This window comes from Vigna umbellata, chromosome 4 (genome assembly GCF_029865625.1).
Source record: "Vigna umbellata cultivar VRB3 chromosome 4, Vumbellata_1.0, whole genome shotgun sequence".
NCBI lineage: Eukaryota > Viridiplantae > Streptophyta > Magnoliopsida > Fabales > Fabaceae > Vigna > Vigna umbellata.
In genome coordinates, this window is record NC_142168.1 from 59942677 (window position 1) to 60014765 (window position 72089).

General features: G+C 32.1%; 2 protein-coding genes and 1 pseudogene across 2 annotated transcripts; 2 read left to right on the forward strand and 1 right to left on the reverse strand.

The window, feature by feature from the left end:
* Positions 1-64, forward strand: part of LOC148200749 (uncharacterized) — a 1731-nt pseudogene extending 1667 nt beyond the window's left edge.
* A 16904-nt stretch (positions 65-16968) lies between these two features.
* LOC124833076 (uncharacterized) lies at positions 16969-36782 on the reverse strand. The gene is given in 19 exon segments (XM_088114715.1): positions 16969-17128; positions 17214-17291; positions 17732-17805; positions 18313-19155; positions 19263-20024; positions 21307-21539; positions 21542-22054; positions 22057-22132; positions 22238-22999; positions 23808-24617; positions 24938-25636; positions 25751-25984; positions 26183-26637; positions 26640-26699; positions 26702-27559; positions 27562-29271; positions 33197-33262; positions 35698-36125; positions 36304-36782. Coding segments are annotated over 14 exon segments (8034 nt in total). The 5' UTR covers positions 29219-29271; positions 33197-33262; positions 35698-36125; positions 36304-36782; the 3' UTR covers positions 16969-17128; positions 17214-17291; positions 17732-17733.
* An 18510-nt stretch (positions 36783-55292) lies between these two features.
* On the forward strand, positions 55293-60107 carry LOC124823844 (putative methyltransferase PMT15). Its single transcript, XM_088113299.1, has 6 exons — positions 55293-56107; positions 57506-57716; positions 57812-58109; positions 58675-59067; positions 59372-59449; positions 59627-60107. Exons 1-6 carry the CDS (start codon positions 55412-55414, stop codon positions 59856-59858), a joined length of 1908 nt encoding a protein of 635 aa, XP_087969425.1. The 5' UTR covers positions 55293-55411; the 3' UTR covers positions 59859-60107.
* Positions 60108-72089: the final 11982 nt, after the last annotated feature.

Sequence of the window (72089 nt, forward strand, 5' to 3'; positions counted from 1 at the left end):
AGAAAGAGAGGTGATAGAGTCTAGTGTTCTTCCCATAAGGTCACTCAACATGAAGTTCTTTTAAATAAAAAGACTTTAAACAACACACTTCAAGTTGAGCAACCTTCATACCTTCTTCTTTGCCGAGGAACACTCACATGCACATCTAGTGAGTCTCAGACTTCTACTCTTTCTCTTTCAATACAAAAACTTTTGAAGGAATTTGATGATCTATTTCCCACAGAAATTCCAAAAGGGCTTCCACCATTAAGAGGAATAAAACATCAAATTGACTTCATGCCAGGGGCAACTCTTCCTAACAGGCCTGCCTATAGGACTAATCCCCAAGAAACCAAAGAGATTGAGTTACAAGTTCAAGAGTTACTAGATAAGGGTTTGGTTTAAAAGAGTCTAAGCCCCTGTGCTGTACCTGTGTTGTTGGTGCCCAAAAAGGATGGGAAGTGGCACATGTGTTGTGATTGTAGGGCTATCAACAACATCACAATAAAGTATAGACATCCCATCCCTAGACTTGATGATATGTTAGATGAACTACATGGGGCTCAAATTTTCTCAAAAATAGATCTTAAAAGTGGATATCACCAAATTCGAATTAAAGAAGGTGATGAGTGGAAAACTTCTTTTAAGACTAAGTTTGGGTTATATGAGTGGCTGGTAATGCCTTTTGGTCTTACAAATGCCCCAAGTACATTCATGAGACTTATGAATCATGTTTTAAGGGATTGCATTGGGAAGTTTGTGGTTGTTTATTTTGATGACATATTGGTATATAGTCAAGATTTGCAGAATCATGAAAAACATTTGAGAACTGTTCTAATAATTCTTAGAACCAATAAATTGTTTGCAAATCTTGACAAATGTACCTTTTGTGTTGATAATGTCATCTTTCTCGGTTTTGTAGTCAATAAAAGTGGGGTCCATGTTGGCCCGGAGAAAATAAAGGCCATCCAAGAATGGCCAATTCCAAAGAATGTAGGAGAAGTTAGGAGTTTTCATGGATTTGCAAGCTTTTATAAAAGATTTGTGCCTAACTTCTCTAGTCTAGCTTCACCTCTCAATGAGTTGGTGAAAAAGGATGTTACATTCATTTGGGGAGACAAACAACAAAAGGCTTTTGAGTTACTTAAAGAGAAGCTCACTCAAGCTCCCATTCTAGCTCTTCCAAATTTTGCCAAAACTTTTGAGTTAGAATGTGATGCTTCTGGACATGGAATAGGTGCTGTGTTATTACAAGAAGGCCACCCAATTGCTTATTTTAGTGAAAAACTTCATGGTGCTTCTTGTAATTACCCCACCTATGACAAAGAGCTCTACGCTCTTGTGAGGGCCCTTCAAACTTGGGAACATTATCTTGTTTCCAAGGAGTTTATTATTCATAGTGATCATGAATCACTAAAATATCTGAAGAGCCAACACAAGTTGCAAAAGAGACATGCTAAGTGGCTTGAATTCATTGAACAATTCACTTATGTTATCAAATACAAGAAAGGGAAGACTAATATAGTGGTGGATGCTTTGTCAAGAAGAAATATTTTACTAGCCACTTTAGGAGCTCAAATTCTTGGGTTTGATAACATAAAAGAATGATATACTCAAGATAGTGACTTTGCCACCTTATATGAGGAATGTTTGCAAAAACCACAAGGAGGATTCTATGTGAGAGATGCGTATCTTTTTAAAGAGGGCAAAATTTGTATACCCCAAGGCTCACAAAGAAAACTCCTTGTCAAAGAGATGCATGAGGGAGGGTTGATGGGGCATTTTGGGGTTGATAAAACCTTAAGCATGCTTAAAGAAAAATTCTTTTGGCCCCACATGAGGAGAGAAGTCCAAAGGCATTGTTTCAAGTGCATTACTTGTTTAGAATCCAAATCTAGAGCAATGCCTCATGGTCTTTATACTCCCTTACCCATTGCTTCAACTCCTTGGGAAGATATTAGCATGGAATTTGTCTTAGGACTACCTAAAACGTCAAGGGGTTTTGATTCTACTTTTGTGGTTGTGGATCGTTTTAGCAAAATGGCCCATTTTATACCATGCCACAAGATACATGATGCAAGAAATGTGGCTAGGTTATTCTTTCGAGATGTGGTTATACTTCATGGACTACCTCGGGTCATTATTTCTGATAGAGATTCAAAATTTCTTAGTCACTTTTGGAGAACCTTATGGTCTCGATTAGGAACTAAGCTTTCTTTCTCTACTACTTGCCATCCTCAAACAGATGGTCAAACTGAAGTAGTAAATAGATCTCTATCCACTCTATTGCGAGTAGTCCTCAAGGGTAACCATAAATCTTGGGATGAGTGTCTTCCACATGTGGAGTTTGCTTATAATAGGGTAGTTCACCGAACTACTAAAATCTCTCCTTTTGAAGCTGTATACGATTTTAATCCTCTCACACCTATGGATTTGATTCCCTTGCCTTCTTCACATGAGTTTGTTCATCAAGAGGGAATATCTAAATCCAAATTCATTAAAACTTTTCATGAGAGGATTAGTAATCAAATACAACAACAAAGTGAGAGATATGCTAAGTATCATAATAAGGGTAAAAAAGAAGTCATTTTCAATGAAGGTGACTTAGTTTGGCTTCACCTTCGAAAGGAAAGATTTCCTATTCAAAGGAAGTCCAAATTAAGTCCTCGAGGAGATGGTCCTTTTAAAATCCTTAAGAAGGTCAACAATAATGCTTATCAATTAGACCTTCCATCAGAGTATGGTGTCCATTCTACTTTTAATGTTACTGATCTTCGTCCTTTTGCAGGATTTAATACAGATGATGATTTGGATTTGAGGACAAATCCTCTTCAAGGGGAAGGAGATGATTACTTAGGACATGGACCCATTACTAGAAGTATGGCTAGAAGAATCCAAGAAGAGCTTGAAGATATGGACACAACAGGGCACGTTCTTTTCCTTCATTTTAAGTGGAATTTGGAGACACCAAGAGAAGGGGTAAAACTGTCCATATGATTGTCAAAGTTGCTAGTTGCACCACCACTCTTTGTTAAGCACACCACAGAAGAACCCTCCGTCCCTCAACACCACCAGATCACGTGCTGCTTTAGTTTTTAGCACATTTTTAATAAGTCTCTCTAGAAGACTTTCACATTTTACAGATGGGCCACCACATGGCAGCTGATCCACCATTCTCGGTTCCTTACTGCAGCTCCATGAAAAGCCTATAAAATCATGGCAGCTACCTTTGTAAAAATACTTTTGGACGAATGAAATTTCTGTTGAGAATTGCTTTTGCCAGCTCTCCCTCCGAAAGTCATTACCTGCTTAAATCTTCCCTGCAACTTCCTTCCTTGTATGGACGACTGCCTGAGTTTTAGTCATTCACTAAGCATAGCTTCCATCTCTATTAACCTCTCAGTACACTTCTTCTGCTGCCATGACCAAATTTTCCATCTTTCTAATGGAACTACCGAGAAGCACTTTTAGTTGAATCTCGATGTGCATTTCTCGAAATCCAGTATAGCTCAGTCTGACCCAACTCTCTCGGATCAGCAGATCAACCACCATGAGTCAACTTTGTGATAAGGGCTTAAAAGTCATCTTTGAATCAAATCACTGCTTGATTTGTTGTGCATCCTCAAATGAACTTATACTAGTAGGCAAAAGGTATCACAACATATACATGGTTGACTTTAAGAATACTTCCTTTGAATCTCATGTTTTCTATCAAAAGAAGACGAACCTTGGTTATGGCACAAAAGGCTTGCACACATACACATGCCTCACCTGAATAAGCTTGTAACCAAGGACCTATTACTAGGATTTCCAACAATCAAGTTTGAACCTAATAGATTGTGTGATGCATGCCAAAAGGGAAAACAAATAAAAACTTCCTTCAAGTCCAAACAGGTCATATCCAACACTAGACCACTATAGTTGATACATATAAATCTTTATGGTCCATCTAGAACAAAATATCTAGGAGGAAACTATTATGGATTGGTTCTAGTAGATGACTATCCTAGACTTACATGGACATTTTTTATTGCATCTAAAAGTGACACATTAAGAGTCTTCAAGAAATTTGCCTCCATAATCCATAATGAAAAAGAGCTTAAAATAAAGGCTATTAAGAGTGACCATAGAAGGGAATTTCAAAATGAGAATTTTTAGATCTTTTATGAAAATCAAGGAATTTCACATAATTTCTTTGCGCCTAGGAATTTCACATAACATTATGAAACCAATAAAAAGTCTAGATTCAGGTGAAACCAATTCAGATATGAGAAAGGACATGAAAGACACTCAATAGGCAAAAACACTTACTGAAATAGAAGATAAGAAGACAAAAGATCTTCCCAAGGACTGGACAATACCAAGAGACATGTCAATAGACAATGTAATAGGTGATATCACCAAAGGTGTGTCCACAAGAAAACAACTAGGACAATTTTTCATGAATGTAGCCTTTGTATAATAAACAGAACCAAAAAACATCAATGATGCATTACAAGATGAAAATTGTTACTTGGCCATGTAAGAGGAATTAAATCAATTCACAAGGAACAATGTTTGGGAGCTTGTCCCACGAAACAATGCCCATCAAGTAATTGGAACCAAATGGGTATTTAGAAACAAGATGGATAATGTAGGAGCCAGCATAAAGAATAAGGGCAAACGAGTGGCAAAGGGTTATAATCAAGAAGAAGTGATTGATTATGATGAGACATATGCTCTAGTTGCCAAACTTGAAGCAATTAGAATTTTACTTGCTATTGCATCTATACTCAACTTCAAACTATTCCAAATGGATGTGAGAAACGCCTTTTTAAATGGATACATCAAAGAAGAAGTTTTTGTAGAGCAACCTCTTAACTTCCAAGACTTTGAGTTTCCTAATCACATCTTCAAGCTAAGAAAGGCACTCTACGAACTCAAGCAAGCACTTCGTTCATGGTATGAAAGTGTTAAAATAGCAAGGCTTAATTTCTCACACCAAGAGGGGGAAGAGGGGGTGAATAGGTGAAATGTAAAAACAATGTTTCTTTAAATCTTTTTCGCAAAGTATATGCCTTTAAAAGCTTTCTTGAAACGCAAGGAAAAAAATTTGTAGTGTAGCGGAATATAGTCGAATGCGTGAAAAATAAAGTCGACTGAATGTAACAGAGTAGGGATAGAAAGATCAAACACTGGGTTTTTGTACTGGTTCGACCAAGCCTACATCCAGTGTCCTTCCTCACCACGAAGCAAATGCACTATAATGATCAAGGTTTTTACAATAAGGCTTTTATAAAGACCTCCACGTCAACAATATAAAACACCTCTCTAACCCTCTAATCAAAATATAGGCATAGAACACATAAAGACCAACAGCAAGATGTCCCCTCTCCTGCCGTCTTCAACCCTTTGAGAAACCCCTCAAAGTCAAGAACCCCGCACGCTCTTCTTCCTGTAATCACAATAGGGAAATAACCCAATCTTCAGTAGATTGTCAACTCTGATCTTCTAGCAACACCTCTCTGTGCAGATTTGATTAGCTCTTTCAAAGTACAACAATCTTGTTCTTCAAGAAATCACAAGAGATGATCAGCACGGTCTTCTTCTTTGATTCTTGGAGTGTTTTCCTCTTCTCTGTAAGATCACACCTTTTTGTAATGAATATGAAAATGTTAGAATTCACAAAAGTTCTTACAGAATTCAAATTCGCGTCAATATATAGATAAACACATCTCAGACGCATTTTAGTCAACTTAGCTACTAATGCAGTCGAATACCACAATTCAGTTAAGGCAGTTAGCAGCAATCAATGCAGTTAATTGAATGGACAATTAATGCAGTCGAGTCACAATAAATGTTTGGTCAACATATTTAAAAATATAGTTGTTGTAACATTTAATACAAGCATTAACAGAATTTCAAAACTGTAATAAACTTAGTTGAATGCAGGTTGCATGTAGTCGACTATATAACACAGTTAAACAAAGTTTTGAAAAACTTTCACTTTGGAAATCTCACAGCACACTTTGAAAATGGTTTGTGCAAAGACACGAGTTTTAATTGACTCACCCCATAATGAAGTCGACTTAAAACTGTTGTTTTGCCACACAATTAAAAGTTCAACATAAGTGCTTGTGGTTTTCTTTTATAAAACATCAGACATGCATTCACCAATAAAATCAATTATATAACACAATGAAATGTAATGTATCAACACAATTATGTTCTTCAAATCCTTCAAACAGATTTAACACATATATAATATGCAAGCATAGAACATGTAACACAATGAAACACAATATAACAAAATAAACATGTGTTATCAATTATGTGTTGTCATCATAAAAAACAAACAGAGATATTACTGATATGTTAGTAATCTCAACAATCTCCCCCTTTTTTTATGATGCACAATAATGATTGATAATCAACCATGTTGCACAATTCACATGTAAACAATCAATTACAATCATCAAAATTCTCCCCCTTTAGGCATTAGCAAAAAAGGTAAGCACAAAGTAATTGATTTGCATATAACCAGTCACAGAGATGCATAAGATATAACATTTAATCAGTTTATGATGATCCCCCTTTCACAAATATTCACATGAATTAAAAAAATCTCACCCCCTGAAATGAAGGCATGTGAATTTTATGAAAGATACACAATACTCCTCTTATCATTATGCGTGTATTCATCTCAAGTTGTAGATACATAATGCAGTATACAAAATCAGTATCAGAGCACATTACAACATATATCAGCATTTAATCATATCAGATATATCACACTAAGTAAAGCATCAATGATATAACTTCACCCATAAAAAATAATTTCATTTCTTTATCATTTCAAGACATGTAATAGAGATAAGAATAAGTAGTTTATATCACAAATATTAAGAACTAAAGATAGCAGATATTCCAGTTTTTGGAATCTTTAAACCTTGTTGAAACACATTCGATTAGTGCACAGTCTTAGTCGACTTCATTGTTGTCCTGTGAATTGATTTTCCAGATTTATCCTTCCAGTCATCAATGTTCCTGTAAAACCTTTCAAGACCTTTACAGATCAAGCATTTTAAAATTATTATAATGCAAGAATTAATACAGGTATAATTTGTGTGTGTAAATGTATGAATGCATTGATAAATAGTAAAGCAATCAACTTCATACATAACACAGTTGACTTTAATCAGATATAAATCACTACTTTATACTACTATCATTTAAGATTCCTAGTTCATTTGGAATAGTATAAAATCTTTCTTTGTTCAACGATTTTGTAAAAATATCAATCCATTGATGTAAGGTATCTACATATTCGACCTTAATTTCACCCTTGAGAATTTGGTCTCGTATGAAGTGATGCCTTATTTCAATATGCTTAGTTTTTTAATGAAGAACAGGATTTTTAGTCAAATTTATTGCACTTGTGTTATCACATTTTAAGGGAATGTGATCTAGTGATATACCGTAATCTTCTAGTTGGCTCTTCATCCAAAGAGACTGAGCACAATAGCTACTAGCTGCTATGTATTTAGCTTCTGTGGTAGATAGCATCACACAAGCTTGTTTCTTTGAATGCCAAGAGACTAAAGAAGATCCAAGTAGATGACAAGTGCCACTAATGCTCTTTCTATGTAGCTGACAACCTCCAAAGTCAGAATCACTATAACCTTCAAGAAAAATATTTGTACCGTTTGGATACCACAGTCCAAGACTTTTGGTTCCTTTAAGATATTTCAAAATTCTTTTTACAGCAGTTAGGTGTGATTCTTTAGGTGAAGACTGAAATCTAGCACAAAGACATACACTTGCATGATGTCAGTTCTACTGGCAGTTAGATATAACAAAGATCTGATCATACCTCTGACATCTTTTGATCAACGTCCTTACCTGCTTCATCAAGATCTAGGTAGCAGTTTGTAGCCATAGGAGTTGCAGCTTCCTTGCAATCCAGCATTTTTGAATTTCTTCAACAGATCAGTACAGTACTTGGATTTGTGAATGAAAATGTCACTTTTAGCTTGCTTGACTTAAAGACCAAGAAAGTAAGTAAGCTCTCACATCATGGACATCTTAAACTCATCTTGTATAGTCTTGCAAAATTCTTTGCACAAAGTAGGATTAGTTGATCTGAAGATAATGTCATCAACATAAATTTGAACATACAATTTATCTTTATTTGAACTTTTAATGAAGATAGTTGAGTCAACTTTACCCTTGGAGAATCCCTTCTTTACCAGAAACTCACTTAAGCGCTCATACCATGACCTTGGTGCTTACTTCAACCCATACAAAGCCTTTTTGAGCTTGAAGACATAATCTGGATGTTCAAAATCCTCAAATCTCGGTAGTTGTTCCACATAAACTTCCTCTTTAATATATCAATTTAGGAATGCACTTTTGACATCCATTTGATAGAGCTTGAATTTCATCACTAATGCAATAGCAAGAAGAATTCTTATTGCCTCTAATCTAGCCATAGGTGCATAAATTTCATCATAATCAATTCCTTCCTCTTGGCAGTAGCCTTTTGCAACTAATCTTGCTTTATTTTTTATGATTTCACCTGAATCATCCATCTTATTTCTTAAAACCCAGTTGTACCTATTACCTGTAGGTTATCTGTTCTTGGTACCAGTTCCCATACATTATTCCTCTTAAACTGCTTTAGTTCATCTTGCATGGCCATCATCCGATTTTCATCTACAAGAGCATCTTCAACCCTTTTTGGCTCAATCTTAGACACATATGCAACATTCATGCAGAACTGATTCAGTTACCTTCTTGTAGACACACCTCTCGTAATATCACCAATTATGTTGCATGTAAAGACATTTTTAGGAACTTTCCATTCCTTAACAGATTTTGTTTTAGGAGAATCAATTACGTCTTTAGAGTTCTCTTCTTCTAGAATTCCCTCATTTTCTTCCTCTTCTCCAGCAGAGTTGTCAGCTTCTATAGATTTTCTAGTCTCTTCAGGATTAACGGCGGTTTCAACATACTCATCAAACGCAACGTGAACTGATTCTTCAACACACATTGTTCTCTTATTATATACCCAATAAGCTTTGCTTGTAAGTGAATATCCTATAAAAATTGCTTCATCAGCCTTGGAGTCAAACTTACCAAGGTTTTCCTTTCAAAACTGTAACAAACTTAGTCGAATGCAGGTTGTAATTAGTCGACTATATAACATAGTTAAACAAAGTTTTGAAAAACTTTCACTTTGAAAATCTCGCAAAACACTTTGAAAATGGTTTGTGCAAAAACACGAGTTTTAATCGACTCACCCCATAATGAACTGATGAGTCAATATTTTCTTGACTTCACTTAGTTTATTGTACTGGATTTAATTAGGGAAGTGTGCTTAAATGTCAGTATTTCTCCATTTTTTCTAATTGTGCTTAATTTGACCAGAAATCCTTATTTTAATTAATTTGAAATATCTAAAGCTAATTATTTGCATTATTAATTGTAGGAAAATTGTTGGATAATAATTTGGGACATTTGGAGGGTTGTCACATAATTCAAGACTCTCCACAAAAAGAAGTGTGCAAGAAGAAGGACACTATGGTGATTTCACTTTTTAGACTTTTTAGAAAGGGGTGCTTCAATATAAAAGGGGAGTGGCGTCCAATAAAAAAATCATGTTGCTCATGGGTTAAAAAAAAGGACGCTGGATTCAATGGATGATGTTATACACACTATTAAGGAGCAGTGTTTTATTCATGAGAAAAAAAAGGTGGTGCAGTGTCACGATTGGTAAGAAAGCACACAACTGAATCACTTAGGCTTAAAAGAAAAGATGCTGGCTGGAAGGAAATAATACACAAGCGGCCTACGGGAATTAATTCTGGTCCAGCTTGGGAGGTGTCACGGCATGGTCTGCTGGATAAAAGAAAGGGTTGCACACCAGCAGCTTGGAGAGGAAACACGGTCCAACAAGCAAAGAGGAAGCCACGTCCACATGAGAGGAGCTTCAAAAAGCAATTGGCTGAATTCAATTGTGTGTGCACTGTCTAGCGAAGCCCATGGGCAACTTATACTTGGAGCATCCAGCAACGGGAAATGGAATATTAGGAACCAACCGCCACTTGTTTTAGGGAGCTCATGTTCGTCCAACAGCAAGCAGCACACGGACAGGGGAGCACAATTAATTTTTTTCTTTCTTTGGAAGCAAACAGTGTTAGAGGTGTGTGGTCCAGCCGCCACCTAAGTAAAAGAGGTTTTTTGGCTAAAAATAAGAGAGCACGGAGATTGATATGCTTCATGGAGTGAAGCACGCGTGTGCACGGAAAGTGGGTGGAAGAAATAATACACTGGAGTGTCACGGACACTGCACATGGAGTGTCACGAACACTGCACATGGAGGGAATCATCCTTCATTTTGAGAGAAGCCACCAAGAGCAAGGGATGTAGCGCGGAAGGAGAAAAATGAGGCACATGGGTGATTGAAAAGGGAAGCACTTTCATTTCATTTTGTGGAAGCAGTGCTGTCACGGCTAGCTAGAGATGCACACACGGAGCTGCTATTGCCACGTCCAACATAGGATTTCACTCTTCATTTTCGGTCATGTCCAGCAGAGAAGGGAGTTACTGTCACTCTCGTACATTCATATTTTTTTCTTAGGAAAATGCTGACTCATGATAGAAGAGAGCGGTGAATTCAGCTTTTCAAGTGTTGCCCCATTTCTCTGTTTGCATTTAAATGCTTAGCTTGCATCTTAAATTGGTTCACACACTTTCTTGAAGTTACATTCCAGCTGCACGGGTTTCTAAGTTACAATGTGCTTTTCAATTATTAGCTTGAATGTTACAATTTTTTATTCCTACTGCAATGATACTTTGTCTGAACTAGCAAAGACATTCTAATGATTCACGCAACTTGCATTGAATTTTATTCTGCGACATTGTGCTTTAAATTGGTGACGCATCACATTCAAAAATAAGATATGCATTTTCGTTAAATTTTAGTTTCGTTGCTTGTGCTTCCAAGGCTGACGCAAGCAACAACTTATGGATTTGATAAAATATGACCGTTCAGTTTACTTCGTTTACTATGATGTCTATTATGTTCGATTTATTATTTATGTTTACTATGTTGTTGTCTATTCTGTTTAGCTTTTTTATCTTTTTGCATTTCCAATTTCTTCACTAGCTTTAGAAATCGTTCGGTCTCAATGTAGAACCGTTCGGTCATCTGTAGGACCGTTCAATCTTCATGCTTTGTTAATTTATTTCAATGTTTTCAATTATGTTTGGTTGTATTTAATTTCCAGTTTTAATTTAGTTCATTTCTAATCAAGAAAACACTTTCAAAGCCCCCCACTACGTGTTTGACCTAAGTCTAGAACCACATTTGGTCCTTGAGAGACGACCTAGGAGTCACTTCCTAACACTATACTGCATTCTTAATGCACATCAAATTTGATGGGTCGCGATAGCCGCATCATGAACCCTCCGTGCGAGAATGACCAGCAACCGAGGAAAGGAAAATGAGCCTGCTCTTCTGCGAAACACAACCCAAACCAAAACGGAAGAATAAAACTTACTCCATTGCCCTGCAAAATTCGAAACCAAAGCTTGAAACGGGACACAGATCAGTTCTTCTCTCCCTTTAAGGCGAAGTAGAAAAGGAAAAGAGAAAGGGAGCCTCCCTCCTTGCACCACAAATCGAACCGACCAACGTCCTTGTGCAGTCGCCGCAACCTCGCTGCCCCATCGATTTTTTATCATCGCGCCTCTGCTGCACCTCCACAAGGTATCTTCCTCTGGTCGAAAACGCAGAATATTCTCGCCCCCAACGTTGAGTTTGTTCGCGTGAAAAGAGAAAGGGAAGAAGCTTCAAGCTTTTGGAGTTTTTCGTTTAACTGGAACAAAGAAGAGATGCGGAAAGAGTTTTCCCTTACGCGACCCTAGGGGGCTGCACTTAAATTTTACATTTTTCCCGCTTAGTTATTCCCTAAATCTGATTCAACATATGTGCAATCCAAATTTTTAAAACAAAACTCATTTTTAATGCCACATGAGATTAAGAAATACACTTTTAATGCCACGTAACCCAAACTTAAATAGTTGTTTGTCCAATTTGACGGCAGGCCTCTAATTGCTTCAGTTTTACAAAAAAAAAAGAACTCAATTCAAACGCCGAAAAAAAGAGGAACTTATTTGAGATTCTGGACTAAAATAGGGACCTACCAAGACATTAAACCTTTTTTATTCTCTAGAAAGACCACTCTGGGTAAAGCAATTATACACCGGATTTCAAGCCCTGAATCTAGAAGTGATAACAGAATTACTTAATGAGAGTTATTTGAATAAAAAACTGCAATTTGGTTAATGTTTTACAAGGTGTATTTACTAGACTCAACAATCCCGTGTATAACTCCGAATGGAAAAAGCTTATTAGATTTATCAATCTGATAGAGTTTTTCTTGGATTCAGAGATATATGTTGGATTATTCAATTCTGTAATTACATTTCTGAAAAACATTTACCAGATTTTAGGTTTCGATATACACTCTCTCATATTAGGTAACATAATTGTTACATCCAAATCTAGGGCTTCAAACCGAAATTGTCATTTTGGTATACATGAATCTTACTCGAATTATGTAATTTGATTCCTTAAGGACGGATTGGTTATTTAAGAAATGATTTATGCAGTCAAGTTGATATGCAATTATGTTAAGAATTTTTTAGTGATATTAATTTGTGTTGTTTGTATAGTTGGTTATAATTTTGATACTGGACATGGAAGTTTATTCTTTAGGGTTTAAGGAATCAAATGATGATATAGATCTTACATCTAGAATGAGTGTGATGTGTTTGTGTTAAACTTCTTAAGAAAACTCCAAGAAAATTCCCATTGGACACTAAAATAATCAAAAATTTATCGTGAAGGTATATTTTAAAAGAGTTCAAACGACGGAGAGGAGGTTGAAGAACTATGATATGTTAACAAATTTTTTTAACAACTTTTTGACAATAGACTATGTGTCACTATTTTATTGGTTCGTATATTTAAAATAGACCAATCACAAGCTATCACATACATTGTTGTAAAAAAGTTGTCAAAAAAAGTTGTCAAAAAACATTTTTTGAGATTAAATTCTAACAAAGAAACGAGAGAACAATAATGAACATAAAAGATGCATAAGCATAAAGAGCAAGAACATAAAAGAACATGGAAAAAAATACCAAAAGATGAAAAGAATAAGAAGGGATAGGGAATGGAATGAGGCACAACACTTAAGGGATAGCAAAGTCTCTCCAACTCAAGATAAGTGGTGATTGGTTCCACTTGAACCAAGGTTCAAGTTAAGACCAATGGTAAACACTCTCACAAGAGCAAAATTCACAAATTCATACAAAAGGTGTCTCTCAAATTCAACATTAATCGATCATTTACATGTGGTTTAGAGGCTCCCTTAAATAGGCATGGTTAAGGATCTCTTAGCAAATATGAAATGTTACCAAGGTAACATAGGCAACCCATGCTTTCTTCCTTGTGTCCAAGCCATCTAAAATGTCAACAAAAGTATCTTTTTTCTCTCCAAGGCTCTCTCCCACATTTTTTACCATCTAGAACTGGCTTATCAAATGAAGTAACTCAAAGCTTCAACATGGAAGACACCATTTTTGTGACTGGAAGTGAAATGGCACATATAGATTATAATAGACCGTTTAGAACTGATGAGATATTTTCTACAGATGATAAGTTATTTGAGTGGGTGCAAGGTATTGCTTTTTAGCTTGGTTTTATTGTTGTTATTATGAGATTTGATAAAACTAATGACCCACCTGGAAGGAAGACATATGCATTGTTAAGAATGAAAGGAATGGAAAGTATAGGAAATATAAATCCAATGTGCAGCCTAGTATAACTAGCACAAGAAAATGCGATTATCCTTTTAAATTGCGAGGTAAACCAGTTGGTAATAGAGAGGAGTGGGTATTGAAGGTAATATACGAGTCTCAGAACCATGATTTGTTAAAGACTTTAGTTGGTCACCTTATGTTCGAATATCAAAACCACATGAACATTCAATACTTGTTAACATGACTAAGAGTCTAGTTAGCTTGCAAACATTATGCTTACCCTGAAAGAAAATAATGTGACAACAATAAAGAAATTGTATAATGCAAGATATACTTGCAAACGATATTTGAAAGGGTGCAAAACTGAATTACAACAATTAATGATGTTGCTCAAGCGTGATAAATATATTCATTTTAGTATATGTAGAGGATTCTGATGTGGTAACACTTGTTATAGTAACACTTCTAGACCATGCAGTCCATACAAACGCACTGCATTATGTAATCTGGTATCTCATTTGTTAACTGGAACATATAATCTGATTATCCTTCTTTAAAACAAAACCAAAAGTTACACCTCTCCTCCAAAATCTGGCAACCAAGAACACCTTTACAAACATATACAAAACCCCATTGCTGAAAATAAAACAGTATTTACCACGTGGCATACCGTTAGCCACATCATAAAAAATTTAACGATATTGGTGTTGGAAAATTAAATCTTGAGTTTCTATATAAAAAGAGAGATGAAAATGAATGAATATTTTAAAAATAAATAAATTAAAACCAAAATCGCATAATGGTTAAGGGACAAAAACATATTTAACCCTTTATATATTCATTTTGTTAATCTTTATTTAATGTAGGACTATAACTTCACTCTCCAATTCCTCATAGCTATAAAATGTTGAAAAGCATACCAAAGAAATATTGTATTAAAGAAATAGAAATTTGAAGTTTCTTAATATTTCAATGCTGAAATAAATACATATTGCTATAAAGAATAACCAATAACAAAGATGTTTAATTAACAAAAGAATACATTAAGAAACAACAACAAAAATACAATATTATTATAAAACAGCTTTTTTAGACTACTTACCAAAATTGTTTCCTTGTTGTAAGTTTGTACCTATTCGGTTTAATTTGATAATGGTGATTACAAAAGGTGAGGATCGTGCACTCAAATGAGGTACTTTTTTCTTTTACTTAATTTGATTTTTTTTTTAAATTTATGCTGGCATATAACAAGTTTAAAAACACAAAGGAGAAGAAGAACAAATTGGAAGGAAATAATATAAAAAGAAACAATTTTTTTGTTATTTTTTAATTATTTGGAAAACAGGAAATTTAGAAATGTAATAAGGAACAAGTTTGAATCGAAAAGAAAAAACCAATATTTTTTAGGGTTTTTTAAAAAGGCTATAGCAGAAAGAAACGCAGGGTAATTAAAAGCAACTTAAAATATACAGAAAATATATGTTTCTTAAGCTTCTTTATTTTATTTTATTTTAGAAACCCAAAGGTTTAAAGGGTAAAAATAGGATGTAAATGAAAGAAAAAAGTTTGATGAGATTCAGAATTGAGTTGAAATGTTTGTTTTTCGTTGCTTTGCATCAGCAAACACTGAGCCAAAACCCTTATATAGAGAGTGGGAGAGTATATTATCATGAGACAAAGAGAGGCTATGTTCTATGCTTGGCATGAGAAAAAAAAGATAATTAAAGATAAAAAGGTTGTTTTACTCTGCACCTCTAATAATTTCATTTTGTATTTTCAAATTTTTTTAAAATTCTAAAATGGTTCTCTACAAATAAAAAAAAAAACTCTACAATTTATTTCTTTTTATTAAATTTCAAAATTTGTTGAAATGTTTAAAAAATGTTTTATTTCGAAATTTAACGAAGACTAAATCTAAATTTCAAAATGATAAAGAAAAAATTATTTCTTAAATTTTGAAATCAAATAAAAACAAAATTTTCATAGGATTTCGAAAATTAGTTGTATAAGATAAAATGATTAAAGGTACAAGATGAACGGATAAGAAACATTCTCAATCTTTTCATTGTGTGTTCGAATTTCTATTGCATGTATATAGGTCTAACACCATAATAAAGGACGAGTTAATAATCACGATTTCAATATCATAGTTTTGTATAATACAATTATTGGTAAATTATCACTCTTTTTTGTTTGGAATGTAGTATTGGTCAATAATGTTAACTAATAAAATATGTATATAAATTATGACATTTTTGTGTAGATATTTATTTTCTTTCATATCCAAATGTGGGTTGCACAAACACATTCGAGCCAACTATATATAAAGGATCAACACCACTTTTTATCCAAAATCTTAAGATAATATATTAGTTCATTTCTATCCAATGTGGGACTTGGACTCACACTTGGATACCCAACATCTCCCCCTCAATGGTAAGTCCATTTCACATAGGTACATTCCCCCTTCAGCGGAAGCATTTCCAATTAACCACAACCACGAGTAGTCATTTCCAACCGCTGTATCTTAATGAAACTCGTTTACCTGAATACCCTTTGTCAGAAAGACTTTCGGAATAAGAATCATTATACTCGTGTATGATGTTATTCGGTGCATCCACTTTAGAGAAAAAGCAGTGGTGGCAGTACTTAAAGCCTTTCTTCACCAATTAAATAACTAATGTAGAAAATTATTTTCGATATTGATTAATGCAATAATCAATAAATAATATGTCGCTTTTTTTAATAACCTCTGTGTTATGTATACATCTCACTCGGTAAATCAGAAAACCAACAAAGAATACTTATTCCAAATAAAAGTTAAGTTCATCACCCATCACAAAGATTTTATTAAAAAATAAAAAATAAATAAAAATATAGAAAACCATACTAAATTCATAATAAAATTACATCTCACACACACAAAAAAGAAACCTATTATAAAAAAACTCATAATTTCTTTCACAAAAATCATTTTACTCTTTGAACTATACGAAAAAGACAAATTCCTAATTATATTAAAAAAATCATTAATTAATCTTCTCACAATAAAAAAAAAACAATTTTTTTTTTGTTTTAGATGATTTAATATTAACTTCTTTTTAACCAAGAATACTTATTCAATCATACCTTTCTTTATGTAATTGAATAATTAATGCATAAATCAACTGTATGCTAAACTAATGTAGAGTTGCAAAGTTTCTAAATTCATTCTAAAGAAATATAAATTTGACCAACAAATAAAACTGAAGTAAACTACCCTAACCCCCAATAATTTTCTCTCTTCTGAAAATTATCTCGGCTGAATCTTTTCAATAGGTTCTTCAGTCTTAAATAACTGCAGAAGGTAAGAATTTAACATTACCACAATAAATAATGAAAACTATAATTAATCTAAATTGTTAAAGAAAAACAAAACCTACATTACCGGTGTCCATGAATTCCTAATCTTTGCAGAGATTATGGCTGACATCCAGTAATAGTCACCTTTGTTTATTTCACTAAAATGAATATAAAATAAAAAAAAAATCATTACATGACATGATTATTATTATTATTATTCAAGGAATGTAAATTATCAATAAATTATCAATATACATATTGGTAGGTAAAATATATTGGAATGAAATATGTTGCTTCTCCCACTAAAATGTCGTAAATTTGTTTTTAATATCTCTTCAATTTTGTGTCCAGATTTAATATCTGCAGTATATCTTTAAATGAATGCACTTTTAATGAATGCACTTTTAATGCAAAGAAACATCTTTTTTATCTTCATTGCACCGTGAAAAAGAAAACTGAACTAAGATTTTTTAATGAATTATTTGGCCTATAGAGAATATGCAACTAACTTAAAATTCAAACCAAACAATAGATAATTCATAACAATGTAGGTGAATGTTAGACGTAAAACCACTTCAAAATAAGATTTATCATTAACCTTTATTCGGATGTGTAATTATCACCATCACTGCTTCCTCTATCAGTTGATTCCATGACGGAATCCCCCTCAACCTAAAACCAAATTAAAAGAATAATTAATACAAGTATCCTTTCAACATATTTTCAAAATAGGTTAAATGTGATTTTTGAACATTTTGCATTATTGGAATTAGCTTGCCCTTTTTATTTTGCTCCAGTTAGTTCAAGTACTTGCAATATCAATTTGAAGCAGTGTTTCATATACAGGGAATGGGAAAAGTATGGAGCAAAAATATCAAACACGAACAATATTAATGCAACCATAGGGAAATCATAAAAATTACAGTATAGCAGGATGATGCATAGCTACATTCCGAAATATGTTGCAGAGGGTGTGAATGTACGTTTAAAAAATGAAAATTGACATTGTAATATGTTTTTGGTTTCTCAGATGTATCCTTTTTTCACGACAAACTTGTTTTAAGCATAAATGTGTTTTAAGCATAAAATACAGCATGATTGCAATATGGACAGACCTATAAGTGTGACAGTAAGCTTATAAACATACAAGAATTCAATTTTCCAAAATGAATTCCGCACCTGTTTGTGACACAAGTTCTTGATTGTAGTGTTGAGATCATCGTGGAAGGTTAAATCAAAATCTCCAATCGAACTTCCAACCCCAGAAAAAAATGGTGCATTTATGTCTCCTTGGGAGAAAGTCTTCATATTGGGGCATTTAGATAAAGTTACTTTTTTTAAACGTGAAAATTGCAACTTGGCTTTCCCTGAATAAAAGCTTCCAAGCAATGGTAAGGAATCCAGATTTAATGTTTTGAGCCATCCAAATATGATCTCATGAGAAGCATCTTCATTTTGATTTTTGACTATTTCTTTTATTGATCTACAATTTTGTATAGATAGGTCCACTAGTTGCACCAAGCTTTTGGCAACGGAAAATGTGAATAGATACTCCATCCTTTTACAGTCTGTCACATGCAACAATTTCATATTCATGAAAGATACTGCACCAGACACTAATTTTACTACTTGCGGACACTCAATAAGCTCTAATGATTCAAGTCTTTCAGAGTATGGTTTTACCCATGGGTGCTCTAACCCTATAGACTTCAACTCTTTAAGGTTATCTAGGGTTAAATGTTTCAATCTGGAAAGTATTTTATCTTGAACTTTGAGCTTTTTGGAGGGAAATATCTTCGTCAGACCAAAGTAATCCGACAGCTTAAGATGTTCTAAACTGGGTACCTTGCGAAGGAAATTAAAAGGCAGAGTATCTTTCCTGTTGTCTTCATCCTCATCCTCATCCTCATGGCATAGCAGAAGAAGATTTAATTTGCGAAAGAGGTCTTGCGGCAAATTTGCATGGCTCAACAAGATAATGCTTTCCTCATTGAGGGTCAATTCCTTCAGTTTGGGAACAACCTAGCAAAGTCAAACAAATTCCAAAGAAAATGGTGGCAGTTAGAAGGAGGTGTTGATAAGAAGAGGAAATGAAAAAAGTTGGGATTCAAAAGAGATTAAGCTGTCACCTTTTCAATCAAGAAAAGAGGCTGTTGAAGACGGCTAATTGTAATTGTAGAACTAACTTGAATTTCTATAACTGATTCTTTCTGACTATCATGAAATTCCGAACTGAATAACTTTAACTTAGGACAATAGGAAACGTCTAAGGTTTCTAACAAGGGGCATACCAGATGGTGTTTTCCAGGATAAAAGCAACTAAGTCGTGGCAGCCTAAAAAGAGTCAAAAACAACAAACAAGGGAATTTGAACATTTTAGTTGTTTCAAGCTCTATTTCATCATCCTTTCCAACAATATCTACCAACTTCTCACAATTCTGTATATCAAGTTCCTCAAGCTTTACAAGATTTCTGGCAAGGGATGAAGGGAACAGTGCTTCCAACTCCCCACAATCAGAGACAAACACTTCTTCCAAATTGGGAAAGCTGACAATTCCTAGAGGATTTTTGTTCCATACACACTTCAAATTTGGCAGGGTATCTAAAGTAAGCTTTTTCAATCGAGACACTATTCCCTTTTTCTCCGTGTCAAGATCATTTACATCAAATATTTTCCCCATTTCCTTGCAGCTTTTTACCTCCAATTCTTCCAAGCTCTTTAAGCAAAGAAGTACTTGAGATGGAATCAGATGATCCTTTGTCACGTTGTTCACCACCAATGATTTTAAACTGCTAAAATTATTATCATGAAACGCAGCTTTGCTGTGCAAAATTTTCTCCAGCTTAGAATCATCCGCAAGAGTTAAATGCTTTGAATGTTCATCCGAAACCTGTGAAAATGAAGAAGTGTGAAAAGTAGATTTGGCAAGACAAATATAAAATCTTGAAAAAGATAACAGCAAGTCAATTATATCATTTGTTATGTGTGTGTGTAAAATATATACATGTGTGTGTATAATTAAAATATACATACATTTTTAATATGAAGACATGATATCCACGTTTTTTGTGATTTTTGCAAAACTATTAGATTAGAACATTAAATTTAAGAACGATTATGTAAGAGGATTGTGTCTACAAGGTTGTTTAGTTATGACTTCTTTTTAATCACTCAAGGTTATATCTAATTCATTTTAATGTTTTATTTGGATTCTCTTGATGATATGCTTAAATGATTTAAGAGTGAAATTTATATTTTTATAAAGATCAAATAGAAGATGTGGTCAATTACGGACAATGAAACTAATAGTACATAAATTAGCATTAATAATAAGCAAACGAACACATGTAAAAATCGTACCCAAATAGAAGAAACATAAAACCTTGTTTGTAGTCAAACAAATGTGCTTTACATTGCTAAAACATAAAATTAAGAATATTAAAAATAATATAAATACACTTTGGCATGCATCTTCCATTGAGGATTTTGGACAAACCAGTAGTTTGTATCTATTAACAATTACCCTTCTATGTTACCAATATTACCTCACAACATAAAAAAAAAAAATCAACTAGATTCTGCTTCGTACTCAATCATGTTGTAACTTTTTAATCTATACTATTTTAGATTTTAGATTTATAGACTTTATACATAAGTGAAAGTAGAAGATGCTGGATATATAAGTATCCAATAGGCATGAGGATAGGATTAAAGCTGATACCCACACAAAAATCGAAGCAAATTCTAGTTTTTTTTTAAAAATAAAAACGGGTGGTACCCGATCCAAACTCAACTTCTTATCATCCCTATACTTGTTAGGCCATTTAATGTGATAAATACATAAAGATTTTGGAAAATTTATCATATAAAAGTTGTGAAAACTTTCTAATCTGAAACTAAGTATTCCCAAAAATACTCATGTCTATTCAAACAAATTTTAATCATTCCTATAAATTATGAATCAATACATCACCAAGCACCTCCTTTGGTGTAGGGAATTTTTCAGAGGGAAACGAAGTTATTCCTCAAGTTTCTTTCAAACATGGTAATAAAATCTTATAAATTAAAAATTAATTTTTGCTCAAAAAATATAATGGGGAATCAAGGAGACCCATTTGAATTAATTAAATTCACTGAGAATATTGATCTAATTTGGGTAATGAATTACTTACGTGTCGGTGAAGCCACCGGACTGTCGAGTTGAGATCATTGTGGAAGTGGAAATCAGAATCCTTCAAAGAAGTTTTAATCCCCGAAAACATTGGGGCATTTAAACCTCCTTTAGAGAATGTATTCATTTTGGGACATTTAACTATCGTCACTGTACTCAAACATGCCAATTGCAACATGGCATTCCCTGAATAAAAGCTTACTAGCTTTGATAAGAAATTCAACTTTAATTTTTGAGCCGTCCAAGTATGATCTCCTCATAGGCATCTTCATCTTCATTTTTTACTATTTCTTTCATTGATTCACAATTTAGTACTGTTAGGATCTCAAGTTGCACCAAACTTTTGGCAGTTGAAAAAGTGAATAAATTCTTCATCTCTTCACACGACTCAACAGCCAACTGTTTCAGATTGCTGAAAGATACCACATCGGACACTAATTTTTCTAACCGGGGGCACTCCTCTAGCTTTAAAAAATCAAGCTTTTTAGTGTATGGCTTTATCCATGAGTGCTCTAACCCTATTGTGTCCAGCTCTGGAAGGTTATTTAGGGTTAATTTTCTCAATCTGACAAGTATTCTTTCATGATATTGGAGTGTTTGAGATGGAAATATCTCCATTAGACCAAAGCACTCATACACTTGAAGATGTTCTAAACTGGGCACCTTGTGAAGGAAATGAAAAGGAAAAGTATATTTCTTATTGTTCTCATCCTCAAAGCACAGCTGAAGAAGATTTAATTTGCAAAGAGGTCTTGTGGCAAATATGCATGGCTCAACAAGATAATGCTTTCCTCATTGACTGTCAATTCTTTCAGTTTGGGAACAACCTAGCAAGCCAAACAAATTCCAAAGAAAATGGTGACAGTTAGAAGCTAGAGAAAAATAATGAAAAGGAAAAAAGAAAAAAGATTGAAATTCAAATGCTTTGTCACCTCTTCAACCGAAAACAGAGGTTGCTGACTCCAGGTAGTTGTAATTGGAACACTAACTTGACTCTCTGTAACTGCTTCTTTGTAACTATCATGAAATTTTGATGTGAATAGCTTCAACATAGGACAACAAGACACGTCTAAGACATCTAACATGTGGCACTCCAACCGGTGTTTTCCAGGATAAAAGCAAGTAAGCAGTGGTAGATTATAAAGAAGCAACGAAAACAAACAAGGGAACTTAAACATTTCAGCTGTTCCAAGTTCCAGTGCATCTTCTTTTTCAACAATTTCTACAAGATTATCACACCACTGTATTTCAAGTGTCTGAAGCTTAAGGAGATTTATGGCAAGGGATGAAGGAAACAGTGATGCCAACTGTCCACAATCAAAAACAGACACTTCTTGCAAATTGGGAAAGCTAACAATTCCTTGAGGATTTTTTTTCCATACACGGCTCAAATTTGGCAATGTAGTTAAAGTGAGCTTTTTCAGTCGAGCCACTGTTCCTTTTCTCTTCGTGTCAATGTCACTTACATCAAATATTACCTCCACTGCCCCGCAGCTTCCTACCTCCAATTCTTCTAAGTTCTTTAAGCAAGGAAGTAGATGAGATGGAATCACATGATCTTTTGTAATGTCCATCACCAACAATGTTTTTAAACTGTGAAAGTAGTTATCTTGAAAAGCAGCCTTGCTGCGCCAAATTTCCTCCAAATCAGAATCCTCTGTAATTGTTAAATGCTTTGAATGTTTGAAAGAAACCTACAAAAATGAATAAATATATATTACCTTAACCACCTCAGACTTTGAACTTCCAGTATAAAAGAGTAATGACATTTTCGATCCCTCAATTTTTTAGGCTATCTCTACACCTCCTCAAGGAAGATAATGAAACCTTTCCTTCCTTCTTTTTTACCATAAATAGGAGGAAAAACTGTAGTGTATAAAATAAGAATTTGAAGGAAACTTTTTCTTTTTTTAATTTTAAACTTTTCTAAATTAATCCATAAAATATAACTATTATTTCAATAAAACCTTCTGTCAAAGGTTTAATTATTGATTAACAGAAGACGTCACATGACAATATTTATCTTCAATAAATCTAGATCATCAAATAAATTATTTAAAATATAAATTTCTGACATTTTTAATTAAAACACTCTAAATAAAAAAATACCAACAACACCACCAGCCACCGTACCACCTAGAAAGTTTCAAAGAAAACATCATTTGTGCCTAACCAGCTTATTTCCAGAGGTAATACTATGAATGGAACCAGAACTTCTTCTTCCTTGGATCTCACAAATACCCTCCTGAAACTATAAACCTCTATGTTGCCTCAACATTTAACATGGCACAACCAGGACCAAACAAATGAACTAACACAAATCTTACAAATACACACTGTCTTGTATTGTTGGAGACATGACTGCATGTATTTGATTTAATTATTTCTAAAAGATAATTATTTCTTATATGACATAATTATCCAGTAGCAGAACATCAACTGAAAATTTACATTAGAAAAAAAAATGTGTGATAATGATAATGATTTCTAATATATGCATACCTTATCAGTGGAAAGTTTTTGAAGAGTACTATTTAAATCACCTTCCCAATACCATCTGTCTTTTTCACCCACTAGAACATGTATTTTTCTTAGATTAGGTGCACTTTGGACTTTAGAGAATGTTTCCATTAGAAGACAATCACTTACTACTAAATTTTCAAGCGAGGGGAACTTTAAGTCGCACTTCTCAGAACTGCAGAAACAGGTGAGGCTTGGTAAAGACACCAATTCTATAGCTTTCAGATGTCTAAACTCAATCACTTGTGTTTTTTCCTCTTCCGCAACAATTTTCTCAATCCCTTGACAGAGGCTTACCTTCATGATTGTTAGTTGAACCAAGGTCATGGCAGTTGAGGATGTTATTAAATTCCTCAGTCCTGAACAATTAGTTACTTCCAAGTATGTCAAGTAACTGAAAGACACCGAGGAAGGCAATAAACTTTTCAAATTTAGGCATTCAGAAATGACTAAGCGCTCTATCCTTTGAAGAAGCAGGTCATGTTCAAAGCCTATATTCTGTAAATACCTCAAATTGTCAATTATCAACTCCTTAAGTTGTACCACAACCCCAACTTTTTCATGTACAACAAGGCTTGTAGAAGCCCAAACCCCTTCGAAGAGACAATTTTTCAATGTAATGCTTTCCAAATTTGGAAGTCTATGAAGCAACCAAAAGAGAATCTCAGTATTCTCCAATCCAGACAAAACAAGTGATTGTAGTTTGTGCATTCTATGAACACTAAAAACATAGTCTCGTAACCACTGTGCTTCCTTCAAGCTAATAGACATATATTCCAAGTTGTGTATGACCTAAAAATAGTAGTTATCAAAGCAAATTTAGAGCCAAAATCATGCATGCTAAAAAATATACATATATATATATATATATATATATATATATATATATATATATATATATATATATATATATATATATATATATATATATATATATATATATATATATATATATATATATATATATATATATATATATATATATATATATATATATATATAGATGACTAAATATTTTGTTAAGAAATAAAACTATAACTTGCAACCTCCTTCAACAAGAGTTTCATAAGTTTCATGGCTTTCTTTAAATCATGTTTTTTTTTAACTTATACCTTTTCTGTAGCTAAAAAGATCGACTTCACTTGCAAATTTGTGGTTTCCTCCAACTTGCTACAAAAGAGTATAAATAATTTTTTCAAAAATGGCCATTCTATATCATGTGGTCCTTGATAGAAACTCCTGAGTTCAAATAAATGTTGTAACGATAGAGTGTTTAGTTGAGGGAACCTAAAGGTGATAAGGTTTACATTTGATTGATTGTTACAAGCAACAACTTCCTCCATTTCCCAGCAATTACATACATCAAGTGTTTCCAGTTTTTCTAGGCCTTTGGCAACTGAGAGAGGAAAGAGATATTTTAACATTTTACTCTCATAAACAACAATGCTTCGGAGATTACTAAAATTAAGAATTTCATCAGTGTCCACCTTCCATATATGCACCAACTTTGGCAGCCCTTTTAAAAAGACACTATGCAAGTTTGTCCCATTTGTACCATAAGTTTGTGAAATATTTCCAAAATCAAATATGGTTTCCACTGACATACAATTAGTAATCACCACACTTTGAAGGCTCTGAAATCCTTCCCCCGTGTGACTAGGAAATATTGTCTCAAGTTTGTTGCATTCTCTTATTATCAAAGAATCCAAACTGTGGAAGGAATGAAAACCAATATAGGGCTGCCATAGGGTACTTAATTTTTCCATGCAGTTAATCTCCATTTTCTTCAACTTAGGAAAAATGTCAATATTCTGTTGCAAGAGGAAGCAGATTGAGTGATCAAATAAAAGACCTTAGCAATTACGGACACTGCGGTTAAGCAACAAATTAACCATAATTTAATTAAATTGAATGAATATACCTACCATTGCATCTTCTGGACAAAATATGTCCTCCATCAATTCACATCCACTTACAAAAAGACTCTGCAGATTCACTAAACTTTCAGACATGGAAAGTGACAATAAACATTTTAAATTGCCACAATCTGATACATTCAGTGTAATCAAACTTTGAAAGCAATGCAAAGATTTCTCATTCCATATCTGCGGGATGTTGATTGAAGACAACTCCAAGAACTCTAATTTGGGCATTGCAACCTATAAGAGCACATAATATTATTGTCTTAAGGATAAGTAACTTTGATGTACAAAAGTTGACTGACCCAATCGAAAGAGAAAGAGATCAAAACCATGAATTCTTACATCTTTTAGAGAAATAACATATCAAATTAAACATGAAAGTTTGCAAATGTGAAGTAAAGGATAAAAATCTATCATAATATTTATTTTAAATACCTTTCCATTGAAGAGTGAAAAGCAAGCATTTGTATCTTGACCAGCTACTGCGGTAATTTCTTTGAGCTCCCTGTTTTTCACTTGGTCTTCTGATGATTCAGAGATGGAAGGCATTTTATCATTGGTATACAAACAAAAAAATGCTGGTAAAGATTGCAATGTTAAAAATCGTAATTGAGGAAACTCAATCTTGTCAGTTTGCACATCACTAACAATATCAGATTCTCTTTCAACATAAACAATCTCCTTTAATGAATCACAATCACACACTTCAATTGTTTCAAGCATGGTGAGACGACTGAGCATGAAAAATGAGAATATACTTTCCAATTGACCACATGTTTTAATCTTGATGATCTTTAATCTGCAGAAGGAGGCCTCTGTGAGTTGATTGTCACATATTTTCTCCAAATTCTCCAACTTGTAAAGACACATGGACTCCAATTTGGGAAAGCAAGTAAAGGGTGAAATCGCTTCACGGAGTTGATAATGTACAAAAGGCCAACATTGTTTACATAAACAAATGTTTCAAATTTGGAAACCCTTCAACATTTAATTCATAGAAAACATCATGAACATCATTGAGTTCTCCTAGAAGCAAATATTCAACTCTTTTGAACAACATTTTAATCCATTTTTCAGAATGAATGTTAATACCATCTTTTAGGTTCAATGCCAAAAATTTCACTACTTCATACTTGTCAGGGATTTTGAATTCTCCCACTGAAAGCATGTTAATTTCTCCAATGATAATCTTGTAGCTATCCAACTTGTCAAAGAATAAGTTTTGTGGAAAATGGGCAACACTTGGAATGTGTATGTCTAAACTTCTTAATTGCTTCAAGTGCCTCAATTCAGAAAGACTAGAATTCTTACTTTGAATTTCCTCATTAGTTTCCCTCAAAATCAAGTCATCTCTCATATAAAACTCTTCCAAACTGTTCATCCCTAATATCATATTGGAAGGTATTGCTCTTAATTGCGAGCAATTGCTTAAGTCCAAAAGTTGCAACTTATCCAATTGCCTCAATTCAACAGGCAAATTTTCAATATTAGATCCTGAAAGAGAAAGAATTCTTAATTTCTTTAACTCTCCCATGATTGATAAGTTATTTCTTAGAGTGCATCTCTCCAAACAAAGCATCTTTAGGTTTGTTAGGCATGTAATTGAAGAAGGTAACCATGACAAATTAACACCAGTCAATATCAGTACTTTGAGTTCAATCATATATTTAAAAAGGTCATCTGGTATTTTCAAAAGATCATCTTTACTGTCAATGTGGAAGACTTCAAGTCTAGAACAATATTTACTCTCAGGAAGCCCAACAATTTCACAATAATGTAAATCAATAGCTGTGTACCTTTCCAATTTATCTTGTGAGGCCACTCATTTAGTTTGCCATTTTTCATGAAAAATACATTTTTCTCTTTAGATGAAATTGAAAGAGCAACGTCGCGCACAATGTCATGCATGTTGAAACAGTCATTAGAATAACTTTTCATCAGCAAACTTGACTCGGTTAGCTCTTCCATCAATACATTTACTCTATACTTCGTTTCTCTTATTGTGAAAACCCCTTGAAGCATATCCAAACCAATACAGAACTTGACTAGGTCCATAATCGAAAAATCACTTCCCATTCGAGCACATTGTAAGAAAATATGCTTAAGCTCCTCAGTTTTTAGATGATCATAACTTAACCTTGCAGAGAATTCAATAGGTTCCTGACCTCCAGTAAAATTTTGTCTTTCAATTTGTCGACAAACATCCTCCCACACATAATGGTTCTTATTCTTTAATGTTTTTCCAATGGAAATCAATGCTATGGGCAAGCCAGCGCACATTTTGGATATTTCAATAACTTTGTCATCAAATGCAGAATTGGTAACACTTATTTCAGCCATTTTCTTAAGTAAAGCCTCTCCCTCCTTTTGGTCAAGGACTCCTAATGGGAAAGTTGATCTTTCTTGGACATCCATTTGATTACATAATACTTCTTTATTTCTAGATGTTAAGAAAATTTTGAATCCTTTGTGATCAACAGATAACTTTTCTTTTTTAATCTTATTGTAGTCACTAGATAATTTTTCTTTCTTCATCTTATTGGAATCAGCAGGTAACTTTTCTGTCTCCACCTTTTTATAACCATAATCAGCAACATCCTTGGCAACCTTTTGGCTGACACCATCATCTTCATTACGTTGAATCCCCAGTCTGTTCAAGTCCAATCCATTCCAGAGATCATCTAGGATTATAAGGGTATTCTCCTTTTCTTTCTTTAATCTTTTTCGAATACGATCTGCTCTTACAATCTCACTTTCCTCTTCCAATCTCATTCCTAACATCTCAGCAATTTGTCCTTGAACTTTCTTTATGTCAGGATTTCTTGTTATATTTGCCATAACCACCTTATTGAACAATTTCCTTTCTTTAGCTTGCTTAGCAACTTCTTTGACTAAAGTGGTCTTTCCCACACCTCCAACACCGTAAACTCCAATCATACTAATTGTAGAGTCCTCAAGTGCTTGCATAATCATTCCCATAATTTTCTTTCTCGACGTGAAACTTTCATAACCAGTGTTTGACAAAGCAGCATCCATGGATGGGCCTATATGATACGAGACTTTATTAAACTTTTTATTCAAAAGTTCATCTGCTATGATTTCCTCTACAATCTTCGTAGCTTTTCTTCCTAGCCTATACCTCAACTGCAAGTTATTAGGAAAGAAACCAATGGAGCCCCTTGTCTTCTCATGGCGTTTATCGCACAGGAAATTTTCATATTCTTTGATCTTCTCATCCACATGTTTCAACCAATGTTTAACATCTTCTTCGATTTCTTCTGCATTCATTTCTGCAACCATAACATCATTTTGCACCCTCTTTCTAGTATCATCAAGCATCTCAATACGACGTTTCACCTCTTCAAATTTGCCATTGTAATTACAAAAGTAACCCAAATGACGGGTAACCAGATTTTCCCCAAATTTAAATACACTTTCAGTGGCTGTAGACACTATAATGCTTGGGTCCATGCTTCCTGGACACTTCCTGTTGACTTGTTTTCAACTGTGATTACAACTTCTTCCTGAATTTTACAAATATAAATTTAGACTAGAAATACAAAAATAAAATCACAAGACAAATGATCGAATGGTAAGGGATTCAACAAAACAACATATATTAAAGAATTGTGGAGTAGTCCCAGCTCAGTTTATATTTCGGGTCAACTATGCATGTAAAATATGCATATGTTAGAGTTTAATTCTGAGTTGAAGTTCATATTGCGTAAAAATAGACAAGTTGAATAACACACATATAGCCGAGAAAGACAAATTGTCTTCAGGTTTTTGGTTAATACTAGTCTAAAATTTCTAGTGTTATTATTGCAACCATTGATCCTCGTGATTAAGGTTATGTTGGGCAAAACTAATAGATAGATTTAAATTTAACTCTATATTTAATTAATAAAAACGCATTTTGTGGTATTTATAACTTTATTTTGTAATTAATTTTAAACTTTTATATTTGACATCAATTATTTTGGTTATATTACTTAGTTTCAATTATATTTTTTATATGGTATTATTCTATTATTAATATTAATACTATACAATGTCTTAACATTTTTCTGATTATGTTTAAAATAAAATTGATATCATAAAGTACCATCATACTTTCATTGTGTTGATTTATGTATGTCTTCAATTACAATAAAACCTACCATATTTGAGAGAAAGTAAAATACTAAGTTAACAAGTATCATAAGACATGGAAAGGAATAAAAATAATAAGTTAGAATCTAGTGTCCTAAAAGACGCTACTTGAAAGCTACTAAAAATCCTGTTTATAAGCTCTTAAAGTTGTTTAGGCAGAAACAAACTGAATATAGTCTTGTAAACATATATCTAAGTGGGTAACAAAATGGGAGGGGGAATTACAAAATATTGGTAGGGTGGGTTTTCTTTACTGTTTTATGCATTTCTTATGTTGTCTTTATCGTAATATTAGATTTTATTCATTATCTTTTTGTTCTATTGTGATACCTAACATAACTTAGGTCATTGATGCTATAATTTAATAGAATGCCTACTTATAACTCACTAGGATAGGCTCTAACCATGGCTCTAATACCATGTTAGAAGGTGGGTTTAAGCCTAACTCAACCCCACAAAACCGGCTTGTAAGGTGAGGTTTGCACCTCACTTATATATTATAATTTAGCCTTATCTCTAGTCGATGTGGGACTTCCAACAGATATTAAGAATGTCTTCTTCCATAATGAGTTGCGCTTCCAATTTATTGTATGTTGACTCAACCACCTTGAATGTGAACTTTGATGTTCCATATATGGCTTGAAGCAGTCTCCATGTGCCTAGTGCGGTCATTTTAGCTTTGATACTAGTTCTTGTGAGGTTGATCACTTTGTTTCTCCCATTCACTCCCCATATAGTCTAGACATATATTGGGTGATCTATAACTCCGTCATCACTAGTAATGATTTTCAAAACATCCCTGGAGGACCTTTGTAATTAGTTTTAAATAAGACTTGAGTACACTAAAATATTTTTTGGACATTGAGTTGCTCAATCCACCTTTAGCATTGTCTTTTCCAAAATACTCCAGATATTCTTACTAAGACTGGTAGTTTTAGATTGTCATCCCAATTACACTCCTATACATAGTTGTCAAAACAGAACGGTCTTGGCCATACCCACTTAAAATTTAATCTTAAAAATATCAACTTAGTCTAGCCCAACATGGATTAATAGGTTAAACAAGCAAGTCCACCTAAAATTAAAACAATTATATTAAAATAAAAACACAAAAAATCACTTATTAGAACTTTTTTTTATATTTGGAGTTAGAAATCCCAAGTGGCCTAGAGATATGGTCAACTAAAAGTATATATATGGATACAAACCTCACCTTACAAGCCATTTTTTATAGATTTCATTTTCTTAAGATTTAGTAAATCATAATACATGAAAACTAAGACTCCATAACTAAGAATTAGAGATTTCACATCATATATAATGCTTATTGAACTAAGGAATTAAATATTCCACACCAACTTAATTTTCAATACTCCTCAACTTCAAGTTTTCCAAGTTTTAACATTATTTATGTCCATAACTCCAAGTTTTCACAAAATACACAATCAATTAAAGAATTAGTTTTAATTTAACATTATTTTTGTAATTATGCTGATCTTTTATCTTTTTTCTAAGTTAGTAGGTGACTCAACTCAACCCAGACTCAACCTAGGTGGCTATAAGTGAAGCGAGCTGCTCCATGGATTTCGGCACATTTTGACAAATCTACTCCTATAGACCCCAACATTAATACCAAGTCAAGGGAAACCACTAGAAGACCTACGAAGATATCATTAGATTCAATCACTTCACCATCACCTGGTGACATATTGCTTTTGCAGTCAAAGTGGCACATTAATGTCCCTTGTGATAGCCATTCAGGCATTGTGAAGCAGATCCTTAGATATATCAAGAATGCACCAAGTTGCAACCTCCTATATGAAGACAATGCAATGCCAAGATTGTTTGCTACTTTGGTGTTGATAGAGTAGTATCACCATTAAATAAAACTAAATGCATAACATGGCAAGAGGTGCATGTGAAATTACATGGCTTAGGAACCTTCTCACGATTTGGATACATTTAAGACATCAAGCTTATTTGCAATATTCAAGTCATTCTTCACATTGGATCTAATTCAATCTTCTATAGGCAAACTAAATGCAACATTTGTGAAAGGAAAGGTACTCTATTTGTAAAAGGAAAGAAAGGTAGTCTTAAGAGAGACACCAATGACTTGGATGACAAATATCTTCATGAAATCACTAAAATGGTCTCGCATCAATTGTATTTTTAACAAGCTTGGTGTACATGACTAATATACTCCAATTATAGATAAGTGTTAATGATATGACCAATAAATAGAGATATTTGCATAGCTTTAATTTAGGAATTATATTTCATATTTATTTTCTTTCCCTTACTATTCTTCGTAAATAGATTATCAAAAGTACACCTAGGGATGACAAATTAACTTGTACCTATAAGTATTGTCCGAACTTGTCCCGATTTTGATTTGGAATACCCAGGTTGACTAGGCATGGCTCAACTTTTTAAAACGAGTACAAGATCAAGAATGAGTATCTACATATATATACCCCAACCTTATACCCATCTTGTCTTAAATTACTAAAACACTCTTTAGTTTATTTGGTACTCTGTTTTGAAAGTTATTCAATTATAATTTCTTCATTATTATTTAATATTAAATAAAGAAAAATGTATGTTAGTTTGGTATTGAATTCTTGGTAATATCATGTTTTCTTTGTTTAATATTTTTTTAAAAGATATTTAATAAATATATGGAGAGGTATGGATACGGGTATGGTATATTCAGTACCCGATGAAACTTAAACTTCATACCCATCAAATATCAAAGACGGGTAAGGATGAAGATGGATTTTTACTTTAGAAACAAGAACAAGTACAGTCAACTCTGCATTGTCATCATCCCTTTGTGAGGTCTTAGGACACACAATTCCTTAATTCTATGTACCAAATAACTCATTTACATATGAGAAGGGAAATAAATGACAATATTCATAAAATTATTGTCTTACCACTTTGCTATGCCTATGAGCTCCTTGCTAGAGGAGGAAAGGAAACAAAAATATTGTTTAAATGATATAAAATATAAATAATAAAAATGCTAACATATCCCAAAGCAACATACGTACTACAAGTAGATGATCTGTTATTGAGTTTTCACTTTAAATATGTCAAAGATAAAGAAATTTAATATTTCTAAACTTATATAACTTGTAATGTTAATCCCTCCTAATCAAAATATAATTGAAACAAATATATAATGCTGGAATGTAATGGAAAGCAGGTAAAAAGAATCTTATAGAAATAAAGAGTAAATTAAGAAACACATAAGAGTGCAATTTTATGGAACAGCTTGTTTGTATTACATACCAATGGAGTTCTTCCTGTTTTGCTGCAGCTATTCAGTTTCACTTGAAAGAATTTGTTTTCCTCCTCCTGCTTTCGGAACAGCTATTCAGTTTCACTTTACTTTGGAATTTAGCAAGGTCGTATTGAACAAGGTTGTAGTAGGAGCTTTTTTTTTTATTTTTAATTTTTTTCAAGCAAATAACAAAAATACAAAGGATAAACAGTCCAAACTGGAACGTAATAAACATAAAAGATCAATATTTTTCCTTCTCTTTTGGCTTCAAACAATTTTGCAGAACACAATAAATTTAGAAAACACAAATGATAGAGAACAAACCAGAACAACAATAAACAGGAAAAAAAAGAAAAAAAACAGTTTAATTTTGGTTCTTGATTTTTTTTTTAATTTGTTCAATCAAATAACAAATTTAAAACACTACAACATAAAATGCAGAAAATAACACTTTTTTCGTCTTTACACCAGATCTAGCCAAAAGACAAATTCAGAAAAACAAAGGTAAACAACAAAGTGGGAATTGAATTATTAAGAAAATGGCTGATGAATTTCTGAGGCAAAGGTTTGAATTCACTGAAAAGAGAATTTGCCTTTGTTTTCCTGAAAGGTTTCTTTGCGTCAACAAACAGTGATCTTAACCTACATATAGACTTTGCGAGAATTTTTATGATGAGGAAAATGAAGGGGAAATTCTTTGCCTTACCAGAGCGAGAATGAATGTTGAGAAAAGAAAAGGATTAATTCTTATTCTTCATTGAAGGCTACTAAACCTAAAAGTAAAATTCTTTCATTAATTGAGAAGATATTAATAAAACAACAGGCTAATGAAACCTTTAAGATCATGAGATGCTTAATTACTTTTTGAAACCTTTAAGATCATGAATTAGCAAAAACCTTTAAGATATTAATAAAACAACAGGCTCATTTTGGATGAACAGATTATTCAATAAGATACTTGTTTGTGATGAGATTGATCTTGCTGAAATAATTTGTAACAAAGAAACACTTAAGTGAAAGATCAAGGTTATTAATCACTTTCACAATCTCAAATGAGCTCCACATAAACTTTTGTAAATGCCCTCAAGCTGAAATTACAAACACTAATTATTAACAGGCAAAACCAAACTCTAGTTGAATGTGCAGTAGTTAGAGAGAAGGTAATTTTTAGTTTTCTTTATTTGAATCAAGATTTGTAAAGGAGAAAAATAGTTACATAATATTGAGTATATAGTCTTCAAAGCTATGGCCAAATGATTTCTGTGAATTTGATTATGGTTGCATCATAATGTAAATTATTTATCATAAATTTAAAATATAATTTTTTTAAAAAATTATTTTTTTATGAAAAAACTGTGATTTCTCTTATGTTTTGCAGCGATTAAATCGGAATCAGCATGAACTATTAGTAGAACTGAGAAAATAGACAGTAGATTAACCAATTTCCTATTTAGTCCACGGTCCTCATTTCAAAAATAATATTTAAAATTTTAAAAAAATTAAAAATAATATTACTTCATTGAAACTCATGCATGTTTTAGAATTTATATTTCGAATGACTACATTTAAAAATTGAAACTAATTTTATTTGTGTAAACCTAAAATTTAAAAATAAAGGACTCTATTTTCTAAGATTTAGAATTATTTGTTATTTTCTTTAAATTGGGCCAAAATGGCCCATTGGATAACCAAAACTTTCACTTTATTATTGGGCCAGCCTAAACAATTTGCCAGCTCTAATAACTACTTTTTGCACCGCCAGAGTTTCTTTATGTTGGAAATTTCTAAAATACTAATGCCTTAGATTTCTTGATTGCAAAATTTAGAAACATGTTTTGGATCTGAAAATGAATTCCTGGAAGGTATTTCTGGGTTTCATAATCCAATCTAAAATGCGTTCCAAGTTACACAATCCAAAAATATACTTTCAATTGTACCATCCTGAAATATATTTTAGATTTTGGAATCTGAATGAATAATCCAAAATATATTTCTAAAGTTATGAAATATAAAAGTTTATTTCAAATTATATAATCAAAAATACATTTCATAATTAAAAAAAAATTTCAAATTTAGAAATGTATTTCAATTTGTTCAATTCCTAATATATTTTTGACTTATATATTTGGTAATACGTTGATAGATTATATAATTCAGAATAGCTTTTCAAACTTTAAATTTAGTGAGAATAGATTTATGTATTATTGACTATTGAATATTTTCAATTGAACTTTTTTTCACACCTACAACGGTACGGAGGAAGGTACAAAAGGTATGGGGGTGCCAAAAGAAATGCCTCGAGTATCATTTTGGTGGTTCAATGGGACTTCCACTGTGGAAAAAACTCCATTTTCTCTACCCAAGATTAGATTATGGATTCTTCCAACATCAGATATATGTATCAGACTTAGTATCAGGTAACCTTACTAAAGAAGATATGAGGAGTACCAACCATTCAAACGGCACAAATAACATATATAAAAGAAAGTGAGAGAGAAACAGAGTGTACCTAATTCGAATGAGGTCCATCGCAATTGAGCTATTCTTTAAAGAGTCCAAGTGAAAGTCCCACCCTTAGTTGGCTAAGACCGCAACAACTTCAACCTTCAGTTATGCACTTCAGAGACAAATCAATGTGTTTTGGCTGAGAAGATGCAAACTTTACTTTGGATGGTCATGAATTTATAAATTTGATCTTGGTTAAATTTGTGTTTGAAGTGAAATATTTGGATACCTTTTGTCTAAAAAGTAAGTCTGAAGTCAAATTCTCAACTGATCCCAAAAGCTGCATTTTTTTTCCACTTCTACTCAAACTAGATTTTAACTTCACATAACCGAGCAGGATTCTTTTTCCCTTGTGAAACCCCGATTCAGAGTTTCAACGCTCACCATTCCTTCAAACATGCTATTACTTGTTGTTTTCCTAAGGCGTGATATCTACAAAACAAAATCACAAAAAAACTAAAGCTAAATCATAGACTTGCATATGTTGAAGCATAAAGATGAATACATCCCAGTGAACACAATGTGCAGAAATCATAGAGTTATCTCAAGAAAGACAAATCAAGTTGTATCATTAGGAAGAGTAACATGATTTTAGTGGAGAAAATCTCACCTTGACTTCTGGATTCAAATAGGAGATTCCAATATCTTCAAAGTTCAATCATCCATCCCTGTTCGTGGAAATGTCAGCTGTGAAACGAATATCAAGCATTTTGGGATAAATTTGATTTCATCATCAACACGCATTCTGTAACATTTTCTCAGTAACGAAATCCCACTTGGAAGCACCACAAGAATAAATGGGGCATGCAAAGGAGCCTTCTCATTCCAATCACAGCCACACAAATAGCTACACTTTTTGAACGCACAACTCCAATTTATCATCCAAACCCAAATTTGAATCCGAAAATGTTGGATTTCATTTCCCAAAGGAACCAAGAATCGCTTGAGATAAAACAGGGATTTTTCGCGGTGGAACTCCCATTGAAAGCACAAGTGGAACTGGCTACTACTTCTTGTAACCATTGAATCACTTCAGAGAAATCAAAGGTTCTCTTACAGCCAACTTCTCTGTTACGAGTTCGGTGTTCCTTTTCTGAGGATTTATTTTCTGAAATTTCTGCCGAAACTCAATGAAACGTTTCTTTTACTTTTTTTAATCTTTTTCAGCTAAAATATCATTTTTTTTTAGGTTTAATTGCTTGCATTGTCCACAGTTTGGCTGCAACGTGTCAAGTTAGTCCATCTTTTTAAAAAAGTCCAAACTTGGTTTAAAAGTGTCAATTTTGTCCAAACGTATGTAAAATTTGCTTCAATCAAGTCCCTTCTGTTAAATCCCATAAACGGACGTTAATTTTTTTTTCTCTCTCCTCTGCTTCTCTGCTCTACTGCTCTGCTGCTATGCTCTGCTGCTCCTTTAGTAAAATGTTTTTCACTTATATTTAATATTTACATAAATTAAATCATGATCATGATGTAACTAAATGATTTTATCTAAATTATTATTCCACTTTTTTTTTACCAATATGCTACATATGATTTATTAATAGAGAATTGTGCCTGTTAATTGAAAGAAAAAATTAAAGTTATACAGTATCTATTAATTAAAATATGTGTGTATTTTAAAGTAAAATAATTTTATTAATCTCAAATATAAATATCTATCTTATATTTTATTATCTTAAAACTATTTTAGTAAATAAATTAATTAATAAATTATTTTAAATCTATATGATTTATCCTATTATCTTATATATATTTTTAATATACTTTTAATGACGATAAATTATATATATATAATTAACACAAAACCTATAATTCTTTTTTAAAGAAAATGAAAATATGTAGAAACAGTTCAACCAATATTATACTAAAATAAATAATTTTGTAAATACCTTTTTAGTTAAAGAACAGAAAAATGAATTATTTGATTTTTAGATAATATTTTACTACGAATTATAATATTTTAATTATATTTATTGTTATTATTTTAATATAATATTTTACTACGAAAAGCAATTATCGAATGAAAATGGGTGTGAAAAGAATACTTTTTGTTTAGATTTAGTTTTCATGTTTTTGTAAGATAAACTAAAACCAAGTATAAATATATGAGAAATGAGAGTTTCATCCACAATCATTACTCTGTGCAGAAGTTCTGTATAACTTAGTCCACGTATACTTTTTTTTCATTTAATATATATGCATAATATTTTCAAATTTTCTAATAATTGCTTAATGTATTATTTTATATTTTATATTATCATTATATTATTTTATAATGTCCAGAGGAGCAGAGCAGAGAAGCAGAGGAGAGAGAACTAAAAAATTAACGTCCGTTTTGGTGAATTTAACGGAAGGGACTTGATTGAAGCAAATTTTACATACGTTTGGACGAAATTGACACTTTTAAACCAAGTTTGTACCTAATTGAAATTTTTTTAAAAAGATGGACTACTTTGACACGTTACAGCCAAACTAGGGACAATGCAAACAATTAAACCTTTTTTTTATTATTATTTATTCGGGTACTAATACGTAAAAGGAATTCAGCGCCATAATTCAAAAAAATTTATATTTTAAACTCTTTTACTATTAGGCTGTTACACCTTCATCTAGAATCTGCATCTCTAATTTTCTAAACTAACTTTTTTTTATTGAATTTGAAAATTTGATAAATATATATTTTTTTTTAAAATTTGAAATTTAATTAAAAAATATTTTATATTTCTTATTAAATTTTAAAATTTGATGAAGAATTTTGTTTTTATCAGATTTCAAAATTTAATAAAAATAATTTCAAAGATTTTATTAGATTTTGAAAGAAAATAAAAAATCTTTTACTGAATTTTAAAATTTAATAAAAAATAAAAATAAAATATCAGATTTGATAAAATACGAAAAATAAGGTATTTTGAATTCTAGAAAACAGTTTTAGAATTTTTAAAAAATTGAAAATATAAAATGAAATAATTAGAGATGTAGAATGAAACAACCTTTCTATTGCCATCTTATTTATTAATAATTGTTTAGCTTGTGATAGGGAAACATTTATCACTAAATATATAAAGTATATTGATAACCATATATTTTTATATTACATACAGACAATTAAAATTTATAAATTAGATATTTTTAAATGTATGAAGTATCTTTTAAATCATGATATATAATTCACACTTGTAACTGTATCATTATCATTATCATTATCATTAACCAGCTAAATTTTGACAAATAAAAAAGTTGAGTTTGTAAAAGAAATTTTCTTGTTATAAAAATACTAAATGGGCGGAAATGTCTTATATTTAAGCCACATCAAAATTTTCAATTTTTCTTCTACAAATTGAACAGCTGTTTGTAATCCACTCCATAAAACTAGTAATTCTTAAATCATCTTTTACTAAATTATTATAAAAAAGAATCTTTTTATCTCTTTTTACACCAGTTTTGTTAATTAGATAACCTGTATCAAAATTTAGTTGACTCTATTCATAAAAAAAATACATATTTAAATACAAAGATATTTTAATAACTTTTATCTTTAATTTAAAATAAAAAAATATAAAAAAGACGCAAAATATATATATATATATATATATATATATATATATATATATATATATATATATATATATATATATATATATAAAGTTTCAAAATGCTTTAGAAAATATTTTAAAATTTGAAAATATTTTCCAAAATGTTTATTCAGGAATATTAAAGAAAAAATCTTTCAGAGATGGTAAATTCCCATTATGCCCTAGTCTTCATCATTGGAATACATCCATTCTTCATTATTTCCTCATTCGTACCCATCCATGCCAAATCCGAATCCCATTAATTCATCATTCATCTCCTTTCTCGGCGTTGCAGATAATATTTTTATTCAGAAATTCTTCTTCATTCTGCAATAGCAATCCGTGGAAGCAACACCAGAGGGTGGTGGTGTGGCTCAGTAGGGAGAGGTATTTGAGTGTTTTCCTTGTTTTGTGAGGTGCACGAAGAAATTTGATGGAATGCACAATAATCAACGGTCAATCAATTTTTACTTTTTATACCAGCCAACTTTTATGATATAATTAACAACCATTTAATTAATATTCAGAAATCTATACAAATCTTAATTATTTAGCTAATCAATCAAGTTTTTATTCCTACTCTCAAATAAAATACTTTTGATCAAATAAGATTTTCAAAATATGGTTTACCATAAAACTCTCCATTTAGTTTTCTCTAGTGTCTCTTTTCATCATTTTATAAAGGCTTAATACCCTATTTTGTTCTCAGTTTCGCTCGAAAATGTCAAATTAGTCCATCTTTAAAAAAAATGCGTCAATTACGTCCTTACTTAATAAAATTTATATGAATGAAATCCCTTTGTAAAACGGCGTTAATTATTTTTCTCTCTCTTATACTTTTTTTGCTTTTTCTGTGCAACGCAGCAGCTTTTTTTTTTCTCTTCTACTATTCTTCTTCTCTCTCTTCTACCAATTTTGTTAGTGATTTAATTTTATAACAAAAGTTAGTGATTTAAGCATAATAACTTAAAAAATATGTTTTATAGATAAAATTAAATAATTATCATTTTATCTTGATGATAAATATGATATAAATTTAAATATAAATAATGAATATTATATTAAAATGAAATTGAAATTGTTATTTAAAATTGTAAATTATTATTATTATATTCTTATTATTATTATTATTATTTTTATATTAATTTTATTATATTCTTATTTTATATTTACAACAAAAGCAAAACAGTAAAACAACAAAAAAACAACATTGAACGCTGCAAACAAAATTCAAATTAATAGTAGAACTTGAACATGCACATTCACAAGGGGACGATAACTCCTTTCAATTAAGCCTTATAATACATAAGCATTTCACATCCACAAGGGCACCCCTTCCCTCCATTCAGTTCAGCCTCATACAAACTTGCATAGGCATGCATGATTAATAAGCTCCCTGTGTAGCCTCCTGAATTTTACCCTAAGCATAGCTTCCATAATCTTTTGCCCTCTCCTTCACATCCCTAGCCTTATCAGCAAGATACCCTTTTGCATAGTCAAGGGTGTCAGAATCTGCAGGCTGGTTCCCAGATACGTAGTTGTAAATCCAAGACAAAACAGCGGTTTTTACACCAAAGTAGGCAAATATGCCTTCAATATACCAAAATGGGCAAATTTTGACCCAAAGTGAAGTCGTGGGGGCCAAAACGACTTCAAATGAAGAAGTCGTGCCCCCCCAGCACGACTTCACACTGTTCATTTGTTCAGTGTTGAAGTCGTGCAACTCAAAAACGACTTTAGAACATGGTAATCGATTACCAGATACTTGTAATCGATTACAAAGTCATTTTTCATAAAGAATTAAAAAAAAATTAAAGTTGTGTGGGGGTTAACGACTTCTCTAATTGAAGTCGTGCACCCCCCCTCCCATTCTTACTTTTTATATTTTCTAATTTTTTTATTAATTAAAATCATTTATAATTTGTAAATAATATTATTAAATAAATAAATTTTATAATTTTAATTATTTTTGTAATTAAATTAAATTTTTTATAAAATAATTTTAATTAAATAATTTATAACTATAATTATTTTAATTATGTAATTAAAATTTAAAAATAATTATATTTTATTATAATTTATTTTTTTGAATTTTTATGATTGTAGAATATCTTTTAACAAATTATAATTAATTAATAATTTTTTTTCACTATAAACTATTTAATTAATAAAAATACTAAATATTAACTATTTAATTAATTAACTATTTTTGTAATTAATTATAATAAAAAATAATTTATGATGAAATATAATAAGTTTATACATTTTTATTTATGTAATCACAATAATTATGGTTAGAAATTATTTAATTGAAATATCTTTTATAAAAAATTAATTTAATTACAAAAATTAAATAAAACTATAAAATATATTTATTTAATAATATTAAAAAACTTTAATTATTGATTATGTATAATTTAAAATGTTTTATATACATTTAAATATATTATATAAAACTTATAAATCTTTTTAAATAATAAAAAACTAAAGAAATAAAAGTGTGAAGGGGTGCACGACTTTAAGTAAAGAAGTCGTGAACCCCCCAAACGTTTTCAACATTTAAAATTTTTTATTATTTTAAATAGTTTATAATAAAAAGAAATTATTAATATAATATAATAATTAAAATTCATAAAATTAAATTATAATGAAATATAACTTTTAAATATTAATTAGATATAATTTATATTATTTTAAATATATTTAAAAATATTATTTATTAATTATAAATCATTTTAATTAATAAAGAAATTAAAAATTAAAAAAAAGATAAAAGTGTGGGGGGTGCACGACTTCTCATATTAAAGTCGTGACCCCCCGTACAACTTCAATACTTTTATTATTTTTAACGAAAAAAAGACGTGGTAATCGATTACAGTGTTTGATAATCGATTACAGCACCCCGAAGTCATTTTTGGGGTGCCGACTTCAACACTGGTCAAATGAACAGTATGAAGTCGTGTAGGGGGGCACGACTTCTTCAATTGAAGTCGTTTGGACCCCCCACGACTTCCCCATTTTCGTAATTTCGGTTGAATTTGCCCATTTTAGTAATATTAAAGGCAAATATGCCTAGTTTGGTGCAAAAACCCAAAACAGCAATGGGAGCCATACCACAACTGCCAGAGAACAAAAATTCGGAAGTAACTAGAAACAACACAAAAGCTGATGGGACAAGGATGGGGCTGAAGATCACAAGAAGAGGAGTTGCAACTATCAACCCTATGACAGTACTTGTGAAGATCAACCCAACCAAGAGCAAGAGTGAGATGCCAATAGTAACAACAGTTATGAACTTGATGGAGAATGTGCATGTTCAAGCTCATGGTGCAGTCTCTGGTATTGTGACCTGATAATGCCATTGTTGGTTTGGCCTGGAGGTGTGGCTTGATGGTGCTGTCCATCGCTGTCGTGGAGTACTACAAATGAAGATGGGTTCTAGGAGGATGATGAGTTCTAATAACAGGGTTCTAATAATAATAATATAAAAATAATAATAATAATAATATAATAAAAATAATAATAATAATAATAATATAATAAAAATAATAATAATAATTTGCAATTTTAAATAACAATTTGAATTTCATTTTAATATAATATTCATTATTTATATTTAAATTTATATCATATTTATCATCAAGATAAAATGATAATTATTTAATTTTATCTATAAAACATATTTTTTAAGTTATTATGCTTAAATCACTAACTTTTGTTATAAAATTAAATCACTAACAAAATTGGTAGAAGAGAGAAGAAGAATAGTAGAAGATAGAAAAAAAGCTGCTATGTTGCACAGAAAAAGCAGAAAAAGTATAAGAGAGAGAAAAATAATTAATGCCGTTTTACGGAGGATTTCATTGATATAAATTTTATTTTATTAAGTAAGGATGTAATTGATGCATTTTTTAAAGGATGACTAATTTGACATTTTCGAGCGAAATTGGAGACAAAATAAGGTATTAAGCCTTTTATAAACTATCCCGATTTCATTCTAAGAAAATGAAATATTATGTTTAGAATTATCGTGTGAAAATCTTCTTTACATAACTATAATTAAGAATTAAATATATTTTTAATTATTATACTCTCAGGTGAAATTAAAAATTTATTAATAAACTTTAATATAATTTAGTCTTTTAAGTTTTATAAATTAAAAGATATAATTATTTATAATATTTTTTATATATAAATATTGAATATTAATGTTATAATTTAAGTGTTATAATTTTTTATATAAATATTTAGTATTTTTTAATATATTATAATTTAAGTGTCAGTTTGACATGTTATTTATTATATAAAAAAAATTAACATAATTATATTTAGACACTAACATAATTGTAAAGTTTGAAAATTAAAGATCAAAGTTAGAGAGATAACTGAATTTTAATTTTACATCTAACTATAAAAACTATAAACATATTTAATCTTATAATTAAATTAAAAGTTATCTATATTTATATATTATCAATTAATTTTATCTTATAAAAATCTCAATACACTTGTTTCGGTTAAATTGGTCTGAGGGTCTGTGGTATTTCTTTCTTTGCTCTTTTTTGATCTTCAATCCTCCTCGAGAATGCAATCCTCTTGCAGAAGACACTCCAAGTCTATTGATTAACCATTAGTGCAATATATTTTTAGCCAATCAAACCCAATAATACCGTGTATTTGTAAAGCGTAAGGCAATCTGACCTATTAATACCTGTTAATTGTGCATAAATGACAATTAATTCTGATCGATATATTTCATATAGTACATAAGCCCCCCAAGCCCAAGCTCTTTATTAAGAGAGGTGTGTATGGATTATTATGAGCTTTAAAAGAGGTCGCTCACGTCATTGTATTTAGGGAGTCTATTTTCGACGCGCTTTAAGTCTTCATTCCTTTCTGTACCAAGCGGCATATTGTGCAAGAAATTTTCACTCCAAAAATTATGTGTTAAACAAAATAAAGTAAACACTTCAATATCTATTTTTATAATGAGAAGGCATTGGAACCTGATAAAGATAAACATAGGTGGTCCGAGCTAGAAAGGACGGGACTTGTTGAGTAGTTGACTGATAGGAGTTCTTTTTTGAACTTTTTTCTTTAGGCCGAGCGGTAGGGATTCCCTTTTGAGCTTAAGAGCCCGAGAACCTTTTCCTATGTTGAGCGACGAGTGATAGAGACTCCCTTTTGAGCATAATAGCCCGATAGCATTTTCCTACGTTGGGCAATGATCGGTGGGGACTCCCTTTTGAGCTTAATAACCCGAGAGCTTTTTCCCACGTTAAGCAACGAACAGTAGGGACTCCCTTTTGAGCATAATAGTCCGAGACTCTTTTCCTACGTTGGGCAATGATCGGTGGGGACTCCCTTTTGAGCTTAATAGCCCGAGAGCCTTTTCCCACGTTGAGCAACAAACGGTAGCGACACCCTTTTGAGTATAATAGCCCGAGAGCCTTTTCCTACGTTGGGCAATGATCGGTGGGGACTCCCTTTTGAGCTTAATAGCCCGAGAGCCTTTTCCCACGTTGAGCGACGAACGGTAGGATTCCCTTTTGAGCTTAAGAGCCCGAGAAACCTTTTCCTACGTTGATAGGAGTTCTTTTTCCAGAACTTTTTTTCTGAGCCAAGCGACGACTGATAGGAGTTCTTTTTCTAGAACTTTTTCCTAGGCCGAGCGGCGAGCGATAGGAGTTCTTTTTAGAACTTTTTCCTGCGCAGGATATTTTTACTCACAAAAATATGCGTTAAATACAATGTTTAATATTTTATTTTTATAATGAGAAATCATTAGAACCTGATAAAGGTTGAACGTTGATGGTCCAATTGACCAAGCGGTAAGGTATTGAACCTTCCTGTGCAAGATATTTTTACTCACAAAAATATGCCTTAAATAAAATATTCAATATTTTATTTTTATAATGAGATGACATTAGTACCTGATAAGGTTGAACGTTGGTATGAACATTCCTGTGCAGGATATTTTTTACTCACAAAAATATAAAATATTCAATAATGAGATGACATTAGAACGTGATAAGGTTGAACGTTGGTTTGATCCTTCCTATAAAGGATATTTTTACTCACAAAAATATGAGTTAAACAAAATAAAATGCTTCAATATATTATAATTTATAAATTATAATAAAAAGTGGAACTTGACAAGGTTGAACATAAGACTGAACCGTTATGTAAAGGATATTTTTACTCACAAAAATATGAGTTAAACAAAATAAAATAAATGCTTCAATATATTATAATTTATAAATTATAATAAAAAGTGGCAAGATTGAACGTAAGACTGAACCTTTTTGTGGAAGATATTTTTACTCATGAGTTAAACAAAATAAAAGTTATAATTTATAAATTATAATAAAAAGTATTGAAACCTGACAAGGTTGGATGTAAGGCTGAACGTTCCTGAAAGTTCTCAAAACAAAAGATATGCCTTTAGAAATTATTATGGAATTTTGTACTCTTGTTGCAAAATCTGGTATTGATCCGAAGTAGCAATGTTGAGATCGAACGCACGTTTACACGTCTGATTCCTCGTGGTTTCATGAGGATGTCGCTTGGCCCCACGGTGAACACCAATATTTTATGCAGAGACATTTTGTACATAAGTTTAGATATTAACAATAGTTGAATATAACCTAGTTTATATATCCTTCAATTTTTGTTATATTAGAAAGATATTAATCTTAATCAATATGTAATAATCCTTCTAAGAATGGAAATAGAGATAAAGACTAATTACTAAAAATAAACTATTTGTACTGAAAACTAGAGATGAAGAGAAATTGCACCGAAGACGTTGGTGTTTTCTTTGTTATGGTGTCCTTTTGTAGGTTCAGAAATTAGGAGGGTTTTCACTCTGTTCTTGTTCTTTAACTTCTCTGTTTGAAACAACCAAGTTTAGGAAGGGTATATGAAATGACATGAGAGTTGAACCTCAAAAATATAAATCAGCAATAGTGATTTCTGGTCCCTTTCTTCTCTGCTATACATTGAAGTTGTCATGTTCAAAACAGTGATCTCAACTAAACCATGCATGCTTTCTTCAAGCTAAGGTCTATTATTCATAAACTTTTTACACGTACCAGCTACTGTATATTCTTCTTTTACTCTCTCTCTATATATAAACCACACACACCTATCTGCAATTTCAGCTTCTTTAATTTTATAAGTGCTCATATTTAGTCTCTTTTCAACTTTTTACCCCAAACATTCGTCCTATAATTAACAAAGAAAAACGCAATGGAATAGATTCATTAAAAATATATAAAATTAGAAAAACATTATTATGCTTAAAATTCACGGTATATTTGTCTGATGTTATCAGATCAGTTCAGTGAGAATCTAACTAGGAAAATCATAATTTATTCTAATTATATCTTTAAGTTCAACCAATAAATGAGAGGCTAGTTACTAGTTTGTTAGCTTTCTACTTTTAAGTTGTACAACACATCACTTGAAAACTCTCACATTAACCTCTCCAACAATTTTTAAAACTTTAATATGTTTTGCAAGTCAACTTTTATCTATAATAATCTTAAGATTATTAGAATAGAGGATTATTTTATTTACTTAAAAACTAGGTAATACTCCCCAAAATAAAAGTAGCTAAACAATATCATTTTATCATTATTTATAGTTAATAATATGAGTACACATCTCACTTGTATACTAAGTTAACATAAATAATATAAATATTAATATTATAAGAAAAATTAATATTACCGATGATTTGTTAATAATATTTAAAATTCGTTGATAAATTAAAATTATCGATTATCAAAAATTTATTGTTAAAATCTTCATTAATAAATTTTAAACATAGATTAAAAATTATGTCGATAAAATTTATCAATGGAAATTGAGATCGGGTTAATCTTCTTCCTTTTTCTTTTTTTTTTTTCTTTTTTCTTTTTCCTTTTAACTTATCATTTTTCTTCTTCTAATACCTCCCACATTCCTCCTCCTCCTTTGTCACCATTGTTACCACTTCCACCATTGCTTCCGTTCTTTGCCATCGCCAACTCCTTTTTTCTTCTCTTGTACCTTCTCCTCTACTTCTCTCACTCTTCCTTCTCTCTTTTGCTTTTTCTCTTTCTCTTCCTTCACTACAATTGCATCACTATGCTACCATTGTGTCTTTGACTCCTTTTCTTTCTCCTTATATTCTTTATTTTTTCTTTTTCTTTTCTCCTCATCTATCTACTTAAATTATAATGTATGTCTCGTCAGATTTAGACAATAAATTTATTACTTTTTATAATAATAAATTTATTGATGGAATAATCTGTTAGTAATAAAAATTTAAAATTACCAATGAATTCTAAGATATATGATTACTGACGAATTTTATTGACAAAAAAATCTATTGGTGATTGAAATGTGTATTAACGACAAAAATAAATTCATTGATGAAATTTTTAAATAATAAAAAATTTAAAATTCATCGGTAAAATATGTCAATAACTTGAATTTATCAATGAATTTATTTTTGTTAGTAAAATTCCATTGATAATTCTAAAAAAAATTGTAGTTCAAACAACACAATATATTATGATAATTAAAGTATTATACTACATTAACATCCTTCACATTTCATACTAAATATCATGGTCGTTGTGACAATGAATAAGAAACACAATAAATCATTATTGAATCACTTATAACCAATATGCAAGACTATTATCAACTAGATATCATTGATTGAAAGAAACTATCACACTCAAAACTCCTTCTAAAAGACTCACACTAATAATGTTCTAATAGAAAATAACATTTAATTTATTAGAATCTCCATAAATAAAAATCAAACTCAAAATCTTATATTAGGATGATTACTTGCATTTGTTATTATTTTAATTCATCAAGTTTATTAAGATAACATTGTTGGATCAATCATCGGATTCAATGTATTTTCTATTAGTCTGAAACTTCTATTATGATTTTGTTCTTAAAAGATATCTCAAAAATTTAAGGAGAAAGATATATTTAAGTTCATCTTAGTTGACTTTTAATTTATGTAAAACTATTGAATATATTAAAACAATCACAAAAAATGGTAATAAAATAACAATATTTAAATTCTCACCACCTTATGTGATCATATCATCAAGAAAAGGATATTTTTCTTTCTTAATAAGTTTTGTGCTTAATATTACACAATATTATCTCAAGTATCCTCACCATATAGTAATAAAGAGACAACATACCAATAAATAATCAAAGTGTCTCACTAGATATCACTTAAAACATTCATATGTGTATCATACAATCACTTCATACCATTTATAATATTCTAAAAACATATTTTCCTTATCAAATTCATAAAATAAAAAATAACTGAAGATAATTGACTTACCTTGAGAAAAAAATCTCTCAAATGACAGAGAAAATATCAAAGATTTAAAATACATACAAACTAAAACATTATTCAAAATACAATAAAAACATCCTAAAAATGTTTCATCAATTTAATATCAATAAAAATAATGCATATAAAGCTTTGGAGGTCATATCATGAAAACATTTCTACTTTAGTTTTGCTAATTTATTAAGATCCATTTCTACTTTCCCAAAATCAACATCAATTCAATAATTTCAATGTCACTAGCAATTTTACTATATTAACTTGATGAGGAAGTACCTCATAAATAAACACTAGTACAGTTAAGGGAAACGACAGCGGTTATTTTCGCTGATAGGCACCGGTTCTTGAACCGAGACATATTCGGGCGAGGTAAAAAACAGTGCACTTTATGCCTCGGTTTTGAAACGGGACATATAATAATACGATTAGGCCTCGGTTCTAACAACCGGAATCGTTTCACTCCCTTTACTGCCTCGGTTGGAGCCTGAACCGAGGCAGTAGGGTCCATTTTTTATTTTTTTTTTCTTCTTCTTTAGCCACTCGTATCATTTTGGTGCCTCAAGCTTCTGTCTTTGCTCAAGCTTCTTGACAAAAATCATTTTGGTGCCCCATGCCCAAGTTCCAAACCCCATGGGAGACACACTCAGAGGACCCATCTTCACCTGCCACAATCAACCATTGAAATTTGAAGCTACCTTCCCACTCACACCGTACCACACTCACGCTACCTTCCAGGGGCCAACACTGCAAACTGAGAGTGCCATTGATGAAGGGTGAGTGAAAATATGAAACACTGATAGAAGAATCAGACAGACACTTGCTCAAGCTTCTTAACAAAAATCATTATGGTGCCTCAAGCTTCTCAGATTCAATTCAACAAATCAATTTAACAAGTAAAGTCAAATTCAATTTAACAAAGGAACCAAACAAATCAAAACAAAAAGAAATGAAATCTGGACAAAAAAGCTTCTGGATCCGCACAAGCTGGACAAAAAGAAATGAAATCTGGATCCGCATCCGCCTCCGCCTCCACCATCACCGCTGCCTCTGTCGCTTCTCCTCCTCCTCCGCCACATCCTCTGCATTCGCCTCCGCGCCCTCCGCGCCCTCCGCATTCGCCCCCGCGCCCTCCGCATCTGCCTCCGCCACAAGGCCCTCATCCTCGCGCCATTCTTCTCCGATATTCTCCTTCAGCCGCCGCATCTCATCGGAGATTGTCCACTCCTCTGTCGCGCGCTGCTCTTCCTCCGCCGCCGCCGACTGCGTGATGCCTCTCCTTCCTCTTCATCGGGTGCTCTTTACGGAAACGGTGGCAGATCTGGGGCTGGTAGTGGCATGGTGTGGTTTAGTTGTGGGAGGTTCGTGGGGGTAAGGAAGAAGCGGCAATGGAATGGAGGGAGAGAAGAATCCAAGAGCGAGAGGAGGCGAGAGCCTGGGGAGGGAGGCGAGAGCCAGGGGAGGAAGCGAGGGGAGGGGAGGCGAGGCGCGAGCCAGGGGAGGGAGGGAGGGAGAGCCAGGGGAGGGAGGGGGGAGGGAGACCCAGGGGAGGCGAGAGTGCGGAGGGTAGGTTAACTTGGGGAAAATTTTGGGGAAAAAAAGAGAGGCTTATATGCCTCGGGTCTGAGCAGTAGAGGCTTATGCCTCGGTCGTTCGTACAAACCGATGTCGTACAGTTCTTTTATTTCGGGTTCCTTTTAACCGCGTCAGAAACTGCGTCAGACACTAATAATTAGGCACCGGTTGTCTTTACAACCGAAGTAATATCTCTTTTTGGCACCGGTCTCGTCTGAACCGAGGCCTATAAAGTCTCGTTTTTTACTAAATTGCCACCGTGTCTGAATAGACAGCGGTTTTGTATAAAAAGAGGTCTATTGTGCGAGTTTAAAAGTATATTTTGTACTAGTGAAAAACAATTCAATCATATAAACCAATTCAACATTTTAATCAAAATTACAAATAAAAAAATCAAATAAAAAAAATCAACCAACTATTTATATATATTCAATTTATTTATTCTTAACCAACACCACCATTTTAAGCCAACTTGAAATTAACCAAACTAACCCCCTTAAGTCTTTTCCAAAGTTCGTCAATAAAAGATTTCAAATACTAAGTTAAGTAAGGAAAGTTTTAACTTGCTCTTGTAGAACGTGATTCACAAACAAAACAATAATACCATCTAGACTAAATATTAGTCCAATTTGTTCATATATCACATGTTAAATATATACCCACCTCATACAAAACACGCAATGAAAAAAAATGAGATCTATTCTAAAACAAAATTTGATCAATTTGTCCCCATCTTCATTATCTTTTACAAGATAATTTCTAATTGGAGAAGATATTAAAAATGAAGTCAACATTAAGAGATTTAGAAATAATGAAATTTATAAAATGAAAACTAAATTTATATATTAAATATAGCTTCAAACTTTTGACATTCATTTTGGTTACAATCATCTTTAGTAACATTAATAATCGGTTCTTCAATGAATCAGAGGCCAACTAGATACATATGCATAGGGCCATGCTTGATCAGAAACTTTGAAATTTAATTCAACACTTTAGGCTATCACATCTCTAGCAACAAAAAGGCGTCAACGGTATTTGAGTTATGCAATAATTTCATAAGCATTTATAATTTACGTGTATGATGTGACCTTCCTAAGTTGTAACGTTGTACGTCTATACTCAACATCCGTTGAAAATAGGATAAGTTAAAAATTAATATAATAAGATTGAACCTAGTCACGAAGTTTGGAATACAATTGCATCTAAATTTTAAAACATTACTGTCAGAAAACACCATGGGTAGGTCTTATAAGTAGCATAAAATTCGAGAAAGTGGAAAGATGGCAAATGGCACGACCTAGGGTAGTCTCTATCCAATATTAATTTAATATTTCAATGATTGGTCCTTTTGACATGCAAAAATAGAGAAAAGATTGATGATAGTTGATATATCATGATAGGAAGAGCTATATGAAAAGGTTATAAGAAAAAGACACATAATAATAAATTGACTGAGAATTATACATCCTGACTAAAATTAGAGGAGAAATTAACCAAGCCAATTAAATTATATATATATATATATATATATATATATATATATATATATATATATATATATATATATATATATATACTGAAAATATATGAACATATATTACATAAATATAACTAGTTTTTATTCTTATATGATTGTATTATGTGATGTTATATGCTAGTAAGAGATTTTCCATAAAAAATATTTTTTTAAATTAGATTCATTTATACGTAAATGTAAAAAATAAAATTTATATAAAATAACTTATACAAAATAATTTATGGGAAACTAATTTTTAGTGATTAGAATTTTATTTTAATCGCAAAATTATTAAGTATTTAATAAAAATTGAATGCAGAAACTTGTTAAGAATGGAAATTGGCAGGATGAATGAGGAGATTAAAACTGAAAATATAAAAATTACACGGAACTTAAGACAAAATAAAAAGTATATTAAACCATTTTTAAAATGTACATTTTAGGGTGGGAATATCAGTAGCACTTTGGCATGTTGATCTAAGAGAGACCAAAAAAGAAGTTTAAAGCTCTATATAAAGAATTTGAATTTTGATTAAAAAGCATAAGTAAGGTATATTTTTTGTGGCATTAAAACGTTGTGAAGTCATAACTTATATTTGCTAAAATAAATCATGAAATTAATCTCTTTTTTCTATCACATTAAATAATATTTAATTTCTTTCTTTTTTAAAATCATAAATTTGATTTTATAAACAAGAACAATATAATATTAAAATCACTATTTCTCTAAAATTCATTTTTCTAAAGTTTTTGTCTTCTTTATAAGTTTATGATCTTCTCAATTATCTATTTAACAATAAAAGATTGTGATGAGGGAAGTTATGGACAAGAACAACTGATCGATTTCTTCTTTTAAGTAAGTGAATTTTTGTCATTTTTATTGGTTCAATTTGTTTATCGTTAGAGTCGTCAATGTGATCACTCTCGTGTTTCTATGTGTAAAACATTTGATCGTTTGAAGATGGTTGTGTCTTAGAGCAATTTTAAGTTGTCCTGCCAAGTGAAGTAAGTTAATTTTAGCTTTTACATGTTGAATTTTATTTTAATTGTTTGTTATGAATAGAATGATGTGTGATATTGAGCTTCTGAATATTGATTATTTTGATTTGTGTTGATTGAATGATATTAAATTTGTTAAGCCTGATATTTTAATATATGTGATATATTAAAATTGTGATAAATGGTGTTGTGGTATATGCTTGGTGATCCAAGGGAAATTCATCTTTTAGTGGATAATTTAAATACAAAAACAGAAAAGACATATTACTTTGGTTATTTGAGATTGAAGCCAAATTTCTTTCCTTAAATAAAATAATTAAAAAAATAATAAAACTTATAAATGTCTTTCACATATCTTTTAACATTAGTTCTTTAATAATGAAAATTAATATATATATATATATATATATTATATATATATTAAAATGACTTTTCCATCTTGCTTATTACCTTATAAAAAATGAACTATTAATATCCAAAATTAAATTATTCTAATGTTTTAAAAATAATACATAAACTAATCATACATATATTTCAAAACAATTTTCAAATTTATCTATTTCTTTTATTAAAACTTAATAATATTCATGAATACACAAAAATATTTGTTTTTAAAAAGAAAAAAAAAAGAATATGAATTATTTCAAATAACTATTTTTACACACATTCCTAACTACTAATCTTCTATCATCCATGACAAATATGATATTCTCACAAATAGTTTTTGAATGTAAAATACAAAAATATCATCCCTAAATAACAAATTAATTGTTCTTATATTTTCAAAAAAAGCATTTAATGCGAAGTTTTAAATCCTACAAAGTTCTCAATCCTAAACATTTACGTTTTCATTAAGGTCAACATCATGTGATGATTCTGTGAGCTGGGGAACAGCTAAGTATAAAAAAATTATACATTTTTCGGTTTTGTGGCTTGTTTTCAGTTTCATCTCTTAAAATTAAATATCCAATTCACGTTACGTTTTCCATCCTTTTGAAGGAAAACCTCAGTTTTCATTCCCCTTTCATCTCTCTGAATTTGTCATTAAAAATTAGTATTCATTACTTCTTTCCAAATACCAAAAATTGTAAACTTCCATCAAATATACAATTTTAGACTAATTATTTTGAATGGCAATAAACTTATAAATAGTATTTCTTTTAAAATGGAAAAAAGTTTAGTACACTACTAATCTTAATATTCCTTGTTCTTCTGGAAATAAATTATTCCTCGACATTATCCTTTTCTCTCTGTTATTAATACCACCATTCCTTTTTCATGACACTTCTTTCTACTTATGCATTATTTATTTATACATATACACTGATATAATTTATACATATACATATATACGTATACACTAATATAATTTATTTGTATTAATTATTTTATTAAGGTATGGTTTCAAATTGATCTGGCAATTTATTTTTCACTAACAATTATTTTCTTTAGTTTGAAAAATATAACACTCTTCATTCATAAATTTTAATGAGATTTTATTTAGCACGGAATTTTTTTATCAACAAAATGCACCAACTTAAATAAATAATTTGTAATGAATTGCAAAAAAAAAATGTAGATAATAAACTATAATTGAATCGTGCTATAGACTTTTAATGTGAAAATTATTGAATAGGGAATTTTGGTTTATATCAGTTGTCATTTAAATAGATGAAGCAAGTCAAATCTGGGTGAAATCATAACACTACATTTTGAGTACAAAGAATTAGTCAACTTTTATACAACCTTCTATACAAGATAAACAACTTGCCATAATAAAAGAAAAACATATTTTAATGGGACAATTATTAAATATGAGATTTTGATTATATCATTCTCATGTTGGTCTAAATGAAATGAGTAAAATCGTAATCAAATTAAAATGTTTTTGGTAGAATAAAATAAAAGAAAAGATAACCGAAACCAATTCATTTACAATGGTAACATGTTTTCAGTTTTTAATTATGATTAAACATCTTAGTATTGTTATTAATCAATTAAAAATTATTTAGTTTAATATAAACTTTAAATAAATTTTATAAAAATTAATAAATGGTTGAACAAGAATTTTGAATTCATGAATATATTGTAATAAAACTCAACGTGTACAGAACAGCTAGCAGCATGCAACTCCAACTTAAATAAAGTAATTAAAATTTGAATAAATAATTAAGAGCATTAAATTAGTGATTAAATATTTTGTCCCTTGCAATAATTTTGTTAAATTTAATTAATCTCTTAAACTTAAATCTGTAGAAAAAAAAGGCAACGTATAGTAACAGAGAGTGCTTATTCATATTACTTATTCATTCATTCAATCCAATTCAATTCAGCACAAACAAACAGTCCACTCATCGTCCATTCATTTCACACAAACACACAGTCCAAGCAAAGCAAGAACCAAAGAGAAGAACCTGATTCCACCGCCACACTCTTCTCTCTCTCTATCTCTTCTTCTTCTTCTTCTTCTCATCGACTCTTTCCCATGGGTGTGTGTGTGTCTCTCTCTCTACACACGCACTCGTTTAAATAATAACGCGTCTTTCTCTTCCGTCATGCTCTCACAACTCCCCATGAAGACGCATAACACCATTATATAACGACAGCAACACCTTTCACGTCAAACGCCACCACAAGCCCTTCAGTTTCGGTTTCTTTCTGATTCATCGGTCAAACAATGGCCAACTGGGCAGCCCTAGTTCAGAATTGCGTTTCCAAGAAGCAAAACAAACAACTCACAAGACTCTACTTTCTCACCTTCACCACCTTCCTCTGCACCCTTTTCTACCTCCTAGGCCTCTGGCACCACTCTCCGCCCTCACTAGCCGCCGTTTCAGCCGGCACACACCTCTCTGGCGCCCGCAACTGCCCCGACCCAACATCAAAACTCCTCTCCAATTCCATTTCCAATTCAACTTTGGATTTTTCCGCTACCCATTTCGCTCCCGATCCCGAGGAGTCGGCGCGTGGGTTCCACGCGCCGCCTTGTGATCCGACGCTGGCGGAGTACACTCCCTGCGAGGACGTGCAACGGTCGCTGTTGTTCCCTCGCGAGGACTTGATCTACCGCGAGCGGCACTGTCCCGTGGAGGCTGAGGTGCTGCGGTGCCGGATTCCTGCGCCGTTCGGATACCGTGTGCCGCTGCGGTGGCCGGAGAGCCGCGATGCTGCGTGGTTCGCGAACGTGCCACACAAGGAGCTGACCGTGGAGAAGAAGAACCAGAACTGGGTCCGGTTCGAGGGAGACCGGTTCAGGTTCCCAGGGGGTGGGACCATGTTTCCACGTGGCGCAGGTGCGTACATTGATGACATCGGAAAACTCATTAATCTAAAAGATGGGTCCATCCGAACCGCCTTAGACACTGGCTGTGGGGTACGTACTTTCTTTGAACCGGTTCGGTTTAAGAGTTTCATTCTTTCAAATTACACTGTTTTCTTGTTTAATTTTACTGTAACACTTGTTTTCGGATCTTCATTTTCGATTAAAATTTTCTATATGCTTGTATTTTGAAAATAAAAATTCTGAATATCATATTCTTTTATTCGATATACGAATTACATTCTGTTTCTGATTGAAAATTGAGAGGCCTGAATCTCAATTCGTAATTTATTTTATTTTGTTTTCTAATGTTTTTTAGTTTTAGTTGAACCGGGCGGGTCACCACCTTTCCATGGATTTTTGTTTACTTTTGATTATTTTATTTTATTTTTCTGTAGAAGCTTTATGTTTGTGTTTGGTTTCAGGTGAACCGAGTGGTTCGCCTCTTTTCCATTGGTGGTTTAACAACTATAGAATAATGGGTCCACCCTTGACCAATTGGGTTTTTCCGGAAAAGATAAACTCTTTTTCTGGTATTAATAATAGTGGGAAATTTTGTCTTATTTGGAATGTTTCGAAAAGAGAATGAGGATGAATCGGGATTGTAAATGCTACGTATTCTTTCCTTCTATGCTTCAAAAAATGTTATTTTTTATGGAATGGAATATCTTATTTGAGTGATCATGTGGGTGAAAGAAGAAAAAAAAGGTCGAAAATTGATCAAAATTAAATCCCGCAAATTTTGTCTCAGCATGTTCTTCCGATTTTTTAAAATATATTTTTAATACTTTCCTATTTTTTTATAACATGTGATGGTGGCCCTTCTTTGTGAATGCCATGAATTAATAGATAAGGATTTGAGTGACGATATTAGAGACGTGAAAATTGGAACTACGAATTTGTCCAGTTGTGAAGGGAGGAAAGTGAAATGGGAATCACATAAAACTAGTTTACAAAACAATCTACTTAATTCTTCAGATCGAAGTAAAGTGCGATCTTGACTATGACAATAAAGTACTACGCAATTGGCCAAACATACTAAATATATTTTTCAATTCAATCGGTGCTAATCATGGTTATAATATTATTGGAATTTGTGTTGTTCGTTGAAGAATCTCTGGAAAGGACAATCTTGATTAAGGAGTTAGATGTTGATCCCTAACCAACCATCGCAATTATGCTTTCTTCATCTGATTTGCAATTTACTTCATCAAACTTCATTATTAGAAGAAGACATTTTGTTGGACCCTCAAGCTTATTTCTCATGGTTTTGAAACATGTTCCATTACGAGCATTATTTTGGTAATCACATTGGAATGGTTTTCTGTTAAAAATTTGGAACACATTATAAGCCTATTACTATTGACATGGTTAATTACCAGAAGAAGTTCATTTTTGTATGTCACAAATTCTCCATTTGGCCTAATTTAATGATTTGTTTATACCATTCAGGTTGCAAGTTGGGGAGCATATCTTCTGTCACGAGACATTTTAGCAGTGTCATTTGCACCAAGAGATACACACGAAGCTCAAGTTCAATTTGCTCTTGAACGAGGGGTTCCTGCATTGATTGGAGTTCTTGCCTCAATTAGGCTTCCTTACCCTTCAAGGGCCTTTGACATGGCACACTGCTCACGTTGCCTCATTCCCTGGGGCCAGAGAGGTACATATAATAAATTCATCAAATCTTGTTTCGTGTGCACATTTTTGTGTGGACTAATTTTTGTTTTTTCTGGTTTTCAATGGTGATGTTGGCAGAGGGAATTTATTTGACAGAAGTTGATCGAGTGCTGCGTCCAGGTGGTTACTGGATTCTTTCAGGGCCACCGATAAATTGGCAGAGCCACTGGAAGGGTTGGGAGAGGACTCGTGAGAGTCTCAATGAGGAACAAGATACAATAGAGAAAGTGGCAAAAAGCCTATGCTGGAAAAAATTGGTGCAAAAGGGTGACCTTGCCATATGGCAGAAGCCCACCAATCATATACATTGCAAAATAACAAGAAAAGTCTTCAAGAATAGACCCTTTTGTATGGCAAAGGATCCAGACACAGCATGGTAACGGCAGTACCAATCTTAAGATGGCTAAAATGTGTTTTAGCAAAATTGATTCTATTTCCATGGTTTTAGACACATATATAATTGGTGGCAGATTTAGGATGAGAATAGACCCTTATGGCTGAAAGTTGAGAGACCTAAAATACGTCTTAGATGAAGATAATTCTCGGATAGTGAAGCTTTAGGTTGGCAGTATTGCAGATAGATCGGCTTACAATCACTGTCACTGTTAGTTCCGTGTGCTATTGATTTTGCTTTTGAGCCTATAGCTTTTCTATTTTCTCTTTTCTAAGGATAAAAAGCAAATTATGCTTGCTGCCAATGAGAGTTTAGTAGTGATACCAAAACCACTTGGAAGATAAAGCTTTTAAAGTGACTAGTCAGTAGTCAGTGCAACCATAATCTATGTCGCTTTTTCCATCTTGTTTCTCACTCCATTCCCTTACCTTCCCGAATCTAGCTGATCAGCCAAAAGGAGAAGATTCTGTGTGGCCCCTAATGTTAAATATTTTGTTTACATGCTTTTGGCGACCTTTTCACTTTTAACATTTTGTTTCGTTGTCAGGTACACCAAAATGGAGACCTGCTTGACACCACTGCCAGAGGTGAATGACGTCAGTGAAGTTAGTGGTGGCAAATTATCAAATTGGCCCGAGAGATTAACAGCAGTGCCACCAAGGATTAGTAGTGGAAGCTTGAAGGGAATTACGGCTGACATGTTTAAAGAAAACACAGAGTTATGGAAGAAGAGAGTAGCATACTACAAGAGCTTGGACTATCAGCTAGCAGAGCGTGGTAGATACCGTAATCTGCTTGATATGAATGCTTTCTTGGGAGGCTTTGCAGCTGCACTGATTGATGATCCTCTGTGGGTCATGAACACTGTCCCTGTTGAGGCCGAGTTCAACACCCTTGGTGTCATATATGAACGTGGATTGATTGGAACCTACCAAAACTGGTATGCCTTTCTTCCATAATAGTAAATTAGTAGAGGGACTCATTCTAGGAAAAGTAGAACATAGTTGGGTAGAAAGTAGCTTTCTCATTGACTGATTAGATTAGAAGCATATCTCACTTTAGCTTAATTTCTGTTCATCACTGCTAAATGCTTAAACACAACTCAAGTGGTACCAACTTTTGTCCTTTACCATAGACAGGGCACTGTTATACAGATACACTTGTTTTCAATCTATTATTATGAATGATTTAGAAACCAAATCTTTGTCTTTACACTTTTCAACACTAACTACTTTTGCTTACAGGTGTGAAGCAATGTCCACATACCCAAGAACTTACGACTTCATACACGGTGACTCAGTTTTCAGCCTATACCAAAACAGGTATTTCTCAATTTGGTCAGCTAAAAAATGTTACAGGGATGGCATCTCCTACTTTCGAAGTTGACTAAGTACTATTTCAATAGTTGATTGAAAGACTTGAAAACTGACAGATAACTACTTCAATGGTGGTTCAATAATTTAAAAATTGTATTAAATAATTGTCTTAACCTGTGGCAGGTGTAAAATGGAGGACATTCTTCTTGAGATGGATAGAATTTTGCGGCCACAGGGCAGTGTGATCCTGCGTGATGACGTGGATGTGTTGTTGAAGGTGAAGAAATTTGCAGATGCAATGGAATGGGATTCCAGAATCGCAGACCATGAAAAGGGGCCTCACCAGAGAGAAAAGATATTCTTTGCTGTTAAGAAATACTGGACTGCTCCACCCCCAGAACAAAAATCAACATAGAAAACTCTAAATTCGTCTTCTTTCTGGCTCATCATATGTGTAATTTTTTATTTCGTGTTCACAATTTTTTTCAGAATTCTATTCTTTTCCAACCCCCGCTTCTATGGGTGGTGTGCAAAGTGAATTTTTTTCTTTACACCAATTATGGTTTCTTAAGTTTTTCACTTTTTGGTAACTTATCTATCCTGTACTCCATATCTATCAATCAAATGAGTGTGCAAAGGAACCGATTATAATGTTTTTACCAGACACCAGGATCTCTACATCATATGTTTGTCTCCTTACTAAATGTCATTTTACACGAATATGAACATTTTTATAAGAATTAAAATTTTAATTATTATTAAAAGGTAAAACTGTAAAATGAAATTTAAGCAGATTAATATCACAATTTCCTTATAAAGACTGGGAATGTAAAACGTACCTGCAATTACTGGTTATGTAAGGAATCGAGCTGGTTCATAACGCGTTTTATTTTGTTTACTGACTGTCACTTAACACATTAATATGTATTTAACAAATTTAATAACGCGTAATGTAATTGTATCGTTAGATCACAACATTTTTTCAAAAATAATATGAAAAGTTAAAGTTGATGCCAGCTTTGCTATTTTTTTTATTGAAATTAAAATATTGAAACAGTTAATAATGATTAAAGCAGCTTTCTCGAAAAGAATAATTCAATTTTTTTTAGTGAAACTAAAATTGAATAAAACTAAATTTCTTCAAAAAGTGTCATAGGATAAAACTATCAAAATAAAACATTACATAGATAATAACTTATAACCAAAGACAAAAGCAAGAGTAAGCTACGAGTAAAACAATTTATCATAATAAAACAACATTGCAACATGTTTTACATCTCACACAACATAAACATCCATCCTAAACATGCAACAAACTTAGACTTGACTATCCGGATATACAATGAATGTCGAACTAAAACATGTTCTGCCCTTTGTGTAATGGAAAAACTGACAACCATCAAAGCTACCTCACAAGGTTAGTCCTTCAACATGCCTTTTGCCAGATGGAGAAAGGCCCTAGGCTAAGACCATAGTGGGTTATGCACTTGTGTAGTGAAACAACTGACAACCATCAAAGCTACCACACAAGGTTAGTATGTACCGCGTCTTAGGCCATACTGGAAGCACCTAGACTAAGACCTCATGCTACTCTCACCACATGACTCATTTCTCTCTATTTGAGCATGAATGATCATTAGAGTGTCAGGATAACCCATCAGAACTGAGCTTCTTACCTTCATACTTAGAATACTTGAAACCACCACCAAGAAGTTCCACCTTGGAACTAACCTTTATAACTTTGAAACCATTGATATCACTTCACATTCAAATAGTACACCAATACATGAGACTACTAATCATACATTAAAGAAATAGAAACAATCATACAAGTAATCAGAAATCACCCATTAACATAATTTATTTGTGGCACCTTGATACTCATATATTTAGGTAAGGAAAACAACTCTGAAACCCTCACCAATAGCTCTGGAATAGGGTCCAAAACCCCCAAATTAAAATAAAAGAACGTCCAAAACGAACACTCGGAACCCCAAATTTGAGATCCCGAAAAGTGAAAAAAAAATCTGCTGAGTTGCGCCCAACGCCCCCAAAAGGGGCGCCCGGGTGCCAGACCCCTGGAACAGGGGCGCTAAGGGGGTGCCCAAGTGAATTATTCTCGCAAAAACGCCTAGGGGCCCCTTGGAGGGCGCCTAACGCTGCACCAGGTTCTAAAATTCACCTATTTGGACTTTGGTGACTTTCTATACAACTTTAAATTATTCCTAAAAACTCTTAGGCACTGAGAAACATTTAAAAACAGACCCCTAACTTGACTTGACCACTCGAAATCCCAAATTGACCTATGAAAACCCAAATTTACTCCTATAAGCTACCCAAACTCAAATGTATACTTTCTAACCACTATATCAGTTTCCCAACTGCATAACCAGGTCTAAACAGACTAGCTAGTACACCCCAACACCCCAAATTGATTACAATCCCTCTGTTTCAAGATCTCACCATTCAAAATCTCAAATTGGGCCAAAAACCTCTCAAAACTCATCCTAAGATGACACCAATTGTCCTATACCAGATTTTTCTCATTGAACAACCTAGACAAGTCCTAATGAGTCTTATAACACACTCTCAACTGTCCAAAACAGTCAACACCTCTTACTTCTAATTCTCACTACTCAACCCCCCCCCCCTTTTCCACTAAAACATTTCAAAACATCAACAATGAACCCTAATCTTTACTCCATATCAGTTTTCAACCATTTAACTCTTCTAACAAGTCCCAATTAACCACATAACAGTGCTAGACCAATTGTCATATCACTCAAATACCAAATTCTCAATTTCACTCACCAAAACCTCTCTTTTAAGCTTGAAACTCAAGTAACTTGACCAATATTTCACTCAACCACTTGAATTCAGTTTCAAACATTTCAACATCATCATACTCAATTATAACAGTATTAATCATCATAATCACACTATATCACTCATATTCAACATCACACTATCAAAATCACCAATCAAACATACATTTTATACACCTAATCATACCAATTTTCTCAAAATCATCTATAACTCATACATACACCAAATTTATAATATAAACACAACTAAGACAAGTTCTAGTTTCCCTTACCTTAGAAGAAACAACCTCAATCCACGGAAACGTCCCGACGGTCGCTTGAAACGCAAGAAATTCCTAAACAGACCTACGAGGCACCAAAATTGAAACAAACAGAGTTCTTAGAACTCTAAATTCATCAAGAGCAAGAAAAGAGAACTAAATGATACATGCATAACAATTTTGTCCATGACCATTGACCGAAGCAAAGAGGACAAAAAAACGAGTAGAAACTTACTTGCTCTAAAACAGAAATTGATAGGTTGGATTTGTAGACCTTGACGTCATGGTCGTCTACACACCTCTTGATCGTCAAAGAGATAATTCAAGAGTTAGAACTCTTAGAGAGAAGGTAGAGAACGAAAATTGGTTTCTTGAAAGATGATACGTTTTAAAATGATGAAACTCGTTTATAACAAAACTATTTATAATAAAATCGTTTAACATTAAAATAATCGAGTTTCACTATTTTTAGACCTCTACCACTTATAAAAATATCATTTTTTTGGGGTTTTACAAAAAAAAATATTTGAATTAATCAAGATTAGTTAAGATTTAATATATCTATTTATGAAAAATGTAATAGATTAAGAAGGCTAAGAACTCATTTCTCTAATCTTTCAAACATAATTTGGGATCTGTTGTTTTCAGGAAAAGCAAAGAAGAAGTGAAATTTAGGGTCTTTGATATTTTTTTTTGTATTGATGTTAATCATGATGTGTGTTTTCTTTTTCTACCTATAAGACGAAGTGATCAAAGAATATGTTTTTTTATTTATTTCTTAGTATCATATTGGCACTGTCACCTAAAACAATCATATTGAGATTGCAAATACTTTTGTAATAAAAATAATCAAATTTAAATATCACAAAAAATTTATGTGAAACTCTTCTACCGCCAAGAAGATGTTTCTCTTATTCTAGAAGTTATATTTATTATTAATTCAAAATCATCGGATAGTCTTATATTTGTTAAAAATTTCAAGTAGATTCTCGTTTTTGTAATTATCTCATGTATATTTGAAAAATTTAAGCCAATTAAATCATGTCTTATTTTTAAAAAGATGTGTCATTGTGATTAAATTTAGTAAATGATATATTTTTTAACCAAATAGCCATAGTTTAGGAAAGGGCAATGAGAATACAAAAATGTCTCACAAATATCATTACCTTTTACCATTTTCAATTCACACATAAAAATCAGCTTGCAAAATTTGTTAGTTTATGAAACACATTTTGAGTTCAACATGCAGACTTCTTCACCGTAATTTTATGAGAAAATCCTTAAATTTAGGGTTTTGTTTTTAATTAATTTTGGTAAAAATCCCTAATTCTGAAATACGATTCATCTTTCCGTGTTCCTCTGTGTCAACCTTGATCTGGAGTTCAATTGGTATCAACCGTGATCTCGCATTACTTTTAGTGCTGTGATGGAAGTGCGACAATTTCTTCTCCCTTCCCATTCTCCGTCACGATGGAGGACTGGCCTCGCCGTGTGGTCTGGATTAAAAATCAACTTAAAATTTAGTAATGAAATAATGTTTACTAAATTTATTAGAGTCGTCTTTTCAAAAGTCTATATTTAGTAAATTAACACTCATAAATTTAAAGTTTATTGCATGTGTAAATTAGCAAATTTATATAAACTTTATGTGTTAGTATTTATTTTTTAACAACATTAATCGTTTATTTTCGATCTTTCAAGTGTTGTGTTCCTGCAGGCAAAGATTGTTGTCCACACATGTTTCGGACGAGCTCTTTTGACAGTTTCTTCATCAATGGTATTCACTATATTGTAAAAACAACGGCTCTTCACTAATGCAGCAAACACATAAAAGTAATCTTTTTCAAAGTGCTGCAGTACTGAGTCACGTAACATTGTAGACAAATTTGTCACCATTTCACAATCATGGCGATAAACCTGCTTTTGCAAGGAATGTCTGTAAGAAATCTTGACGAAAAGATGGATATGGAAAAAGGTGACGATAAATATCTGAGTTCGGAATCTAACTGCACCCATTGGGTCTGAAGCCTCAATAACTATAGTAATATTGACTTTATCATTGAATCCTAATTATACTTTATGAATCACACACTGTTTACTTAAATGGTATATCAAGCGCCTGTGGCCTAATGGATAAGGCGCCTGACTATTAAAAAAAGTAATCTTAATTTGGTGGTTATCTAACTTAATTTAATTGATGTGATATAATATATTTATAAAATATATTAAAATAAGTCATCAAATTTTAAATTAATTATTTTGTTTTATTTATTACTTTTTATATTTTTTTATTTTAATCATGTTCTCTTTTTAATATAAAAACATATTAATAAAATATTAAATTTACCTTTTTGTTAATATTTGAATATTTTCATTTTAATTATTCGTTTTATTATATTATAATGTGTTTATAAATATTTACTAGTTATTTATGTTTATATATTTTAATAACTTATTATGTTACAATAAAAGGTAAATACTTTGTTTAAGTTAATGAATTAAATTTTATGTCGAATAGATTATATATTCTCGTTGTATAACTCTTTTCACACTTTAGTGGAAAGTTATTTACTGTTTCGTTTTTTCTTGATTTATAAACTATCATAAAACTTTCTTCTTTTTTTTCGTTCACACACCCTCCAGTCTTCCACCTTCGCTTCCAATATTTCAATAACACAAATTAATCAACCAAAAAATTTAAAATAAAAGACGAGTAAGGAGATAAAGTGGAGTTACGCACTGGTGTAAGGAAGGAAATTGGCAATTGCTTCGTCTTGGATGTACGAGAATGGTAGGTTTTGCCCGTACCAACTCTAGTCATAGTATTTTTAAGGTTTAATTCATCAGGTTCCTAGTTTGGAGCGTTGTTCAAAGTCGTTCTATCTTTTAAAAAAATTCACTATTATCCCAAGTTAAAAACGGTTCAAGTTGGTCCTTTTGGCTTACAACGTTAAAAACATAACGGTGTAATGATGTGACAACTGTGATCTGTCCAATTTTTTATGACGTGACAACTGTGATCCATTGATGTGGCAATGTTAATGTAAAAGGATGGGAGGACACCATAAAACCCTAATTTCCCTAAGACCAGAAACCTTTGTGCCACCACCGTGAAACCCTAGCCGTCACCGCTACCGCAGAACGAAACGCGCCACCACCAAAACCTTAGGCCATCATGCTGTCGTCACCACCATTAACAAAGACATACAATTCGAAGCAGAGAAAAGCAACAGAAAACCCAGAAATCAAACCTTAGCCACCATGAAACCCTAAACCGTGTAGCCAGTAATCAGGGCAAAATCTCCACCATGCGTTGCGCCTCACCACCATTAAGCAAGAACCGAATCGAAATCTCTAACCTGCAAACCAAAAATTCCAACCCAAATATGAACAAGAAAATTGCAATCGTGACACTTAGAAACCCAATTCACACTTGCAGCAAACCATAAACATACATAATCGCTAGCCAAACCATAGAAACCCTAGTTCGCAAGCAGTATCCATGGGTACCAACCTGCAAATTGCACAAGCCAAAAACGCAGAAACAATGTGAAGGTGAAGCTCAATGTTTACGTTCAGGTATAGGTGTTCATGTAATGTGAAGGTAAAACTCAATGTTTACATTCATGTGTTAATATGTAATGTTAAATTTAGTTTCCCCTTTGGTCAAAAAATGTGCAATGTCGTCCCCTTTTCAATTTAAAACTGTGTACTTTGGTCCCAAATGGATATCAACGAAAAACACATGAAAGATATCTGGCTTAGTTTCCACCTCCAGTCCACCATCTTTGTCCACCTCCAGTCCATCATCTTTGTCCACCTCCACTCCACCATCCACCTCCTCTCCACCATTACTTTCCACCTCCAGTCCACCATCTCTATCCACCTCCACTCCATCATCCACTTCCTCTCCACCATTACTTTCCACCCCCTATTTCCACCTCAAACCCTAACCCCCAAATCCAACAACAAGAACATCAAGTAAGTAGGCTAGGGTTAGTAACACTTACCTCACGTACGTACGCTCTTCAAATTTGACCTTCAAGGAATCACCACACCATAGTGATTACAAGACCAATTTCATCAGATTGTTAAACCCAGAAATCACGATAGCATTCCTAGATAAGTATAATTTGATTTAACCCATTTCGTTAAACCTAACTGACATCATTATTTTTTTAATTTACACATTCAAATATATCATATGTGCCACGTATTGCAAAAACTTTACACGTCATTTAGTTTTGGCCACGAAGGCAACTGGACTGTTATGTTTTTAACGTCATAAGCCAAAAGGACCATTTTGAACATTTTTTAACGAAATATGGGGTCTGACTGAACTTTTTTAAAACGTAGGACGACTTTGAACAAAATTCCAAAACTAGGGACCAAATGATGTATTAAACCTATTTTTAGCAAAGATTATTGGTGGTAACGTTGGGATTCATCACAACGATGAGAAGAAAGAGAGCCTAGGATTTGTGAGAAGAAGATAAGAAAAAGGTGAAAGGATCTGAAATAGAGAAAATAATTTTAATTAAAAAATAAAATTAAACATGTTACAATCACATCAAACTAAATAAATGTCACATGTGGTAGCTTGTATTATATTTAGAGGTTTTTTATTTATTTAAGATAGATTTCTTTTCTTCTTTTATATTGAAATATACTTTTCTATATGAAAGAAAAGGAAAGTTATATCTTATATGTATCTATTTTTTCATAGATCATTTCTCTTTTTCAATATTCTAAGTTTCACCACTTTGTAATCTTCAGAGTTTAGAAGAAACACGTGTTTGTGTCATATCAAATATGGTATCAAAGTAGGTTAAAAAATCTGTTTTTGTTTGTTAGTATTTCTTTTCAAGATTTTGAAGTTCTTTTATATCTTCCTTTTTAAAGAACATAACTACTAGTAAGGAGCCAACCTTCAATAATCAAGCAAATCATATAGATATGACTTTAAACCTCTCAAGCCCATATGAGGTGTGCTCTTTTGTCAAAGAACAAAGGAAAGTTCCTAGATGGAAACATAAAGACTCCCATATCTAATGATTCTACACGTGAAGCATGGGAATGAATGAATGTGATGATTCTTTCTTAGATCATTCAAACCTTTTCACCATAAATAACACAACGTCATATATATTGAAAATGCAAATGATTTATGGGAACTGAAAGAAAGATTTTCAAAATGGGATTATTTTAGAATTTCTAATCTCCTACAAGAGATATATTCCACTAAACAATGTGAAATAAATGTTAGTAAATATTTAACTAATTTAAAGATTTTATGAGAAGAACTTGAATTTCTTAGACCTATTTCTAATTCTGTTTGTTCTTGTGATCTATCTAAAACCTTAGTGAAATATAGAGAAATAGAGTATTGGATTTGTTTTTGAAAGGCCTTCATGATATATAGAACACTATCAAGACACAAATTTTCCTTATGGAGCCTTTACCGAATATCAACAAGGTTTCCTCTCTAGTCTTAAAACAAGAACGACAATTAATTGGTATTGGTTTAGTGGCTAAAAGCAAACCTCTAATCAATGTTGTTGAGAAGACATGAAATTGGAAAAGGCAAGGACGTGGAAACACAGGTGAGATAAATCAAGGAAGAGGACGAAATCTTAACTATGGTAAACAATATTTATGTTGCAATGAAATGAATCATACTACAGATGCATGCTACTCAAAATATGGTTTCCAACCATGGTATAAGCAGACACGGGAGGCAGTAAGGTAAATTGCAATCTCAACATGAAAGGAAGAAACGTCACAAATTAATACACAAACTCCCAATCAAGATCTCAATCAATTCACACCCAAGCAAATGCAAAAGATTTTGAAGCTTTTAGAAAATGTTGACAACCCTACTCACTCTGTTAATCATGTTCAAAGAAATATAATCGAGTCTTCTAAAACTGACAATCAACAAGGTAATTTTCTTTAAGGAGCCACATGTTACCTATGTTAAAAACTTTTGTCACTTTTTACAAAATCGAACATGTACATGTCAAGATGCCTAATCATACCCATGTTGTTGCATAATATGTAAGACCCTTATAGTTTTCAAAAATATCTTATTCTTTTCAATGTTCTCTTCATACTAGATTTTTCTTTCAAATTAATATTTGTCCAAAAATATGATTAAAGACTCAAACTGCAAACTAACTTTTTGTTGTGTGAGTATTGTCAGATTCAAGATAGTTCATCATTAAAGATGATTGGACATGTTGATCTATGTAAAGGATTATACTACCTATAGGGTTTTTCTTCTATTTTTGATAAAGATTTTGTCCCTATTATTTTTTTCTATACTTGTAAACAAAATGACATTGATCTATGGAATTTTAGACGAGGACACCTTGCCAACAAAATTGTTGAACAAATATGCATGCATTTTCCTCACATCATATTAGACTCTAAAACTATTTGTGATATTTATCATCATGTCAAACAACAAACACTTTCTTTTAAACAAAGTGATACCAAATATCCTAGAATCTTTTATTTTGTTCATATAGATATGTGGGGTCCTAGTTTTATATCGTATGTTCATGGCCATACATATTTATTAATTGTTGTAAATGATTTTAGTTGACACACACGGATTTTCCTAATGAACAATAAATGTGAAATAAGACCCTTTTTAAACATTTTTGTTACTTATATAAAAAATCAATTTGAACAAAACATTATCAATTTGAACAAAACATTACAATCATCAAAATTAATAAGGGATAAGAATTTGAATATTATGATTTTGACAACAAACATAACATTTTACACCACGAAAGTTGTGTGAAACTTCACAACAACATTTTGTTGTGAATAAAAAATACCAGCACATTTTAAACATTGCACGCAACCTTATTTTTCAATCTAATTTACCCAAAGCCTATTGATCTTATGTAGTTTGTCACGCTATGCATCTTATCAATAAAATGCCTACTATTGTGCTTTTTTGGAAAAACTCCATATGAACTACCTCATGCCTCTCCTCCTACTTATTTGAATCTTAAATTTTTGGATGGCTACGTTTTGTCTTTATTCTTGAGTATAATCGAACCAAACTTGGGCCTAAAACTAAAAGATGTGTTTTCATTGGTTATAAATTTGGAATTAAATGTTATATTCTCATGGACATTTAAACTAGAGAAATTTTTATTAGGATAAATGTAGTCTTTTATGAAATTATTTTTTCATAAAGACCCTAAAGTTTCTATCAATTGCGTCCTAGATAATTATTGGAACCAATTTCTCAAACAGAAATGGAAATTGTATTTCATCCTATCTCTTCTATCTTATCTTGTTCTCTATCTAAAGGTAATTTAATATGCAATCTTGTCATATTTAGTTGTAATGAACCAATAAATTATAATGAGGCCCTCAAACAAAAAGTCTGGATTGATGTTATGAGCAGAGAGATTAAGGCTCTCCAAGATAATAAGACATGATATCTAGCTAGTCTTCCTTTAGGGAAGAAACCCATTGGTTGTAAATGGTTTTACAAGATAAAACACAAAGTTGATGACACTATTGAAAGACCCAAAGGTTGGTGGCTAAAAGGTATACACAGCTCAAGGGAATAGACTTTATGGACACTTTTCCTCCTATAGCTAAATAACAACTGTTAGGTTATTGCTCGCTTTTGTTGCTATCAAAGATTGACACCTACATCAACTTGATGTAGGAAATGTCTTTCTCCATGGATAGCTACATGAGGTAGTTTACATGAGTCCTCCTCTTGACCTTATCACCAACAATTAGCAAGTTTCTAAACTCACTAAATCTCTTTATGGCTTGAAACAAACAACAGATAATGGTTCACTAAGTTGTCTAATTTCCTTATTTCAAATGGTTTCATTCAATCAAAGGCTTATTATTCCTTATTTACTAAATGTTATTCTAATAGTCAAAAGTTGATTATTCCTTACTTGTGTATGTAGATATCATTATATTGACAAGAAATTCATTAATTGAAATAAAGAAGATTAAAGACCTCTTGCACAACACTTTCAAAATAAAAGACCTTGGTGAGATGAAATAATTCATTGGATTTGAAGTAGCTAGCTCTATAAAGGGTATCCATTTATATCAATGCAAGTATGCACTTGACATTCTAGAAGAAGCTAGAATGCTTGGAAGCAAAACAAGTTCCACGCTGTTTTGTTTTAACCAAAGGAACAACCTTGCAATATTGATTCCTATAGGAGACTCATAGGGAAGATCTTTTATCTAACAAATACTAGCCCTGATAAAATATTTGCAGTTCACCTAATCAATTTTTACAAGCACCTAATGTTCAACACCACAAGGCACTTAACACATTCTTTGATATATAAAGTTTTGTCTTGCCTGGGCGCTTTTCTTCCCTACCAACCCTAAACTTCAACTTAAAGCATTTAGTGACTCTGACTAGACAACTTGTTCAAACACCTTATGTTCCACTACAAGGTTCTTCATTTTCATAGGGAACTTGATTTCTTAGAGGCAAAATATCATGACTTGACTATTGTCATATGTGAACTTCAATGGCTCCCATTTCTTCTTTACGATTTGCAATATCATCCTTCTACTCTGACTATGTTGTACTACAACAACCAATTGACTGGTCACATAACTCACAACCCAAGCTTTCACGAACGCATGAAACACATAGACATTGACTGTCATGTGGTTCCTGAGAAGATTCAATCAAATATCCTACTTCTTTTGCCCATTCGCACCATCGAACAAGTCACAAACGTTTTTACAAAATTCATTCATGGGAGCCAATTCAAATCTAACATTTGCAAGCTAGGGTTAATGAATATTTATTGCCCAACTTAAGGGAGACTATTGTGTTTAGGGATTTTCTGTTTTTTAGTTAATGAGGTTTGTTTTATAGCTTATTTAAGATAAGCTTCTTTTCTTCTTTTTATAGATATTGAAATACAATTTTATATGTAAATAATTTTATATGTAAATACAATTTTATATGTAAATAAAGTTATATACTCATACCTTTATGCTTTTTACACTCTCCCAATTTCCTATGTTCATCTTAAACATTATACAAAATATTGATTTAAAACAAAAATCTATAATTATCTACTAATTTTAAAATAAACAATTTAAGATGTTTTTCGCTCTGAAATATAAAAAATTCATAATTACTAATTCTTAAATATAACAATTCGAATAATTTGATTATATTTATTAAAATTATTTCTAAAATATCTTAATATATTTGAGACTTTTTTCTGTAACATCCCAAATTTAGTAATATAAAACTACTAAACTGAACATTACATGTATAATGATAGAACAAGAACTACAGATTAGGTGAATAAAAATTTTCACCTGAAGAACAAAAGTAACTACCTATACTATAAGCTTCACTCCCCATCTTCACCTGCGCCAACTGAAAAGGCTGCATCCCTGAGCTCACACCATTAAGGTGATCATCGTGAAAGAGAAACAACATACAAAGACAAACCACAAAAAATCACGGGTAAGCTAGAGTATCAAAAGGTTTTACATACTATTTAAAACAATAACAATATACATGCA

Excerpts from the sequence above, each read along its gene's own strand:
- LOC124823844 (XM_088113299.1), top strand. The coding sequence starts at position 55,412 with ATGGCCAACTGGGCAGCCCTAGTTCAGAATTGCGTTTCCAAGAAGCAA. Across the intron at positions 57,717-57,811 it reads CATTCCCTGGGGCCAGAGAG|AGGGAATTTATTTGACAGAA; the intron begins GTACATATAATA and ends TGATGTTGGCAG. Across the intron at positions 59,450-59,626 it reads TTCAGCCTATACCAAAACAG|GTGTAAAATGGAGGACATTC; the intron begins GTATTTCTCAAT and ends AACCTGTGGCAG.